Here is a 72,089-nt window from a genome sequence, read left to right on the forward strand (position 1 = left end):
TGTGACGTGATTGAGCAAAGAATTTGTTGAAACTTGAGTGCTAGTGCGACTCAATCCACTTTCATTAATTATTATAGTTTACAAATCAAACATGAAGCCTAAGGTTATTGACAAAGGAGAGATGGCTGATTGACCTTGAGAAAAGCCTAACATTACTTTTCTAGATTTCCAGCTCCTATTCAGAAAAATTTGAAAGGTTTCAACGAAACTGACAGGTGCTATATTTTTGTTGACCTAATAGTAGTTAATAAATAATTTTATTTTTAATCTTAAAAAATTAAGTTAGATAAAGTTGAATTTGTTCATCAAGAAGATATAAAGTTGGTCCCCTTTCCCTCTCTGTTGTGCTCGGCCCATAAACATTATTTAGAAGAAAAAGTAGGGAAAATATATATATAATACCTGAGTTAATCTTCAAGTCATCTCTTACATTGATATGAGATGATCCAACCTAACTTTATCTAACCTAGTTTTTTTTAATAAATTGTTTATTAATTAATGTACCGCAGAAATATTCTAATAATATGACTTTATCCCAATTCTTTATCATTTAAAATGTCTTGTAGAGTTAACGCTTGTCGGGTGCCCAGCTTGTCGGGTGCCCAGTTTAGGTGCCTGGATACAATCCAGGCACCCGGACACTCCATAATCAAGGTGTCTGGATTTAATTCAGCTATCGTGATTACATTTTTATAATGTTCTAAAATTCACTAGGCGCTAGTCGGGCGACAGACAAGTGTCTAGCGCCTAGGCTGACTAAGCGGGGATTAGGCGTCGCTAGGCGGATTCCTCGGTATCCCTTGTTTCATGTGGACTGTGGATAGTTGAACAGTAGAACATAGAGTAAGTTATCATAATCATATAGTAAACAGTAGAACATATATCCAACTCAAATTTTAAAACCTTGTTATAAGCTAAAACAACTTTAGTGGTGGAAAACATTAGAAAATAGTAGTAACAGTTCAATTTAAAATTACAATGCATTGTGAACCAGTAACCACTAACCAGTAACCATTAAGCAAAATATAATTATTGAATAATATAAATCATGTCTTAACAAAATGAGTTTAAAATTACACAACTAATAATATCTCACGGACTCATATTTATTCTACTTATTCTTCTCCATAATTTTTAATAACTTGTTCTTCATCGGACACAAACTCAATATCATTATTGTGATCCTCATCTTCTTCTTCGGATTCAAAATCATCTTCATGAAGTTATCTCACTCTAGAGCTTCTTCGGGGTTGTAGATTTTCATCTGCTCCACTTGCTTCATCAACCATTTGCCAAGTGAGTCCAGGACCTAGTTCAACTTCATCATCTTCCCCACCATCCACAATCCAACCTTGTGCATTTGAAGCATCTTTTGCAAGAAGGACGTCGACATTCCTTTCTTTTTCTCTTTTTTATTTGTTCAACAATCTAGCATTAAATTGGACAAATACTAGATTGTTCAACATGTTGGCATCCAACCTATTTCTTTTTTTTGTATGAATCTAAAAAAAACAAAGAAAGTAAATATTATGGTTAGTACATGAATATAGAGTATACACGTTAAAAATTATAGCTAATTAAATTAAAGACTGAAAGTTTAAAACTTACTTCTTCAAATGTACTCCAATTTCTTTCACACCCAATGAACTTGTAGTTAATGAAAGTATCTTCAATGCCACCCTTAGCAAGTTAGGTGTGTGAGCATCGTATGTACTCCACCATGCACATGGATCAAATGTATCATCATTTTTTTCACATGCTTTTGCTGCCAATGTTTTTCCAAATAACCCTATCGTATCTCTATATTTTGGAAATTCTTTGTTAATAATTGTATCTTGTAGATCTAACTCATTGGCATGGAATGTTTCCATGTATTCAAAAATCCCCATTGCGACCTCCTCATAAAGAGCAATAGAACTATTTTTTTAGTAAAAATAAAGATTCAACAAAAAAAGCAGTGGTATGATAGTATCAAGTTTATCCTTCATGTTTGACTCAATAATAGATATGATAGGCTGATAATTTGATTCCACGTTGTTCAGAGCCACCTTGATATCTTCTTTAGCTTGAAGAAGCTCCCCATATAGAAACCTCACTGATGGCTTTCTATCTCCATCTACCAATCGAATAACTCTTACCAAAGGAGCAAATATTTTCAAACAAAGTATCACACCATTCCAAAAACTCATGTTCATCACTGTAGAGTAAGCCAATTTTCCTTTGTTTGTTTTTGACCATTTACATTTCTCCCACATATCACTTGTAAACATAGTCCTTAAACTAGCTTTTTTTTTCAATCAAACTTTGCAATGTGAGGAAATTTGATGCAAATCTGGTAACTCCTGGTCGGACTATGTCTCTCTTCTTCGTGAAACATCTCATTAATGACAAAGTCTTATGGTGAGCATAGATGAAAATGGTAAAAGACTTGGATTGTTCAATAACCTTTTTATATCGTGGAAGTTTGCCAATATTTTCAAGCATGAGATTAATCGTGTGAGTTGCACATGAACTCCAAAAAATCTCAGGTCGCTTTTCTCTCATCAATTTAGCTGCAGCCATATTGTTGGTGGCATTATCTATTACAATCTGAATAATATTCTGAGCTCCTACTTGTTCAACACACTTGTCAACATATTCAAAAATAAGTTCAGCTGTATGCGCCTCGTCTGAAAACTCCTTAGACTCTAAAAATGTAGTACGCTCCTTGCAATTAACACACAAATTTAAGATGCTTCTTCTTTCTCTATCACTCCATGCATCTGTCATGATCGAGCATCCATTCTTTGTCCATTCTTCTTCATGTTTCTTCAGCAATTGTTTTGTTCTTTCAACTTCGGCTTTCAATAATGGCTCCCTAAGTTGATATTGAGTTGGAAGCTTGAATCCTGGTCCAAATTGACCCACTGCCTCCATTAGTTGCTTGAAGATATCATTATTAACAGCATTGAATGAGATTCCATTTTCATAAACTCATCTCCCAACATATTGTTGAACTTGTTAAGTTCTCTCTTTGAAAAGAGCCTCACTTATATTTTTTTTGGTGAAACACTTTACTTCCACTGGAGCCTGCATTTTCTGGAACAATTGTCGATGCATATCTATCCATGGGGCCAAGTGGAAGAGGTTTTTTAATTACATCCATCCCTTCAATTTCAAGACCTTCTTCGTGTAGAGAAATAGCCACCTCTGCTCTACAACTTTGTTCTTCCATTATTTTATTCTTCTTTCTGTTCCTCCCTTCTAAAATAGTCTATTTGCACTTATTTTTGTCTTCTTGAGATACTTTTCGACAACCAGATACATTTCCAGTTATATTTCCAATGTGTTCCTTTATCCTATACACTCCCCCTGACATTGCTTTTCCACTTAACTTAGGGGATGCTTGTTCAGAGGGTTTAATAAATGGGGAATGGGAAAGGAATGAAATATAGGTGCTTGGTTTGAGGGTTTCATTTTTCACAAGGGTTTCATTCCTTATTTGTTAGCAATTATTCATTCCCCACTAAAACCAGTGGTTTGAAACTCATTCCTTGAAAAAGCCTCCCATTACTAATGATACTCATTCCCCTTGCTAAACCAAGCAATCTCATTAAATTAATGATACTCATTAAATTAATTATACCCATTATCATTCCCCACTAATATCATTCTCATTCTCATTCCCCTTATTGAACCAAGCAGTCCCTTACATTTAATTTTATCGAGATTCTTAAGATCAATCAATATCTTAAACTCTCATCCGATGTCATTTGACTTTCTTCTAAGAATCCCGGATTCGGGTTGAGTGACAGATGCTGTCGATGATGGATTGCTTGCCATTGATAACAAATAATCTAAAAAAATATATATAACAAGACATAATATGATAATAAAATTTAATTATACCATACAGACATACAATACAAAATAATGAAATATAACATTAAGTCATTAACAAGTCTGAATTTTTTTTTATATATCTTAATCTAATTAATAAAATTTTAAATTTATTAGATATTTGGTTAAATAAATTAAATTTTAAATATATTTTTTTATATTTTTAAATCTGTTTTATACTTTTATATATAAATTAATCATATTTATTGAAATTTTTTAAATTTTAATTTAATTTTTCATATTTTTAAAACTGATTTATATAAAATTAATAATATATTAATATTTATTAGAAATTTTAAAATTTTAATATAATTTTAATATTTATAAATCCGATTAATATAAATTAATAATATATAAAATTTATAAATATGATTTATAAAAATTAATAATATATATTATATTTTTTAAAATTTTAAATATTTTTTATATTTTTAAATCTGATAAAGATAATATTTATTATAATTTTTTAAATCTGTTAATATATAAATTAATATTTAATATTATTTATTTTAAAAAAATTAAATATATTATTTATATATTTAAATCTGATTATATAAATTATAAAATTAATAATGGTTATTAGAATTTTATATATTTAAATTTGTTTTATATAAATTAATAATATTTATTAAAAAAATATAAATTTTAAATATATTTAATTAGGATCGTAATTTTATTAGGCTTTATGAATTAACCCTATTATTAAAATTATCCTCTTAGGAATTGTTTTAATTTATTAAATCTAAAAAAATAAAAATAAAATAAAAAAAGAGAGAAAACGCTTTCTCTCTGTCGCGACTCGCGCGACGCCGCGAACGCCACCGGCCGCCATCGGCACCTCGGGGGAGGCTTCCGGCGCCGCCGGAAGCTTCGCCGGACGAGTCCGGTGCGTCCGGCATTGCTTCCAGCGGCGCCGATAGTGTCATGCAAAGCTTTTGGTGCAACCAGAGGTATCGCGACTCTATCGGCGTAGCTCGAAGCAACGCCGGACTTCGCCGGACGCGTACGGCGCGTCCGGCAACGCTTCAGGCGGCGTCTGACACCTTGCGATGCGTCCGGCGTTGTCGCGACGAAGAATCGAGAAACAAAAAACATGCATTAACACTAACAGAAACAAAAAAAAACTTACCAGTTACCAGAAGCTGAGATCGGAGAAGACGAAGTGTCGGCGAAGAGTGCGATGAAAGAAACGAAGCCTCGGGCCCTCAACATATACCTAAAAACCGATTTTATATGCCTAAAATACCTAGCCCGCCGAGCTCGTCGAAGTCCTCCGAAGCCCGCCGAAGCTCAACGAGGACCGCCGAGGAACGCCTAGGCGGCCCAGCCGCCTAGGTCTTCCGCCTCATTGGTTTCCGGCGCGGCCTGTCACCGCACAACGCCTAGGCGGCCGCCTAGGGCGAGTTTTCGAACATTGCATTTTTATATATATATATTTTCTGATTTATTTAAAATTTATATTTTCTTAAAATATAAACCTCAAATACATTACTATATCCTATAAAACACTTATCTTAGAGGTAAAATCTTAAAAAAAAAAAAATATAGCTTGAATATTATAACCTAATTGGAAAGGCTAAACCTTGAACACTATAACTTAGTTGGGATGTCTGAACTGTAACGACCACTCTTCTTACTACTACTACTTTCTAAGAGTGTCCGTTACTTAGCTACTAACTCTACTTAACCGGTATGATTAAAAACCACATGGAAATCCTACCGAAAAATTTCGACAAAGTCTCCTCTGTACCGGTGACCTTAAACTGATATACAAACACTATATACACAGCCACAGGCGGCTGGAACAGATAACAAACTCTCGCGCAGTTATATAAGTGTCAAAACCAAAAGAAAACAATACCACAAATCATCACACAAGAACACAATTCATCTACTATGTCCTAATCACATCAAAATAACATATACTGTCTCAAATACTTCTAACATAGCAAAAGAAAAAGAAAACTAAAGAAAACTCCTTCCTAGTCCCAAGGCTTCCATAGTCCTGGCATCACACATCCTTCGACCACCTCCTTGTCGCCTTCCTTTCTATATCTTTTCCTTTCCTGTATCTGCAGTAAGAGGAAATGTAATCTATAAGCAAAATGCTTAGTAAGCGCTATCTAACTCACAAAATCTCGATATGCATGAGAATATACTGAAATCTAAAACTGAATACTCAAAAGAAAATCTACTCATGCTCATCTACTAGTGAAAGAAACATGCTGAAAGGCTAAACATGTAAAGTAAATCTATACAATCATGCTAGCATAAAGAACTAAACTTACTGAATTCTAAACACCTTCTGAATCTTATTTCACTTGCTTAAAGACTTACTCTTTAATACTTATGTGAAACTTATTTTACTTGTTCAAAAAAAACTTATACTTATAATACTTCAAAATAGTAATCAACTTCTCTTGGGCCCGACAACTGTACTTGCTTTTACTTTTGTAACGACCCGACCCATTTGGCGACCTTCGAGTCGTCGACCGTCGACCGTGCCGTTACTACTAGGTTATCTAAACCTAGGGACGACTATGTGAGCCCAACCCAAGGACAACTGAGAGTCCAGTACAGTGCCACTGATAAAAGTAAAATACTTGTTATCTTTTAATACTTCTAATATATAATGCCTCGGCATTTTAATAAGCACCTTGTGTATCAAAAATCCCTAAAGTCCTGACTTTGGGATTTACTTAAGGCATTGGCCTTTTTCTTTCTTTTCTTTATCTTTCTTATACTTTTCTTACACTCAAAATACTAATAGGGTATTTTCCATATGTATCCATAAGTGAAACTAACTAGATAACACACAATCATGCATAGAACACAAAAGAAAATTCGAATATGATCTGCATACTATACTTATAAAATCTACATACTATACTTATAAAATCTGCTCTAAGATTGGAGTTCTACATATTGAGGTAACAAGGAAACTCAAATCCGTATGCTTAAATGGATGGTAGCAAAGAAGCATATCTAAACCACATGCTAGAGTAAAGAACTCACATCTGTATCCTAGAATGAGTATAACTAGAAAACATATCCAAACTTCAAATCTGTATACTTGAATGAAAATAGCATGTCTAAACCTCAAATTTGTATTTTTAAAATAAGGACTACAGCTTTAGTTGTTCCATAATTCCAAACCTCCTAAGCAGTTAGGTGAAGCAACTACATTAAACCTCAATAGTGCAGTAACATTCAAATATCGTAAAATCGATGGATCACGACTACACAAATTCAGCTAACATGAGGTAAACTTCAACTCTATTCATTCTGCAAATCTTGCTCATTTAGTCATGATAAAGAGTTATCTGAACTAACCATTACCCTATCTAGAAGAAAGATTTTGTCCTTAAACAAGTGTTGTACCAACATCTAAGGTCATCTAGAAAGAGTAGAAATCATGCTCAGAATTGATCTAACATTTACAAAATCTGTCCATAACAAAAGAATTCGATGCCAATACAAGGAGCAACAATCCCCTTACTTTTACGTCATGGAGTACTAGATCTATCCACAATTCTAGAAACGTTGAACTACAAACCCATATCAACTTTGGAAATTCACTAAATCTTTCCATTATACCCTTTCTGTCTCCACACCAAAATCTGCAATGCTACAATATGCAAAAATCTACACTGCTCCTAAATTCAAAGCTTAACTAAGAATCTACATAACATGCTACTCGAAATCCTGCATTCTTAGCTGATAAATTTCTGCACATAAACTCTAGCAAAAATCTGCACACAAGCTAAGTACAAATCCACATACAACTTAACCAAAAATTCTACATTCAAGCTAGACAACTTTCTACCTAATTCTCTCAAGACCATACTGTTCATACCCAAGGCAATCACAAACCGAAACCACCAACCTCCTGTTCAGTGCTACGGTAGGGAAAACAAAGAAACCAAATTTGCTACTTATAGCCATTCCAACCTAAAACCTATTGAAGTTCAAAAACTATGGGAGACTTATACAAAACTTGTACTTTCATTGAGTAATATAGAGATCTTCAAGCTTACTACAGCAGGGATGCAAGGGAAAAACAAAAAACCCGAAGCTACACTTCCTCCAGCAACCCTATTCTGCATAGCATAATCCGAATCCCAAAAGGAAACTAGATTCTTAGCAAACCACAACTTTTTCTACAGCATGTTTTGAAAACTCAAAAAAAAGAAATCTAATCCTTGGACAAATCCCAAAATTCCTCACGGTAGTAAAGAATGTACAGATTAATCCGAATCAAAGGAGGAAACTAAAACCTAAATCAAATATGTCCTTCATGCCTAAACTGTACTAATTATTCTCTTCTCTCTTTAGGGTTCACGGCGGCAAACAAAAAACCAAAATTTCTTCACGGTAAAACTCAAGAAAACAAGGAAACACCAAAGCAAAAAATCGGAGCTACTCCTACTGCAGGTGAGAAGCGACTTACCTTTGCTTTCGGGACTTACAACCGAGAAGGTGACAACTTAGGGTTTCGGAGAGGTGAGGATCTTAGTGATCTCTTGCGTCTGCACCTTCTCCTCGATGAAGGGGTCTCGAGAGTGTGAAGATCTCACGGGAAAGGTCCTCGTCGGCCGCCGGAGACGAAGCTCTAGACTCGTCGTCTTCGTTTTCGCCCGAACAGCAAAGTCGTCGTCGCACGCGTGAGGAGAGGAGGAATTTTGAGAGAAATTTTTAGGTTTTAGGAAAAAGATTTAAATCTTATATTTAAGGTTATTTTCGTTTCCAACTATAGCTTATATACATTTATTCCATACTTGATTAATAAAACTCCCGTGGAACACTTGGTTGGTTGCGTTCCGCTTAAAACTCGGTTCGTGGGTTCGAGTCTCGGCTGCAACCATTTTATTTCCTATTTATTCTCTGTTTCCTAACTACTGCTTAAATAGAATTTTTCTCCTTCTTTAATAACAAACGATTGCTAGCACACTTGTCAGCCCGGCTTTAACCAAATCCCAGGTCACAGCTTCGATTCCTCAATCGTGCACTTTTTATTTCCAATTTATTTAAACGTTCCTAAATACTGCTTATATATATTTCATCCCATATATGTTCACAAATAGGTCGCAGACCAGTTGGTTGGCTGGATTAGGTTAAGACTCGGGCCAAGTCTGAGGTCTTGGGTTCAAAACCCGACTTCAACACTTTTTTTTTTCTTTTTTTTTTTAAACTTCTTCCTCTTGGTAAAAATACCAAACGAACTCAAAAAATTACATAAACATACTCTAAAAATTTCTAAAAATCTCTAGAATTTTTCTATAGCATTTAAAAATATTTTTGAATTATTTTTGGGGCTCAAAATGAGGAAATTTGGGTCGTTACAATTCCCCATACCTTATAAAAAGTTCGTCCTCGAACTTAGAATAATTCCGGATATTTCTATCTCACACTGTCCTCACACTCCTAGGTAACTTCCTCGTACTTCTGATTCCAAATGACTTTCACTAACGGTACTCTTTGTTCCTTAGTCTCTTAACTTCTCGGTCCTTATCATTCATATCGCATCATACCCATTAGTGGTCCTTGGAAAGCCTGTTATAAGGTCTCTGGAGACCATAGGTGCATTAGTCACACCAAATGGCATGACTACAAATTCGCAGTGTCCATAGCTGGTCCTGGAGACTGTTTTGGTGCGTCACCTCCTTTCACTTTCAACTGATGGTTCATAGAATGCAGATCTATTTTAGAGAACACTGTTGCCCTCCTTAGCTGATCAAATAGATCATCCATTCTGAGAAGAGGGTACTTGTCCTTAACCGTTACTTTGCTCAACGCTCTAAAATCTATGCATATCCGCATAGATCTGTCTTTCTCCTTAATGAACAACTCTGGAGCTCCCCGGGGTGAATGACTAGGGCGGATGAAACCCTTGTCAAGTAGCTCCTAAATTTGTTCTTGTAACCCTCTTAGCTCTGCTAGAGAAATTCAATACAGAGCTTTTGAAATTAGGCTGGTGTCAGGAAACAACTCAATTTCAAACTTTACTTCTCTGTTGGGAGATAGTCCAGGTAGCTCTTCTAGAAATACCTCTAGATATTCACAGACTACCCGAACGTCTTCCTGCTTGGGTCTTTCTTGTTATCATTGTCCTTCTAGTTCTAATTACTTAACTGGGGCTTCTGACTCCCCACTGTCTTGTCCTCTATCTTAACATCTAGTTATGCTAAGAATAATACCTGATATCTTCTCTATCCTTTCTAAACATACTTATGTATATATGAATATAAGAGAAACAAAACTAAAATTGTCTCTATTCTTTCTAAGCATATGTATCAAAACATAGAAAATTAAAACATGAATTTTCTTCTTTCCTAAGCACATATAAGAAGATACTCTATACTGCAAATAATAAAGAAAGCATAAAAGAAAATTAAATACTTTCTTACTTGAAGACGGCAAGGATGGTGCTGATGTGTGATGCTAGAGAATGGGACCTGCTCTGATACCAACTGTAACGACCACCCTTCTTAATACTCTACTACTCTCTAAGAGTGACCGTTACTTAACTACTAACTCTACTTAACCGGTATAATTAAAAACCATGAGGAATCCCTACCGAAAAATTTCGGCAGAGTCTCCCCTGTACTGGTGACCATAATCATTAATACATAACATAATATACACAGCTACAGGCGTCTGGAACATTTATCAAACAACCATGCAGTTTATAAGACACAACAACTAAAAAAATAAACTATTCTAGCAATAACAAATGAATAAACCTCCAACAGTGGAAAATAACCAAACTAACTATGCGGAATGAAAATACAATCTAAAAAGACATAAACCATAAGGTACAACTCAACTATTTCTATCCACTAAACATGAAAACTCAAAACTTCCCAGGTCTCTCCATAGTCCTAGCATCACACATCTATCCACACCTCCTTGTCGCCTTCCTTTGCTAACACTTTTCTTTTCCTGTATCTGCAGTAAGAGGAAATGCAAACTATAAGCAAAATGCTTAGTAAGCGCTATCTAACTCACAAAATCTTGATATGCATGTACATACTGTTGATACAGTCTGACCTGGCTGTTGTTTTGATGTTGACACTGATTTAAGTTTGTATCAGATATTAATTAAATTCAGACTGATTGATGATCAAGGTTGATCATGAGGAAAGGAAAAGTCCAAGTACGGATACTTGGCACGCTAGGTCGGAGAGGGCTCGGTAGCTCGTTCTCTGGACCGGACGTAGTCGGAGAGGGCTCGGCAGCTCGTTCTCCGGACTAGGTTAGAGAGGGCTCGGTAGCTCGGTCTTTGGACCGTACGTAGTCGGAGAGGGCTCAGCAGCTCGTTCTCCGGACTAGGTCAGAGAGGGCTCGGTAGCTCGGTCTCTGGACCGGACGTAGTCGGAGAGGGCTCGGCAGCTCGTTCTCCGGACTAGGTCAGAGAGGGCTCGATAGCTCGTTCTCTGGACCGGACGTAGTCGGAGAGGGCTCGGCAGCTCGTTCTCTGGACTAGGTCAGAGAGGGCTCGGTAGCTCGTTCTCTGGACCGGACGAAGTCGGAGAGGGCTCGGCAGCTCGTTCTCCGGACTAGGTCAGAGAGGGATCGGTAGCTCGTTCTCTGGACTCGATGAAGTCGGAGAGGGCTCGGCAGCTCGTTCTCTGGACTAGGTCAGAGAGGGCTTGGTAGCTCGTTCTCTAGACCAGGAAGACGTTAGGGTTTAGGGCTAAGAGGCTCTAAAACTAACACAAGGACATTGGATCGGTCTGTTGACCGATCCAGCGATACTCTGGTTGTCTGGATCGGTTGGCAGACCGATCCAGTGATACATGAGTCACCTGATCGGTCTGTAGACCGATCAGTGACCACACAGAAAGTCTCTGTGGGTTATCTGATCGGTCTGGGGACCGATCAGTAACCACACAGAAGCATTCTGTGAGTTATCTGATCGGTCTACAGATCGATCAGAAAGAAGCGATCAAAAACGCTGGGACTCAAGACGAGAGGGGGGATCGGTCTGTGGACCGATCCACCCATGGGATGATCGGTCCACAGACCGATCAGACACTTCCCAGACCGATCAGGATGAGTCCTGATCGGTCCAGAGAGCTATGGATCGGTCTGTTGACCGATCCACAACTTGTCGTTTGTTTCTGCTGCTTCTCTGATATTTCTGATTCACTTCTGATTCACTTCTGATTCACCTGACCAAATCATCTGCTGTGAGATTTCTAAGTTACAGGTTGCAGGTATCATGCCATTGGTCAATTTCAAATGAAGCTCCATCAGAAGAATAAAAACAAGTGCCCTTTATGCTGTATTTCACTGCAAGTGATGCAATTTGAGCTTTAACATTCACTGGCCGCGATCAGTTGGACTCTTTCTCATTGGTTCGAGCTCAGAGACACCAGTGAAGACCATGGATGGTATTGGTGTGAGTTCAGAGAACCAGATGAGAAGGAAGAGCGATTGGCGACGCCTGAGTTGGTTGCAGCGATTCGACACAGGTGACAGTGATTCGGGACAGTGAGAAACCAGAATAAGAAGAAGGAAGAAGAGAGGTTTGCTAAGTTTCTGGAAAAACTCTCTGTCGATCAAGAGGTTGTGTGTGTTGTTGAGCTCTTGGTTGATTCCTTCTATCTTTGCATTTGTGCTTCGTGGTTGTAAGTTCATCTGTTCAATCCTTTAGCCACTGAACTCTGTAAGTAATTGTGCTTCACTTTCAAATCTATTTTGTGATCTTTGTGGAGAGGTTACTCCACCGAGAAGGAGAAACATTTAGCCGGAATTTGTCCGGGGTGTGATCTACCGAACGATCAAGGGATCGTCCACCTTACGGACACGCCGAGGAGTAGGGGCAAGTTATCCCCGAACCTCGTACATACTTGTGTAAGCTGTGGGTTGTGCTTCTTTCCTTGCATCAGTTTTATTTCTGTTTATTTCCGCTGTGCTAACAAGCTTTTGTGAGGAATTGATTGAGTTTTTAGTGGAGGCTATTCACACCCCCCTCTCTAGCCATCCGAAGATCCTAACACATATATCTATAACATGATCTAACTGATTACTTACTGAAGACTACTCATGCTCATCTACTAATAAAAGAATGAGACATGCTGAAATGCTAAACATGTAAAGCTACTCATGCGCAGAAAATAACAAAGAACAGTAAGCTAATCTAAATAACATGCTAGCATAAAAGAAAACTCAACTTGTTGATTTTAAAACAAAGTGAAACTTAATTCATCTGTTCTAAACTTATTCTTTAATTCACTTGTTTAAAACGTATTCTTTAATACTTTATATTTATGTAAAACTTGCTTTACTTATTCAAAAACTTATACTTATAATACTTCAAAATAATAATCAACTTTCTTCTTGGGCCCAGGCATAGTACCATCTTATGCGCGTTCCCTAATAGGTTGGGGTAGCGAGCCACCAATCCTAAAAGAGCAGACCTCGGTCTACGAGGGCCAAGACCTCGGAATTGGACACCTGGATTTGTTTAACGACAACCTCGGAAGTCGGGTACTAGCCTCTTCTTAAAAGTAAAATACTTATAATCTTAATTACTTCTTCTTTAAATGTCTTGGCATTTTAATAGACACCTTGTGTGCCAAAAATCCCTAAAGTCTTGACTTTGGGATCTACTTAAGGTCTTGGCCTTTTCTTTCTTTTCTTTATCTTTCTTATACTTTTCTTTATCTTTCTTATGCATCTATGAATGAAACTAACTATGTAACACATAATCATGCATAGAATACAAAAGAAATCTGCATATACAATACTTATCAAAAATCTGCACTAATGCTTAACAGAAATCTGCATACTAGCTTAATAAAAATCTGCATAATAGCTTAACAGAAATCTGCATACTAAGCTTATCAAAAATCTACATCTTAATACTTTATAAAATCTACATTGATCAACATGTAAATCTCTTTTCTTATCTTCTAAACTAAACTTCTATTCTGAACTTATTACTTGCATAACTAAATCACCCACATACTTCTCACCTTTAGACTAAACTAACCTCAATAATCGGTACAGGAATTATCTTCCTAAATATAGAACTCAAACTTACATCAAACCAATTTCATCCAAACCTTTCTAAAATCCCAGAATTATAACTATTCTTGCCCATCTAAACAATTCTTTACAGCAGCCAAAGCATGAGGAAAAACACACAAGGATAACTCATTTAGAACACTACAATTCTGTCCAGAAATAGTACAGTCGACACCAAAAATGAAACACAACGGAAAACATCTTAAACCACTTCAATCCTATCTAAAAACCCAGCAGCCAACACATGAGGGAAGCAACACCACGAAAACTCATTTAAAACACTACAACTTCTATCTAGAAATAGCTCAGCCAAAACCTCTAGTAACCCCATTAATCTGTACAGCATGTTCTGAAAACAAGGAAGAGGACTAAATCCCAGCAATACTTCAACTTAGCCTTTCTTAGAGCACAACTACTTAAACAATCATAACTTTCCAACATGAACAATACAACTTGAATCCTCAAATCGCAGTTTAATAAAACTCATCAACCCCATAACATTCCAACTAAAAATCCTCTTCTATCGCTTAACCTCACTATCCGAATCTCATACTCAAGTAACTGGAATGTAATTGCAATGCTAATTACAAGGGCTTCATCTATTCCATTTAATTATTTTCTTTTATTTTTCTTTGTGGTTCACGGCAACTAAATCTGTTCGTGCTTGCTAGACATGTAAATCTGTTCGTGCTTGCTGTAAACATGATAACAAATTAAAATCTGTTCATGATAATAAACATGTAAATCTAGCAGTTTGTTTAAGGTCAATAATTCAACAGAAAACTACATGCTTAATCTAAACATTTCATTCAAGTCATTCTATGTTCATTGCCAGTAGTGAAAATCCGAAACCTATAAACTCCATATGAACTGATCATGACCATTAAGATCACAATAGAAAAATCTAACTCAAAAATCGGAATTACCAATTACAAGGCCTGAGGAAAGAAAACAACCCTATGCTTAACCTGAACAACTCATCTCCTTACTTTGAAATTCACGGAAACAAGCCCAAAATCAACAAATCTTTACTGCAAGCTTCGGAAATCAAAAACACAAAGATCCGAGAACTACTCTTACTGCAGGTGAGTAACACTTACCTTGGGTTTCTTGGACTTACAGCCGAGAGAGAGAGATCTAGGGTTTCGGGTGAGCTCAAACCTCCAATCCCTCTTCGTGTCCTCAAGCTTTCCTTGATGTACACCTTATGCCGACGCCGAAGAAGAAGAAAGAAACCCTAATCTTGCTTCAATTTCGCTCGGGCAGAATCGCCGCGCACTCGTGAGGGAGACGAGAGGAAACTAGGTCACGGTAACATCAAGCCCTAATTTTTCTCTTTATAACTCTAATCTTCCTATTAACCTCTTTAAGTAAGTTTGTTACCCTTTCCTAAATAGAACCGGCCGCTGGATCAACTAGTCAGCCGCTCCGCTTAAAACCCGGGTTGAGCTGAAGATCGCCGGGTCGAGCCTCGGCTCGGCCATTTTCCGGAACCTTTTTATTAAAAGCTCCTAACTACTACTTAAATGTATTTCGTTCCATAATTGATTAACAAAATATTTGCAGAACAGTTGCTTAGCTGCGTTTTGACCGAGTCAAAGGTTGCTGGTTCGAGCCTCAGCTTGGATATTTTTTTGTCAAAACTTTCTTCGTTTAGTAAAAATATCAAACGACCTCTAAAAATTACATAAAAATACTCTAAAAATCCCTAGAATATTTCTATATCATTTTTAAATATTTTTAAATTACTTTTAGGACTCTAATTGAGGAAATTTGAGGCGTTACATGAACCCAGTGGTAAAGAGTTAAAAAAACCATATCAACTCAAACATCTGGATCAAATTTAGGCGCCTGGACTGAGGTTCAGGCGACTAGATTCAATCCAGAGTCTAGACGTTGTATTGGGCTTAAATTTGGGAAGGCTCAAATTTAATATATATATATATATATATAACAGAAAAAAATTATTATTTATTCAACAAAATATGACTATGAGATTTGGAAATATAAAAACCATTTATAATAAAATTTACATCTATATCCTTAACTAACTCTCGTTCAATAAATTGAGCCTATATAATTAAACTCATTATATTAAGTAAACTTCTTGTTTGATATTGGTACTGAAACATAGGATGGAAAAATATGATTGACCCACTAGCATACACTTAAGTGTCTCCGATTGCGTCTACTCACACCTTGGCATATCACATCAATATCGTGTCAAATTCGACAGACATAATTAATTAATTAGAATTGTCATTATTCTATATGATTGGATACTGATCCATAAAAATTAATCCATTCAAATTATATATGTTTTATTATATTACTCATGTAATAAAATTATTATGTGATTTGACCATTTAGATCGTTAATAAATAATTTTAAAGTATGATTTAAAAGAATAGTTAAAAAATCAATAATGAAAATATCATATGTTTTATTGATTTATTTTATTTTTCAAAATTTATCATGCAACGTGATTTGTTTCCATTTGATGTTCAATGTGTAAGCTACGTATGGAAATGAATCAGGCTCATTTCAATGCCTCGGTGCAGCAAGAAAAATTCAGTAGGAAAAGGGTACTTGTTTGACTTTGGGGTGGGCTATAGCCCATTACTACCCTAATATAAATCCGTCTCTGTAGTCATATGTGTGTGTGTATATATATATATATATATATATATATGAAATTTACCATGCACACTCATAGACGATTGATTGTAAATCCAAGCACCTCGAAGCCCATCCAGGTGCCTGGATTTACACTCAGTTGTCCATGAGAATACAATGTAAGGGTATATATATATATATATATAGGAAATTTATCTTGTACACCCTTACGTTGTACACTGATGGATGACTGAGTCTAAATTCGGACACCTGGACGAGCTTCCAGGTGCTCAGATTTACAATCGGTCGTCTATGAGTGTGCAAGGTCAGGACTAAGGATGACAATGGGGCGGGACGGGGCGGAGGCGGGTTTGTCATTCTCATCCCCATCCCGTTCTCATTTTTTTGGGTTCGGAGATTCCCCGAACCCGAACCCACAGGGATCAAATCCCCATCCCCCATCCCCAAATTTGATTTATATTATTATTATTATTATTAATGTTAATATTAATATCAATATTAATAATAATATTATTATTATTATTTTCAAAAATATTAATATTAACACTATTATTAATATTTTTTTTAAAAAATTATTATTATTTATTAATATTATTAATAATAATATTCAGGGCGGGTTTGGGGATGAGGATAGTATTCTCATAGCCATCTCGAACCCGTCTCATTTTCGAAAAAATCGGGAATCCTCATCCTCGTTTCGTGTTTTCCCGGTGGGGTCTCGAACTTGCGAGAAAAATTATCATCCCTAGTAAGGATGTGCAGGCTATCAATTTCATATATATATATATATATATATATATATATATATATATATATATATATATATATATATATATATATATATATATATATATATATATATATGTTGCATGTCATCTCATATGTGACATATTTCTTAGATACTTTTTCTTCACTATAAAAAATATGTAGCTTTAGTGATTGAAAAATCGATCGTCAATCGATCGCTAAATAGATTTAGCGACCAATTAACAACTGAAACAAAATGTCATTGAATTTTCTATCGGAGTACGTTTACCGATTCAATTAAGCTTCGGTTGCTAAATATTAGCGACCGAATAAGTATTGGTCACTAATATTTAGCCATCGAAATGATATTTCAGTGGCAACTCCATAAATGGAAAATTTTCCATTTCATCATTTAGCGACCAAAATTAAACTTCGGAGTCTAATTTTAGCGACTGAATTAAACTTCATTTCTTTTCCTTATTTTTATCTGATTTGCATCAAAAATATCCAAACTTAACAACCAACAAATAACATGTCATAAACTTCACAACTTGTATCCAAACTCCACAACCAATAAACAAATATACATCACATTCAATATCCAAACTTCACAACCAACAAACAAATATCCAAACTTCACAACCAACAAACATGATACAAACAATATTATAAACTTCAACATCAAACCTAAACCATATCACAAACAATATCTACACAATACAAATGTTAAACCATAAAGTATACGATACAAATCGTATCCATAATACAGATGTCGACATCAAACCTCTAATTCACGATACAACCATATTCAAATGTTTATGACAAACATGTCAACATGCTCAAAAATATAATATCAATATTTATCGTCAAATCCTGCATCCAATAGAATATGATATATTATTAAATAAAATAAGCACAGGACAGTATCAGAATGATGCACAAATAATAAAGTGTATCAGAACACATACCTTAATTTTAAAATATAGTATCAAATCATGTCACAATCATATAATATCACACTAAAGTGCATAAGTCAATTCTGCATCATGTAGAATATGATAGATTTTCAAAATAATGCACAGATAAAAAATAAAATCAATAAACAGGATATAAGACCACAATAGTATATATACTATGAAAAATAACCGAACAAATTTTATTTTAAAACACAAAAACTAACCTTAGAATTGATAAATACAAAATATTTAAATGAAGTTGAAGATCAACCCATTTTATTTCAGACAAGTAGTTATAAAATGCTCAATATAAATCAAAACTAAATCCAGATTAAGAAGCATAATTTCATTATTCTTCCAAAACAAATTTTAATATTTAATTACTCAGTTAAATATAAAAATGATGTTGAAGGTCAACACACCTTAGAATTTCTATTTATTAGGAGGATTTGCGTCTTAAGTCTCTTGTGAGTCGAAATGATGCGGTATTGAAAAAGTATGACTCATTGCTGAATAGTGATCAAAGAATTCTCATATTTGTTGCTCAACTATCACCCTTACCCAATCATCCATCGACCGCTCAATCCGCTCTATTGCCAACTTGATCCGATCATCCATCGATCACTCAAACTGCTCTATTGCATATATGACCCAATCATTTATCGACACCTTTACTATTGCGACCCGATCCTTCAATGCTTGATTTTCTAGGCATAACTCTTGCATACAAGTGGATGAAGAACTGGATCGACCCCTGACCCTTGGAGTCATCTCACGATCATATACAACCCATGCATGAGAGCTAAGGCCTTATAGGGTGTTCTTTTTGTAGGTCGCCGGTTGACCGACAAGAAGGGGGTGAATTGCCTGAAATTACAAGCAAATTCTTTCTCGATCTTTGAACTAAGTTATGCAAATACTTGTTTATAAACTGAAAGTAAATGCATAAAATAAAGACAAAGGCAAGAAATACTTACTTGGTCTGCAATCAGTGGATTGCTAATCCAAGGTAAATGTGGATCACTAAAATCTCCTTCTTCCAAGGGCGGAGTACCTCTTACAACGTTAAAAGTGTAGAAAAGTAAAGAACAGAACTAGAAATTGAAGCACAAAATTCATTTACAAAGTGTTGTTTTAAACTACTGAGATTAGAACTCTATTTATAATCTGCTGGTCGAATTTGATCATTTGCTGATGTGGCAGCTCAGGTCGCTTGGAAGAGGCTCGGGCGTCTAAGTGTGGATAAAACTTTATCCACGTTGTAACGACTCAGTAAAGATAAAATTTATCTAGTCCGGGCGCCCAGACCAGTTCCGGGCGCCTGAACACCTGCGCTCATACAAGCTCTTGCGGAGGCGCCCTGGGCTGCCCAGGGCGATCCGAGCGTCCAGATAGTCCAGGCTCTTAGACAGTCATCAACCTGTTCACTGTTCATTTCTCCTCAGTTCTGGTTCTATTCGCTTGGGTGATTTTGGTCATCCGAAATAGGACTCACCCGAACCCATTTTCAGGCCTTCTCCTCGAGTAAGCTTTCTCTCCGGCTTCTCGTCCCTCGGAAACGTCGCGCACTTCCTTCTCGTCCGCCAATGACTCTTCCGCAGTACCTTATCCCTCAGACGCACCGAGTCTGTCATCTCTCTCCCATGTCGTCTTTCTCGCTAGTTGTGTCTTTCGCTCGACTTTATGTGCTCCTAAGTTTTTGTACACTTAGACACAAAATATCAAACAAATACAGGACCTAATTTGACTTGGTTGATCATATCAAAACTACAACGAGACATTTACAATCTCCCCTCTTTTTGATGTGGATCAACCCAAGTTAAGTTAGGGTAAAATAAAATATTAAAATAAATGAATATGCAATTTTAAAGCATTAAATATAAATATGCAAATTAAAATGCACCTCCTCCTATAATTCTCCTCATTTGATCACATTAGAAATAAGTTTTTTTAAAAAAAAAAAAACTAAGAAAGTGTTTGATTTGTATTTTCCACATTGTTTTCTATTTTCATTCTTTGATAAAATGGAAAATACATTTGGTTTATATTTTTCACGTTCGTTTTTTAGAAAAAGAGAAAATATTTTCCAAGAAAACGAAAAATGTAAAAAAGTCATTTTCCAAAAAATAGGAAATGTGATTTTCTAAAAATGAAAATGTAAACAAATCAAACGTCCCCTAAAGGTTCCACAATTAATGAGTCACACTAAGAGGGAGAAAAAAAAATTTGAAGACTGAATTTTGTAATTTATAAAGTAATTTAAACAAAATTATTTTTATTTGTTGAAAAATTTTGAAATTTTTTATAACTGTTAAGCAGATATATCCAAAGTAGTTATAAAATTTTCATAAAAAAATGAACTCAATTTAAACAAAAATAAATTATTTTCTTCAGAAATATATATATTTTTCAAAAATTACTTTAAAATAGTTTTTAAGCTAGAAAAAAAATTTGTGAGGATGTAATAGAACAAGTATTTTTGAAAAAAAATAACTTTTCAAAAATTGAATCTTAAAGAATTTTTAATATTTTAAATTAGCATTTGAAAAAAATAATTCATAAAAAATTTAATAATGGACAAAAAATTTTGAAAAAATTTACTTTGATAAATAACATGATATTTTATCACAGAAAAATATTTTTTTTCAAAAAATAATTTTAAATTGAAAATATAATTTTTGGTAAAAAATTTATAAAAAATAATACAATGGTTAACAAATTTAACAAATTTTCCTACAAATCAGTAATGAGGTCCTCTTTCTCGAGAAAGAATTAAAATCTAATTAATTTCGACCATTAATTATATGAAACAGTTTATTTGAAAATGTTAGATAAATTAAATCAAATTAAAATTAGAAATATACTTAAAGAATTTAATCTAAACATGATTTTTGATCCCAATATCGGTTCCTTTCTACTGGATTAATCAAGTACTTTCTAGGAATATACTTTTTTTGTTACTCTTCTGATTTGGCCCTTATAAAATCTAAAATATCAATTTAGTTCTTGACAATTTCGAACATTTGAAATAGTAAAATGTAAACATACATAATTTTTTAAGTTTTCTATTTATTCTTTTAATTTAATATTTTTAATTTTTAATTTTTAATTTATCAAAATTTTCTATTAAATATGATTTTGCTAAGATTATTTTTATTTCTAAATTCTCCTTTTTTTAATTTTTCATTTTAATTTTTTTTAATTTACACATAGATTTAGACATCAATTTAATATCAAAATACAATTGATCAAGCGGTAAAAGACATACCTCACTTACCACGTCAGATTTGAAGCTAAATTCTCCCCCTGTATCGCTGTATTCATCTGATATCGATCACCCTTCATCAATGATAGCTTCTGAGTTGCTTTGCTCTTTGTGACTAGCCATCAATGCTAGTCCAGCATATGCATTTATTTTGGACTCGGGTGATGAACTCTCGTCCCAAGTGACCTTGAGATTTTTGTGTTTGTTTGACTTTGGTCCTTTTTCTTTCTCCTTATTGAGATCTGGATAGTTTTCCTTTATATGTCCTTCCTTTTGACAATGATAGCATCAAAACTTTCTCTTGTTTCTTGGATTTTCTCTAGTCTTCATTTTTTAAACTTGTTAGATTTTTAAAAAAAAAATCCTTACCATATAAGCTTCTTGGTTTGCATTAATATTTGAGTTTGAATCAGGTTCGTCCTTCTTGTTAGTGTTGGAACCCCAAAGTTATTTTGATGTAATCAACAAGTTAAGTTAGGTCCTGTGCTGTTTTAACCTTGTGTCTAAGTATGCAACAGTTTAGGAGCATAGGGAGTCGAGCAAAAGATGCAGCTAGCGAGAACGATGACACAGGAGAGAACCGACGGGTTCGGCGCGTCTGAGGTACGAGGTGCTGCGGAAGAGTACGCGGACGGACGAGGAGGCACGCGACGTTTCTGAGAGACGAAAAGCCGGAGCGAAAGGTTGCTCGAGAAGGCTGAAAGTTGGGTTCGGGTGAGCCCTATTCTAGATAGCTGAGATCACCCAAGCGAACGGAACCGGAGCGAAAGACCCGGACCGAGGTGAACGGAGCCGGAGCGGAATGCTCGGACCGAAAAAGTCAACTCTGTTAACTTTGAGGGTCCGGGCGCCCAGAACCCTTCCGAGCGCCCGGAATCCAAAACTTATCAATATCGACGTGGACGTTGACTGTTACATTGGGGATAAAGTTTTATCCCCTCCCAGACGCCTAGAACCCTTCCAGGTGCCCCGACCAAGGCTATAAATACAACCTTGTTCCAGAAGCTTTTAACACAACAAGCAATTTCATATTCTACACTTGTGCGCTTCTCTTGTTTAGTTTAGCTTCTTATTTTTTGTACGTCAGTGCTGTAAGAGGCTTCTCTGCCTGAAGGAGATACTAGTGTGATTCATTCCTTGGATTAACAACCTCCCCGGTTGTAACCAAGTAAAAATTCCTGTGCCTCTACCTTTTAGTTCTTTCTTTAATTATATGCAAGTGTTATTTTAAAAGTCCGAGAAGGGTTGTGCTTTTAATTTGTGCAGGGCTATTCAACCTCCCTTCTAGCCGGCCCAACGGTCCCAACAAGTGGTATCAGAGCTAGGACACTTCAGGAGGACTAACCGCCAATCGAAGCACCAAACAAATGGCCGGACCAAGTATATACCCATCGAAGTTCGAAGGGGAGTTCGCCATCTAGAAAAAGCAAATGCAGGTATTTTTCAAAATCGACTTTGATTTACTTTTAATAATGGAATTCGGTTTTATAGTACCGGAGGACAAAGAAAAATACCAGTGGATGAAAAATGAGCAGGCCGACTACGTGACAAACGACAAAGCAGAATTCCATCTGCTAAGCGTCCTTCCGCCACAAGAAATTAACCGGATCAGTAACTATGACTCAGCAAAGGAACTATGGGAAAAGTTCCTTGAGCTGCACGAAGGGACGTCTGAAGCCAAACTTGCAAGACGAGATTTACTTCGCAACCAGCTCACCAGCCTGAAACTTGAAGAAGACGAAACAATTGCGCATCTGCACTCAAGAATTAAGGAACTTATCACCGGACTTTCGAATCTCGGAGAAAATATAAGTAACCGAGATTTGCTAAGGTACGTACTCAATTCATTTCCTAGAAATACTAAATGGACATCATTAGTACATGCCTTCTATATCTCTAAGGACTTAGAATCTATTTCCTTAGAAGAATTATTTTCCACGTTTGAAGTGCATAAATCGAGATGTGCAGGTACGAAGGAGCCAAAGCACAACGTCGCTCTAAAGTCATCGAGAGATGAACAAGAGTCAAAATCCTCTCTCGACGATGAAGAAATGGTAATGATGGTAAGACGATTTAAGAAATTATGTAAATCTAGAAAAACTAACTATCCGTAGGGTAGAAAGAAAAGGACAATCTGATGCTACCACTGCAACGAAGAAGGGCACATCAAAGACAACTGCCCCAAGCTAAGGAACAAGGACAATGACAAAGGAAAGAAGCCTATCCGAAAGAATAAGCACAAGACTCTGAAGGCGGCGTGGGACGATACGTCGTCCGAATAGGAAGTCGAGGTCTTCTCCGGACTTGCATTAATGGCAAGTCATCAAGACAAGGACTATGATTCAAGCTCGTCTGAAATGAGCATCGAGAGCATCGATGAAGGGGGAGCTATGTCGGAAGAAAGCAGCAGTTCAGTGGGAGACACGGATAGCGAGATTGACAAGGTAAGTTATGTACGACCTCTTCCTCCCGATAAATTATTTAAGTTTATTAAATTATTAACTAAGTATTGTTGTAAGTTAGAAAAATAGATTAAAAATTTAAAAGTAATTCTAGCTAAATCTTGCCCTTTAGAAGAATTAGACAAATTAAAATTAGAAAATAATAATTTAAAAATAATGCATGTTCACATAATACAAATTTTAGAAAATACAACAATCTAAATTGGTATTTTAGATGTCACAAGGGATAAATTAGAAATATTTCAAAGAAGTATGCCCCTAAGAAATTCTTAGTTAATCCAGTTGGCTAGAACCTATATTGGGTTCCAAAGTCTTGTTTAACTTAAACTCTAAATTAGACTTAGCGCTTTCAGCGAGAAAATTAAACGTTAAATTTCTTTATGAGGCTTTGTCTAAGAATGTGGTTGTTACTCCAATAACCAAGAAGTCCTAGTGCCTCGCCACTGCCTAGAAGTCAAAATATTGAAATAAAATATTTAATTAACTTATTGATAAAGTATTAAAATTGAAATTAAATAATGCTTTAAAAAAAATTTTCAAACATTTTTTTCTAAAAATTTCTTAAAATTCTTTTTAGTCGTAGAATTTTTAACTTAGAAAATTTTCTTGCTTTAAATTTTTTTTTAGAAAAGTTCTTAAAAATATTTTAAGTTTTTCTAAAGTTATTGCAAATTTTTGATGATATTAATAATTTTCAAATTTTTACAAAGTTTTTTTATAACCCTAAGATTTTTCTTGGAACCTCATTTTTTATGTGATCAAAGGGGGAGAAGGAAAAAGTTAAGTATAGGGGAGGTAGATCAATTTTTTATTTTTTGCACTTTATTACAATATTATTTGTTTTATCTTTACATTTGTTTACCCTATCTTAACTTGGGTTGCTCACATCAAAAAGGGGGAGATTGTTGGAACCCCAAGGTTATTTTGATGTGATCAACAAGTTAAGTTAGGTTCTGTGGTGTTTTAACTTTGTGTCTAAGTGTGCAGAAGCTTAGAAGCACAGGGAGTCGAGCAAAAGGCGCAACTAGCGAGAATGACGACATGGGAGAGAGCCGACGGGTTCGGTGGATCTGAGGTACGAGGTGTTGTGGAAGAGTACGCAGGCAGATGAGAAGGAGGCGCGCGACATTTCCGAGGAATGAGAAGTCGGAGTGGAAGGTTTCTCGAGAAGGTTGGAAGTTGGGTGAGCCCTATTCTGGATGGCCGAGATCACCCAAGCGAATGGAGTCGGAGTAGAAGACTCGAACCGAGGTGAACGAAACCGGAGAGGAAGGACCAGACCAAAAAAGTCAACTCTGTTGACTTTGAGGGTCCGGGCGCCCGGACTGCATTGAGGGTCCGGACACCCAGAACCCAAAACTTATCAATATCGACGTGGACGTTGACCGTTACGTTGGGGATAAAGTTTTATCCCCTCTTAGGCGCCTGGAACCCTTCCAGGCACCCTGACCAAGGCTATAAATACAGTCTTGGTCCAGAAGCTTTTAACACAATAAGCAATTTCATATTCTACACTTGCGCACTTCTCTTGTTTAGTTTAGCTTCTTATTTTTTATATGTCAGTGCTATAAGAGGTTTCTCCGCCTTAAGGAGATACTAGTATGATTCATTCCTTGGATTAACAACCTCCCCAGATTCCTTTGCCTCTACTTTTTAGTTCTTTCTTTAACTATATGAAAGTGTTATTTTAAAAGTCCAAGAAGAGTTGTGCTTTTAATTTATGCAGGGCTATTCAACCCCCCTTCTAGCCGGCCCAACGGTCCCAACAGTTAGCTCTTGGTGACAGGTTTTGGCTTGACTCTTGACTTGTCCTTGCACATCTGGATTCATGTAATTATAAAGTTGAAAACAGTTCTTCTAAGGTACTTACTTCTAAGAAAGATGTTGAGAGTGTAGTGTATCGAGTCCTGGTTGGTTACCTTTTTGTCACGGTTGACCAACCTAGTAATCAACTCCTCAATCTTCGCGTGTAGTTGGGCTACCTTCTCATCTTTTTCCAGATGGGCATTTGTTAGTTGATTTCGAAGGTCTCATCGTGCGAGCTTTGCTTTGGATGTTCTTTCATGGAGCTCTAGGAATTTTTTCCAGAGTTCTTTGGCTGATGAGTAACTTCCGATGTGGTTGACTTCTTGAGGCGGCAATAAACTCAGCAAGTGGTATTTCGCTCTACTGTTTGCTATAAAATCACTTTGTTCCTTCATTGTCCATTGAATTTCTTCTTTCTCTTCTCCTTGATGATCCTTAAGAACTATAAAACCATATTTTATAATTAATAGAATTTCAAAATCAGTTCGTAGAAATACCTCCATTCAACATTTTTTAGTGCGCGAACTCCCTCTCGAACTTTGGCGGGTAGAGGACTAGTTCGGCCATTGATTTCTTTGCTTCTATCGGTGGTTAGTCCTTCAGAAGCGTCATTGTTCTGATACCAATTGTAGGTCCCCAATCATTCAGAAAGAGGAGAGATGAATTGCCTGAAATTGCAAACAAACCCTTTCTCGATCTTTGAACTAAGTTCGGTGTTGTTAGAGGCGCGAGGTGCACCGAGGCACAAAAGGGAGGCTCCTAGAGCCCGAGGTCGAGGCACGCCTGAGGTGCGAGGCGCGCCCAAGGCGTGCGCCTCTTAAACATGAGATTGATTACTAAACTACTGACACACTCATATAATATGTCAGATATGATAACTATTAATATTCCACACACACAAATATCGAATATGACAAGCAAAACAATACCATGATAAAATTAATAAAAATTTCAACTTTCTAATCTAAACTAACAATATTCATCAAAACAAGAAAAATAAGTTAAATTAATCATCAAGCTCAAGATCATTCTCATTGTATTCTTCTTCTTCTTTATCTTTATCTTCATCTTCTTCAAATTCAATTTCTTCTTCTTCTTCTTCATCTCTAAGTCTTAGAGATAAATGTCTCGTAGAGGAAGATGTATTTTCCTTCTTAACTTGTTTAGGCCTAGCATGTGAACTAGAGACCATGGATGCAATGTTTTTTCCTCTAATACAATATTCAGGTTCTTCAGCTCCACTAGTCATAGCAACGACATCTCATGTCAAGTCATCACCCTCAAAAAGCAACTCATCTTCTTCATTATCACTTTCTCCATCCATTCTATCAATCATTCATTACTGTCACCAATATCTGCCAAAGAGATGGAGTTAATTTTATCATGTGCATCATACCGAAGTTTTAAGGCACAATTGTATTTCACAAATATCAAATCATTTAAGCGCTGCTGAGATAGCCGATTCCTTTTTTGCTGTGAATCTATAAAATGTCAAAAATTACAATAAGTATAATAAAATAGCAAAGAATATTTTCTACTTATAAAAGTAACATACTAATAGTAATATACATTTATACATTTATATTTATTACATATCTGCTCAAATACACTCCAATTGCGCTCACAGCCGAAAGCACTACAAGTGAGGCTGAGCACTTTAATAGCAAACTTTTACAATTCTGGGATATTTGCTCTGTAGCATTCCCACCATTCTGCCGGAGATAATACTCTTCTATATCTAATTGTCACATTCCTCCCAAATAGTCCTTCTGCCTTTCGATATATAGAGAGCTAGGTAGTGATTTTATCTTGCTCAGTAGCACTTGAAACCAATCTCCCCATAGTTTCAAATAAACCATTCACCACTTCTCTAAAGATATTTGAATCTGTGTATGAATAAAAATATTCTGGATTCAAATAATGTCCTGCAGTATGTAGAGGCCGATGAAGTTGACATTCCCATCTCGTATCAATGATCTCAAACACTTCTTTGTATTTCTCTTCTTTCTCCTTAAAGGTCTTCATAATTGTTTCTTTTGCCCTATCTATAGCCTCATAAATATAACATATTGCAGGTTTTCTTTCCCCATCAACAAGTCTCAGAACACGGACTAAAGGGCCATATATCTTTAAAATATGCACAACACTGCTCCAAAATCTAAGTGTCATGATGATTTTAGCTACCTTCTTCCCCGCCACTTCTTTTGCCCATTTACTCTTTGTCCAATCCTTTAAAATGAACATTTTTATTAAATTTTGCTTCTGTAGGTACTGTTGGTTGGTCCTAGGCAGATCGTACCGGTTCCATCGTACAAAAATTTTGTACAAGTGTCGAACCTTTCCTAAACAACCTATTGTGTTCTTTAGAAGTTAAATTAGGAATCATAGATGGAACTTAACATCATTGATTCTAAATTTACCTTATATGTTCTTGATGGTTTAGATTTGGATCGCAAGCGGAACTTAACACTATTGATCCAAATCCACCTATGTTATTAATTCCATTAAATATTAATTTCAAAAATTGACTTCTAGGACTGCATGGCGAGGCGCATGGCCTTCTTAGGTATGGGAGCATCCACCACCGCCTAGACAAAACCTTTTAAGGAAAGCTAATATTTAATTTCCTTAAATAACTCTAGGTTAACCAAAAAGAACAATCGAATCACAAATTCGACAAAGAAAAAAAAACACAAACTCGAAAACAAATTCGAAAACTAGATCTAATGCCTCTTGTGTTTGGAATTCTTACAAAGAAAATAACTAGTATGATGCGGAAGAAAATTACCAGTTATACCTTCTCTTTGTAAGCTAATGACCTCGAGATCTTCTATCGTATTCCTCGCCTCGCCTTGGACGTCGTGTGGGCAACGATCCTCCAAGATGAACACCACCCAAAAGCTTTCTTCCTCTTCCTCTAAAATCTGACCACCACCACCACCAAGGAAAAGAGAGCAAAAGGAAAGAAGAGGGAGAGAGGGGTCGGCCACCTAGAGAAACTCCACCAAGAGAATAAGAATTGTTGTCTCATGAGGCCTCCTCACCCCTTCTTTTATATTACTTGCCCAAGGCAAATAAGAGAAGAATTTTTACAAAAAATAAAATCTTCCTCTAGTTTTTCCTTTTCCCTTTTTATTTTTCTTTTTCTTTCCTCTTGATTGAATTAATCGCCAATCATTGATTGGGTTTAATCCTATTGGAATAATAATTTTTTATAATAATTTTATAAGCCCTTATTAAATTTTACAAGCTCTCTTCTAATTTCCTAAAGTAGGAGTTAAAAAAGGAAAGTTTTAAAAATTAAAATCATGTTTTAAAATTTAAAACTTCTCTTATAAAATTTTCTTTTTTAATATGGTGATAGAAAATTTAAATTTTAAAACTTCTCTTCCTTTTTTCTTAAAACCATGAGGATGGTTAAAAAAGGAAAGTTTTAAAACTTTTAAATTCTCTTTTAAAAACATGTGGCCTAATTCAAATAAGGAAAGTTTTTAAATTTAAAATATCTCTTTTAAAACTTGTAGTTTTCTACAAAGAGAAGATTTTAAAAATTCAAAACACCCCTCCTATTTGAATTAATCATGGTCGGCCCCTACTTGCTTGGTCACCAAGCAATAGGGCCGACCCCTATAGAGGAGGATGTGGCTGACCCTTGCTTGGTCACCAAGCATTGGGTCGGCCCCCTTCTTGGACACCAAGATAGGCTATTATTTGGATGGACTTGAGGCTTTAATGAGGCTACGACAGAGACCTAGAGGAGAAATTGGTTTTGGCCTTCCGATGAGCTTGAACATCCCGTGTTCGCCCCGAACACACAACTCAAGTTCATCGATAATAACTCATTCCACTAGAGAGTTATTATCGCACTACCGCACCAATCCCAAATTACATGATGGGCTCCTTCTTATTATGAGTGTGTTAGTCTCCCTGTATTTAAGATAACGAATGTCGACTAATTAAGTAAGTTACTGACAACTCATTTAATTAATATTTAGCTTCAAGAGTAATACCACTCAACTTCATTGTCATATCGGACTAAGTCCACCTACAGGGTTTAACATGACAAACCTTATGAGCTCCTCTTGGGGGCATTCTCAACCTAGATAACTAGGACACAGATTCCTTCTATAATCAACAACACACACTATAAGTAATATCATTTCCCAACTTATCGGGCATATTGATTCATCAAGCTAAACCTCACCCTTTGATAAGTCAAAGAAATAAATATTAAATATATGTGCTTGTTATTATATTAGGATTAAGAGTGCACACTTCCATAATAACTAAGGTCTTAGTTCTTTATAAAGTCAGTACAAAAAGAACTTACCTAAAATGGTCCTACTCAATACACTTAGAGTGTATCAGTGTAATTTATTAGTTAAGATAAACTAATACTTAATTACACTACGACTATTTCAATGGTTTGTTCCTTTCCATCTTAGTCGTGAGCAACTGTTTATAATTTATAAAGAACCGATAACATGATCTTCTGTATGTGACACCACACACCATGTTATCTACTATATAAATTAATCGAACAATTACATTTAACAAATAAATGTGGATATTGACCAATGTGATTCTTTTATTTCAAAAATAAATGTTTACAAAAGCTAGACTTTTAGTATACACTCTAACAGGTGCATCCTTTTAAGAGTGAGAAAAGTAGTAGCAAATATTGTGACACCCGTCCGACAAAGTTCTTTTTATCTTGTGAATTGCCTCAACATATTTACCATGCATGGGCGAACATAAATGTAGGAATTCACACTCATTATATTCTTTAATGTTGCTTTAAAATCAGGCAATTTCTCAATATCTTCTAAGATCAAGTCGACACAGTGTGCAGCACAAGGAGTCCAATACAAGTGTGGCCTTTTTTCTTCTAATAATTTTTCTACAAAAGAAGTTAGAAAACTAGATAAGCTTAACATATATAAGAAAAAGCATATTGATAAGAAAGAATTAAATAGATACTTACTAGCAAGAACATTGTTACTTGCACTATCCGTAACAACTTAAACAATATTTGCATCTCCTACACGCTCCACAAATCGATCAAGCAACTGAAATATTTTCTCTCCAGTCTTTGTATAATCAGAAGCATCAACCGATTCAATGAAAATTGAACCTTTAGGAGAATTCACTAAAAAATTAATTAATGTCCTCTGTCTTTTGTCTGCCCACCCATCTGCCATCAAACTACAACCAATACTTGGCCAAGTCTGTTTCACACGACTTAATGTAATCATTTGTCACACTATCAATAGTTTTTTTAGAAAAGACACCCGCACCTCATGATAACTATGTCCTTTTAGACCTATACCATATTGGCCAACTAAGTCCAACATCTTTTTGAAGCTTAAATAGTTAACGACATTAAAAGAAATTGTCGTATCATACATCCACTCAGTTATGGTCATACAAGCTTTTTCCCTCAATTCTTTCTTGTATGTCTCATTTATTGTAGTTTGTCTCTCTTTACCCTTTCTACTTTCAACACTTTTTTACACATTAGGAGCAAAATACGTATCCATTAGACCTATTTGTCTTGGCCTTTTGTGCATATTCACTGATCTAGAACTTGTACTTGTACTTATAGGCAGCACAACTTTAGCTCCAATATCATCCAAACCAATATCATCACCAAGAGGGTATACATCCTCAATGTCCAATGTCTCAAGTTTAGAAAGATTACTTTTCTCCATGAAATTTTTAATTTCTTCACGTACATGTGGCAGACATCTTTTGCAAGTCGTAGTATTTCAAAACCCCCAACAAGATGTTGTTTTACACGATAGATACTCCTTTTTATAATTTTTTGACAAAAGTTACAAATCAAATTATTTTTGTTATTCGGATTAACTCTTTGAAAATAATTTCATACCGAATCTTTTGATATATATGTTGGAGTATCACTACTACCATCCACGATAATTGAACAAGAAAATAGCTTGAAAAATTAAAAAAATAAAATAAAATCAACATTGTACCAGTAATGGAAAAGCAATATACCAATAATAGAAAAACTGAAAAAAAAAATACAAAAAGAAAAACAGGATAACAATGAAAAAACAAGACAAAAAAATAAATGAAAAATAGGACAACAACATGAACAGGACCAAAAATACAACAAAAATGGGTAGCATAAGAACAATACTATACCAGTAATAGAAAAACTAGAAAAAAAAACAAAAAGAAAATAAGATAAAAAATGAAAAAAAAAATAGGAAAAAAATTTAAAAACTGGACAATAGCACGAATAGGATCAAAAATACAACAAAAATGGATAGCACAACAAGAACATTGTATCAATAATCGAAAAACTAGAAAAAACAAAAAGAAAAATAGGATAAAAATGAAAAAACAGGACAAAAAAAAATAAATGAAAAACTGGACAGCAACATGAACCAGCAAAAATGGTAAAACATGACCAAAAATACAGCAAAAACTGACTGCAGAGCAAGATCACAACTTGCAAAAATGAAAAAATAGGAGCAAAAAACAAAATCAGACAGCAGCAAGAACACAAAAGTAACTCAACGAAAAGGAAAAAAAAGAAAAAGAAGAAGAAAAGAAGATACCAGAACACAGAGAAAAAAAGAAGAAGAAACGAAAAAAAAGTGAAAATGAAGAAGAGAAAAAGAAGGAAAAAAAAGAAATAACAAGAAGAAGATAATAGAAGAAAAAGGAAGAAGAGAGAAAGAAGAAGTGAAGAACCGAAAAAGAAAAAAAAAGAAAGAAAAAAACAAATACCTGGGCGACGATGCGACTCAACAAAGGCGGCTACGGACGAAAATGGCTTGGGTTCAGGTCTCTTCTTCCTGCGTTCTTTTCTTCTTCCCTTTTATCATTTTCTTCTTCTTCTTGCATTCTCTTCTTCCCTTCTTGCGTTCTTTTCTTCTCTGTGCCCTAATTCCAAACTAACTTTGTTTGAAATATTTTTTTGGTAAGAATCCAGAAATTGTTCATGATCGCGCTCGTAATCGAGCCTCAATCGTGCCTCAGTTGAGGTGCAAAGGCGCCCTAGGTGCGTACCTGATGAACAACACCCGCCTAGCTTGGGAAAAGGCATTTTCCCAGCGCCTTGTGCGCCTAACACCTCGGGCGCACCTTTAACAACACAGACTAAGTTAGGCAAATCCTAATTTATAAACTAAAAGTAAATATATAAAATAAAGACATAGGCAAGAAATATTTACTTGGTTTGCAATCAGAGGATTGTTAATTTAAGGCAAATGTGGCTCACTAAAATATCCTTCTTCCTAAGATAGAGTAGCCTCTTACAACTTTGAAAGCGTAGAAAAGTAAAGAACAGAACTAGAAGTTGAAGCATAGAATTCATTTACAAGTGTTGTTCTAAACTACTAAAATCAGGGCTCTATTTATAGCCTGCTGGTCGAATCTAACCGTTTGCTGACGTGGAAGCTCTGGGCGCCTGGAAGGGGTCCGAGTGCCTAAGTGTGAATAAAACTTTTTCCACGTCGCAATGACTTGGCAAAGATAAAATTTATCTAGTCCGGGCGCCCGGATGCCTGCGCTCACGCAGGCTCCTATAGAGGTGCTCGAACAATCAACAACATGTTGACTGTCCGTTTATCCTTTGTTTCGGCTCCGTTCATTTGGGTGATTTCGGCCATCTGAAATAGGGTTCACCCGAATCCATTTTCTGGCCTTCTCCTCGAGCAAGTTTCTGCTCTGACTTCTCATCCCTTGAAAACTCCGTGTGCTTCCTTCTCGTCTGCCAGCGTACTCTTCCATAGCACTTCATCCCCAAGAAACACTGAGCCCGTCGACTCTCTCTCGTGTCGTCCTTTTCGCTAGTTGTGTCTTTTGCTCTGCTTTCTATGCTCTTAAGTTCCTGTACACTTAGACACAAGGCATCAAACAAACACAGGATCTAACTTGACTTGGTTGATGACACTAAACCACAACGGGGTACTTACACTTTTTACTTCCACCATCAACATCATAATATGTGTCATTTATAGCTTCATCTGATAAAATTTGAATCTCCCCTCTGTCTTGATCTTCTTCTCTATCTCACTTACACATATTAATGGATTTTCTAATTGTAGTTGTTGTTCGTATAAGCTGTAAAGGAAGGTAATTATAAATTGCATATAGTATGACAAACATTACATAATGAGATAAATGTTTCAAGTAAGTTAACTCACTTTAAGTAGGGTTTGACCTCGTCACAATTCAGAAGTATGTATATTCTTGTTGCATGGTATTCATCTGCATTTAACCATATACTACCAGATGCACCTATTGTCTTACCAAGAAATTTAAAAATTAAAAGCATCTCTAGTTCTATTGGTTGAGAATCATCATATTTTTTTAGTACATTTACGATGTCTAGTTTTCACATTATCAAGAAATTAATATGAGCAGAAAGAAGATGTTTCTTCAACCAAATAAGCATTACATATTGACCCCTCAACTCTTGTTTTGTTACGAACATTATTCTTTAATCTTCTTAAAAACTATTCAAATGGATACATTCATCTATACTACACAGAACCAGCTAGTCATGGTTCATATTGCAAATGAACAGGTAGATGTTCCATTGAATAAAAAAAGCTAGGTGAAGATATACATTCAAGTTTACATGGAATAAGAGGTATTTCTGTTTCTAGCTGAAGTATTTCTACCTTCATAATAACCCTCAATGTCAAATCTCATAAAAATAGACTCAATTCTATGAGTGCTTGTCAAATATTATTAGGAAGTAAGTCATGGAAAGTTATTGGAATAAGTCTTTGCATACACACGTGACAGTCATAACTCTTCATTTCAAGCATTTCCAATTTGGCCATATCCATACATCGAGCCATATTTGAGGCATACCCATCAGGGAATTTGACTTCTTTCAACCAACTACACAATATCTGCTAACTTTCTTTGTCCAATATATAACAAGCATTTGGAAATTTACTGATTATTGTATTTTGATGTAACTCGGGTATGTTAACTAATTATTTAAATTCCTCATGTGATTTTATTGTGTCTGAATTTTTCCCATAACATTCATCGCAGTATTAAAAATATTATCAAAAAAAATTTTCTCTGTGTGCATTACATCTAAATTATGTCAAATGAGCAGATACTTCCAAAATATACTATTAGTGCGGTTTGCACTAACGATCTAACTCAAATTTTGATGAATGACAAGTAAGTTAAGTTAGACTTTGTTGTGATCTAACCACTTGATTAAGTGTGCAGGAAATCCAGCTAGGTTAACGGGCCGACCGAATAGCTGATACGAAATACAGCTAGGTCGACGGTCCGACCGGATAGCTGGCATGAAGTCTAGATAGGTCAACGGGCTGACTGGATATCTGGCAAGAAGTCCAGCTAGGTCAATGGGCCGATCGGATAGCTAGCATGAAGTCCAGATAGATCGACGGGCTAACCGGATGTCTGGCAAACTGGTAAGTTAAGATAAGTCACTGGAGCAGAGTGATCAAGTGAAGATCCATCCCAGTTGAAGGGACAGTAGGCGTTGGTCCAGTTTAGGTCCATTTGGGATCCCTAAGCTGAGACCTTGACTAGTTCCTAGTCTTGGGAGGACAGGAACTAATTAACGCTGCTTATTATTATTATACTAACATTTGTCTTGCAAGTTATTACTCTATTTATTGGACTAACGTTGTTTTGCAGGACCAAGGAGCACATTTGCTTTCGGATGAACAGTGTTTGAAGGCTTCTTCAAGCTTGATAGAAGGCACCTTCATACTATTCATAGAAGGCGCCTTCCATGGCTATGGAAGGCACCTTTCGTAGGATAAATTTTGGCCGAAGTTGTGGATAAGCATCGAGTTGTTCGAGATCAAATCTGCCTTATTGGAGGCACCTTCCATGCCTTTTATAAGGCTATCTCGAGAAGGCATTGGACAACAACTTCCATGCGAGCTACTGCGCACCCATTTGAAGTTCTGATTGCTCCGGGCTCCTACTACGACTCTGCTGCAAAGCTACTACGTCCGACGACTGCTCCAAGGACTTCTAACCATGGGCGGCATACCGATATCGACATGAGCGCTCCCACTTTAATCTTTAAGTGTCAGTAATTTTCTTTTGTAATTAATTACTGCAAAAAAATAAGTGCAGTGTGTTGTACTTGTTCAAACTTATTTGTACTCGATTTCCTCTTCCAGAGGTACCGGAAGAGGCTTTTAGTGGATTACCCATCAATAGGTCCATGAGACCTAGGTCTTGGAGTAGGAGTCGCCGAAGGCTCCAAACCAAGTAAATCGTTCGTGTCTTCTTGTATTCTCGTTCTTTTAGTTTTCTGTTGCGTTCGTACTTTGATTCTAAAATCGAAAAGATGAGTTTTTAAAATCACGTGAGTCACCCCCACCTCTCACGTGCGATCAATTCAACATATACTTCTTTTCTTCCAACCACACTTGAACTATCTAACAATATATTTATTAAATTCATCAAAATCAGCCTGAGTTACTTGTACAAATTCATAGTTATCTATATCCTTAATGATTTCTTCACCTGACTTAATTGATGGCGAAAGTTTTCTGACCATTTTATTCTTGATGAAATCTTTCTTATTTCGACTAAAAGGGTGCTCAACTAGTAAAAATTTATGATGATTATCAAACCAAGATACCTTTCCACTACAAGGTAATGAAATTATATCAGACACTGTCATACAATGTGAACATGCTAATTTACCAGCTGTGGTCCATCATGACAACATTAAGTATGCTGGAAAATCACTAATCATCTATAATAAAGCAGCATGAAAGGTAAAATTAGTTTTACTTGCAATATTATAAGTCTCCAACCTTAAATTCCATAATTCATTCAGCTCGATAATTAGAGATTGTAAGAAAACATCTATCTTCTCTTTCAAATTCGTTGGGCCTGGAATAAGTATAGTAAGAAACATGAATTCATCTTTCATGCACATCCACGATGACAAGTTATATGGTATTAATATGACTGCCCAAGATGAATATTACTATCCTGATTGACTAAATGGCTAAAATCCATCTACTGAAACTCCTAATCTTACTTTACGTGATTCTATTGCAAAGGAGGGAAATATTATATCAAGATATTTTCATGTAGGTGAGTCAGAGGAATGACATATTATATCTCTTTCATATACATGCTCATGAAGCCTCCTCATGTGGCTTGCTATTGTGACAAATACATACAAGCATTGCAGTCTAGCAGTTAACGGGAAGTAGTACATAACTTCCATAATTACATTTGTGTTCTTTCCTAATATGCAGCTGCATTGCTTATAACGAAGGTGATTGCACATTCTACATTCAATCAACTCCCTATATTTATTTCAAAAGATCATGCAATTATTTATACAATAATCAATCTTTTCAACAGACAAACTCAAACCCCTAACCAATTTCTTTGTGTTGTAGAAGTTAGCAACCATCATGTTATCAGAAGAGAGCAACTTTAACATTAATTGATAAATGTTATTGTAACAATGTTCTAAGAAATGATGTTCTGCCTTGATGCTCAATAACTTTACAGTAGCTGATAGTTGGGAATGACCAGAAGGAATGTCTTCTCACACTTCTCTTTCACTAGCCTTTAGCATATCATATAGATGTTGTATTTCAGGTGTTGGTATTTCATCTACATTGCTATCATCAAACACACTCATCATATCGTAAATAATTGATTACATTGTATTGTCATTAAATGATAATTCATGTTAAGAATAGAGATAGATGACGAAGTACCAAAATATCTAATTGGTTCAAACACATAAGGTTCTCCATGATAGTATAGTTGTAATCATTTAGAATAAATCCTTTTATATATATATATATATATATATATATATATATATATACTTTCATAGTATCCTTATCACAAAAAGTTATATTTCTACATTTGTAATGATTATACGAACATTTTAACTCATCTTCATCCAAATATTTTAGATGACTCTTACTAAAGTTCACAAACTCTTTAACTCCAGTAAAAAATTCATCAATAATAAATATATTTTCTAACATATTATACATCCAATCTTTATTCATATATATTGTAACCTAAAAAGAAATAAATTTATAAAATTAATAAACATTTATGAGCTAAACATGCATATAGTTATATCATAAACTCAATTACATTATTAAAACATATTGAAATTCTATCACTAGCACTCAAACTTAGGTTGAAATACAGTATACCTGAAATACAGTATCACTGAAATAGAAGATAGCATAGGGATGGAAATAAGCGCTCAAAAAATATAGTATACCTAAGAATATTGTGTAAATATACTGAACTGTTTAAATATGTACACATTAAAATCAACATTTAAAGTAGGGTTAATAACTTTAAACACCCTTGTATTTTATAGCAGGTTGCATTTTGCCCCCCCCCCCCCTTCCCCTTCTATTTAAAAAACTACACTTAACCCCCCTTTGACATAAGTAAAAAAGAGAAAAAAAGTAAATGACCAAAATAACTCTAATCTAAATCAGACTTGTAGAAGAAAAATTAAAATTAAAATTTAAATCGTTGAAAGCTTAACACTATAACAAAATCCTCATTCAACAACACTGAAACGACAACGATTTTATGCCAAATCGTTGTTGTTTTGCCTTTTAACAACGGTTTTTACAAAAATCATTGTCTTTTAGCAGTTTTTTTTGCCTACAACAACGGTATTTAAAAACCGTTGTCTATTTATGTTTTTTTGGGGCTACGACAATGATTTTTAAAGGCTACGACAATAGTTTTTGAAAACTATTGTCTTTGTGCGCTTTTTTGGAATTACGACAGCGATTTTTGAAAATCGTTGCCTATTAAGTGATGTTGAATACCGGTGTTTTTTTCCTTCGCCGTTTTTTCCCCTTCACCATTTTTTACCGCCGCTTTTTTTCTTTCCCTCTCCCCGAAATTTTTTTGCCGCCGCATTCCCCCCTTACCTTCTCTATCCCTAAGCATTTTCGTCCCTCTTTTCTCACAATCTCTCGCTCACTGGAGCCGCGTAGGAGCAGCAACAGCCGGGAAGAGCGATCGCAGGGTGATAGCAAGGATCCGGATCATGGGAGCGTGCGCGACGGAGGCCAGAACGTGATCTGGAGTTCTAGATCTACTGATCTAGGTTACTTTCCGTTTCTCGGTTTGTTTGCGTTACCAATTCCTTCTTTTATTTTGATTTGTTCGCCTTCTTCCACCTCCTTGCGTCGCCGATCGAAGAAACTGATGTCATTCTAGGTTTTCTCCCCCATTTTTTTTTGTCGCATTCACCCTATAGCAATGGGATCTCTTTCCCATGAGAGAAAATATGATACCTTTGCTCCTCCCTCGTCTCCTTGTGCGTTGAAGTACATCGAGCATTATGTATCCAAGTTGGACACACTTGCAGGCGTCGCCATAAAGTACGGTGTTGAGGTAATTTAGATTTTTCTTTACTAAATGTTGATCTTGTTTCATAAAAGAGGGGAAAAAAGTTTCTTTGGATGAATATTGCTAAAAAAATCTTGGTTTTACTTATTTCTCTTGAATCCTAAATCAGTAAATGTGTGATAACTATTAGATGTTGCTATTCTTTCTCTCCATTATGTAGTCCTTTGATTAATATTTGTCAATTTTTCCATAGTTTCACTTTTAGATCTTTCAAGCATCTAGTGACAAGTGCAGATTCGTTAGCACTGAGAGTGTTCTCTTTTGTTTATGAAAGATTGTAGATATCAAGAGAACTAATGGTCTAACAACAGATCTTCAATTGTTTGCTCACAAAATATTACTTATTCCTATTCCTGGAAAACATCCACCATCTACTCCAATTCAGTATAATGGTTCTCTCGATGACAGGTACTTTTTGCCATCATATTTTATGAGGATTAGTTTAAAGACAAATTAATTGTTTTTAAGTAGTAATCAACAATTGATGAATTCCCCTAGGATTAATAAAAGGGTATCTTACAATGAGCAAAAGGATCATGATTCCAAACCATAATATTTGGTCTGCTATTCCTGATATTTGCAATGAGCAAAAGGATTATGAATTTTAGAGAGAGGAATGATCCTCCACACAAAGGAGAGAAAGTAATTGGTAAATAATGATATTATTCACTTTAATAAATCTATCTAGTTTCCATGCTTTAGTCTTATTTATCTGGTTGAGTAGGAAGTTCCAGAAGGTGGTCCTTACTATTTAGCTAGTCAGGCATTCATCATAAGTGACACGCTTGACAGGTAATCTAGTATCATTGCAAAAAATTTATATCTAATATGACACTGTAAGTTGTATCTCTTGGCTTATTTGTTTGTTTTGGATTAAGATCCTATCTAGAAATATTATGGAGTCATAGGATCTTAAGATCCCAATGCTTAACAAATATTTATTGGAAAATTCTATTTGGTATTTGTGATTTTATCATATGGATTATCTTTCAATATCTAGTTTTGTTAGCCAAAATTTATGGCTAAGGATGACTAATATTATTCATGTAGGAGATATATGAACAATGCATTATAACTAGTAGGGATTGCATTTTTATATGGTACTCCTCTAAGATGGATGATGATTACAAAAGTTAGTAACGCTTCTTATACTCTGAAGTTAAAATTGGTTATCATATATAAAAAAATTTCTTAGGTTACATGGTACGAAATGATCTACTCTGAAGTTAGCAATACTGTAATTATATATTTGATTAAGTGGAGGCTTTCAAGACTTAGATCTTAAGTAGGATTGGTGAATGAGCAGAGGGTTGGATCATAGTGATCATGAGATCTCTACTCAATTTAATTCCTACTTTGTATCCAGATTTATTTGGACCATTTTGGGCTGGAGCATCATAAATTCGTGAGACAAATTGTGATTAACAACCATGCCTGAATTATATTATTCTTGTTCTAATTTTTTTATTTCTGTTCATGGATGTATTTTTTAACATGGATGTATTATTCATGGATATATTTTCTTTTATCTGTATTAGTATTTTAGGTTTTGGAAGCTTGCCTTACCAATTCCTATTTCCATTGCAGTGACTTTCCTTATATGCAGCTCAGTGGCATCATCTCCCTGAGCATTGGCCGGATTCGGAAGCTTCAAAGATTGTAAGCACATTTTTCTTTTAGCTCCTTTTTTCCTACTAGAACACCTTCGAATGCATCGTGATTCTGACAAAAAAAAATAAACATGAAACGATGTAATATGAAATATGAAATCCCAAACAAGGAGACTGTGAACCACCATTTGGTAGATCCCCATATTAATTTTTAAACTGTTCTATTCAATATACTCTTTCTTAATTACATTTCTCTTGCTAGTGTTTGATCTAGATTTGAGATAGTACTGAAGATGAAATTTCTAATCTTAAGTAGCTATAGTGATGGAATTTTTTCAAGGATGAAATTATTATTGTGGCAAGGCTTTGCACCAAAACCACTTGCACGGTCCTTTTCCATAAAGAACTGCACTGAGCTAACAGCATTGTATGCATTTTCTTCTATTCATATATTTTTTTTATCGATTATAGTTATTGGAAATGAGAATTTACTATATATTGTTGCATGAAGTTGTCACATTACTTATTTTTCAAGGTATCTGAGAGCTAATTACCTTCAAGTGAACATTCCACCCGAGATTGGAGAACTTGTGCACCTTACCATCTTGTAGTTTTTACATTCCCTTGTTTTCTTTTGTTATATAGTTGTTTCTTTAATCAGTTTTCTTGAGCTTGATGTAAAAAAATGTAGAGACTTGTCAAGCAATTTGCTCAGGGGCACAATTCCTCCATCTATTGGCTCTCTGAACCAATTATGATTTCTGTGAGTCTTCATGTGATTATTGGTGGGTAGGCAGTTTGTTGTTGCAGAGTTAACTGTTTGACTATGATTTTTTTAACAACTGTAGGAATTTATCAACAAATTTCTTGTCTGGTGAGGTTCCAACTGTTGGAATCCTTGTAACTTTCCAAAGCACTTCATGAGTAACTCTTATATTCTCTCTGATGCTTCATTGGCTTGCTCCATTAATTGTTACATGTTATCCAATTGTTTTCTACTTGGACAATTGAAGTTTTTTTCCCCATTACTCAAGTATTCTCTTCTATCTTTTTATTTGACATATAGTGCATAACTAGCGTTCTGGGTGAAAATATCTTATTAGTTCTGCTCAGTGTTAGAATGTGTTATGTTAGCACTTCACATTTGACCTTTCAGTGTTTGTTGGATAAGTTTTATGGCATTGCCAACCTTAAAATATCATGCTTTGATTTGAATATGCCACTGGGCTAAATTGAACTCAATGAAGAACCATATGATTTATATGATTGAGATTGTTGCAAATTGTCAAATAGCTGTGGATGTTATGCAATTTCATTTCCTTCTATACCAGTTGCTAATTTCCAATAACATGCTGCACAAATAAGACAACAGTAGTGCAAAGCTTAATTGTATCATTAATCCGTATGTCTTTCAGCATGTTAAGATAATTCTTATTCGCTTACATGTATATTTTATCTTTTAATGTCTTTATAATTTGTTTATTTTTATCATCTCCTACAGCTTAATTCTGCAGATTTGATTGCCAAGGGAAATTTGTATACTCGATCACGTGAAGATGAAGCCAGTAAGTTACTGGAAAAGGCTTTAAAGATTCAGTTGGGAAGAGGATTTTAGCTGGCATATTTTGGATTTCGATTACACAGCTATTATTTTCTCATTTTGATGTGTGTACTTAATTTTTGAAAATTGAAGATAACATTTTCATGGATTGAATGTAGTAAATATTTAGTTTCGTATTGTGGTTTCTTTATATTAAATAAAGATTGGTTGTTTGTTATTATCATGTTACAACATGAACATTAAAGACAACGATCAGAAACATTGTAAAAAGTACAGAACCACAATGGATTTTTTTTTTTTGTGAAAAGTGATAAAAGACAACAGCTTTATCCGTTGTAAAACATATTAAAATTATATACCACAACGGTTTATATCTATTGTAAAAAAAGTCTACCACAACGGTTTATATCTGTTGTCGAAATTATCTATCACAACGGTTTTAAAACGATGTCATATCCTTCGTAAACAAATTTTGAGCATATAAACAATAACGGATAAAAATCATTGTCGAATGTCTACAAAGACAACAGATTTAAAACCGTTGTCGTAGGGCAATACATTTTGCAACGCCCTCAGTTACAACGATTTTTTGACCCTACGACAACGGATAATATCCGTTGTTGTTTGCAGTTTTTGTTGTAGTGTAACCTTAACCCAACCTGATTTATATATAGATACAAAATTTCACTTGTTCCTAGAAAAAACATCCTCACAAAATTCACACATGGACCGGCATAAATAACAGAAAAATAGCAACTCTGAAAGGGATAATCAGTCAAAAATTCTATCCACCAAATAAAAAATAGCCAGAATTCTAAATTGATGAATCAAAATTAAATAAAAATAAAATAAAGTTTATCATTAAAAATCAAAATAAAGACCCTTTGATGATTTATAAAAAAAATCACCCTTTTAATTTTTGTCCAAAAGTAAATTTTCATTTCAAAGCAGCACCTTTTTGAAATGAAAAATAGTTTTAGCTGCTGTGAAATGAAAATTTACTTTTGGACAAAAATTAAAAGGGTGATTTTTTTTTATAAATTATCAAAGGATCTTTATTTTGATTTTTAATGATAAATTTTATTATATCTTTATTTAATTTTGATTTATCAATTTAGAATTCTGGCTCTTTTTTGTTTGGTGGAATGAGTTTTTGGCTGATTATCCCTTTCACAGTTGCTATTTTTCTATTATTTATGCTAGTGCATGTGTGAATTTTGTGAGGATATTTTTTCTATGAACAAATGAGATTTTGGGCCTATATATAAATCAGGTTGGGTTAAGGTTAAGCTTTCAACAATCCTACGAAATTATTTTTATTTTTTATTTTCTTCTAAATCTGATTTAGGTTAGGGTTATTTTGGTCATTTATTTTTTTCTCTTTTTTACTTATGTCAAGGGGGGTTAAGTGTAGTTTTTCAAATAGAGGGGGGCAAAATGTAACATGTAATAAAATACAAGGGGGTTTAAAGTTATTAATCCTTTAAAGTATAGTACAAATATATGTTGTCATCAATGACTAAGTTGATTTATTATTTTCTTTATTCTTATTTTTTAATTTAAAGGATACTCCTAATCTAATTTTTAATTATCTTGATCCTGTCCGAAAGTCAAGGTGGTGGACGTTGGGATGTGACGCTTCTGTTGACCGTGCGTGGACCTCTGACAAGACTAGCCTGTAGGCACAAAAAGCGTTAGTGCCGAGCCAAGGAGTAGTTCTCCGGTGATGACCCTCCGACGCTCAAGTCAGATCTCCAGCGAAGCAGTAAGCAAGCAAAGAAATGAAAGTGGCAGCGTAACTGTAGCAACAGTAGAATGAGCATACCTCCGTCGAAGCCCCTGAGGTCCTTATATAGGGCTCCCAAGAGACGCGTGCATGCTTCCCAAGGCAAACACGCTCCCCAAATCATACCTTGAAAGGACGTGTCAGAAAAACATGTCTGACGTCATACCTCAACAGCCCGAGCATATCCCTGACGTGACAGTGGAAGCTTCCACCGTACGATTCTCTATCTGACCATGCCACCAGTCATGCCACCTGTCGGCGACACTGGTTCCTAAGAAGATATTCCCAGCTGCTCCCTTTGTCTGTTACTGGTCCGAGCGGGAGAGCTGCTCGGCTAATCGCCAATGTCCTGGTGCTACTATCTCTAGGGCCGAGCAGGAAGACCGCTCGGCCGCTATTCGACTGATCTAACCCCTGTTGCAGAACGAGTGAACCGTGTCTCTGCGTTGCAGGATCTGGGACCTGGTGAGAGTCCGAGCGGGACGATCGCTCGGCACACGCTTCGGCAATGGACTTCTCTAAGTGTCGGAAGCTCGGTACCTGGCTAAGCTGTAGTAATGTTGGTCCGGCAATTTCTTGATCCGATTAGACGAGCAGGGCGTCCAGTCGGATGATGATCCAGGAACGTTGACTACCTCGATCCTGACCTCCCACGTGGCCATGACCTTCTCTTGGGCGGGCCCCACCTTACCACCGGATCACGTGCCTTCAGCTCAAGTCTAGTCTAGACTGTAAGTCCGACTGACTGGACAAGTAGTCTTGTATTCGATTGGCTAATATACTGGTTGGATCCCGATCGGCCAGTGTGGGACTGATCTTCCTGTGCCGATTAGTGCTTTGAGCATTTGTACTTGGATATTTTTCCCTTAGCGTCCCTGGAGGGGTGCGAGCCGGACGGTCAATGCTGATGTCGCCCAAATCACCTCGGAATTCATGCAAATCATCCCCATTAAGCATTCCTATAAGCGAACGCCATGTGGCATTGCCGCCGTCACTGCACGATCGAAGCGACAGGGGTGATGTGACGTTCGATGGTTCAAATTCAACGGTTGGATCTGTACTTTATATTCTGTGCCCTAAATCGGACGGCTCCGGTCGGCTGAACCTCCTCTTTATAAAGCCGCAATGTCGACTTCTGCTCAATCGCTGGCGTCTTCTCCGCGTGCTCAGGCGATACTGCGCGTGTCCAGTGCTCCGGTGAACCTCGGCTTCTCGCCCCAGCAATCCCCGTCTATAAGCTCTTCGACCTTGCTCCTTCTTGGTTCTATTTTTTTAGTTGCTTCCTTGCTTCTGCTTTGGTGTTTTCTCGTCCCCTTTTCCGTCCATCTCCCTATTCTTTTGTTTTCCGGCAATGGCTAGTTCATCCCGGCCCTCGAACCCTGCTCCCGGCCTGTGGTACACCACCATGGAAACCCGGTTTGATGTGGGCGACGCGGCGAGCCTCATAAATGCCTTCGACATTCCCTCTGACCACGAAATTGTCTTGGCTTCTCCGTCCGATCGGTCGAACGACCCGCCGAGCGGCACGATCTGCCTATTCAGAGACCAATTCGTGGCCGGTCTCCGATTTCTGATCCACCCATTCATAACAGAAGTTTGTAATTATTTCCGTGTCCTGCTCCCCTAGCTCATCCCTAACTTCTTCCGTCTCCTGTGTGGTGTTGTCGTGCTGTTCTGGCTACACGGCATCCCGCTTACTCCACAAGTGTTTCATTACTTCTATTATCCTAAGTAGTCCGAACTGGGCACGTACCTCTTCCAGTCCCGGGTCGGCCTAGTCTTTTTTGACAAAATACCTACTTCTAACAAACACTGGAAGGAGTACTTCTTCTTCCTGAGACCCCCCGAGCGGTCGAGCTTCCGCACAACCTGGCAGGTCGGGCTCCCTCCTCAACCAAATTTGAAGAAGTACAAGACCCGACCAGAATACCTTCATGCGACGAACATGTTATCTGACCAGAAATTTGACATCAACAAGCTGTTGTTGGAGGGTGTTATGTACATGTTCGGGCTGAGCCCGATCCGAACGAAGCTCCCGAGCAGCCTAGGTATGAAATTTCCCTACATTCTTCCCTTGAGTCTAACTGATTCTTACCTTCTTTTACAACCGACATCATGATGTGTGCTCGGGTGGCCAGTCTGATGAAGCTCAAACAAGCTGAGATCGAGGCAGCCTCTGCGAAAGAGGAGAGCCTTGGCCTAACTCCAGTCGGTTCTCATGAAGGCGAGAGCGAGGCGATGCCAACTGAAGTAGAAGGCGATGCCGATCGGACGCCCCACACTGAACCGACTGTGGACCCACTCCCTCCTGAGTCGCAGCCTGCCACCCAAGTCGAGGGCTCGGGGTCTTTTGGTGAGGTTCCTTTACTCTAGCGCAAGAGACGCCGCACGACCACGCCATTCTGTTCGGCTACTTCAGTGGTGCGTTCTCCCGAGCAGGGTGGCACCCCCTCTCCGGCCGTTCCTCCAATCGGACCCCCGTCGTTTGCCGATCGACCACCTGAACCATCACAGTCCGACCACTCGCCTCTCTTCCTCTGGCTCGGTGGAGGGTCTTATGATCCGGCATCCTTCCGACCTCGACCACCCAAGCTTCTGGCCCCGTGGCTTCTTCTTAGTCAGCGCCAACAGGTCGGCGCTCCGTAACGGCAATCCTCCACCTCCCGACAGAGGAGTATTTGGCGGCCGACGATCAACCGCGAACTTTAGAACATTAAATACTCATCTGCGGGTCGCTCGCCAAGGTTTGGGAGGAGGCCCGAGCACGTGCTGCAACGATGCCTCCCGGGCTGCTCGTCGACAACCATCTGTAAATGTCCACCAGGGTATATATACAATTATCTATTCATGATTTTACCTCCGCTCAGCCATAACATTCTTTGGTTCTATGGCAGTACTGGGTGGAGAGTGTGGCGATGTGCCGGCGCCTGGCACTTGTGGAGGATGAGCTTAAGAAGTTTAAGATTTTCGGTGGAGCATCCTCATCCCAAGGGCCCTCGATTGTCGAACTGCAGGCCGACATGGCTAAGACCAGTAAGCTCTTGGAGGTCGAGCAGAAGAAGTCTGCTGATCAGGCTCTCATGCTGGGTCGGCTCGAGACTCAGGTGAAAACTTACGACCACAAAATCGAACTGGCCACCAAGAGGGAGAACCGAGCCATAGCCGAATTGGAGCTGAAGAATCAGGAGGCTCAGAATTTGGCCAAGAAGAAGGCGGAGGATTGTCTGACCGCTGAACGGGACAGTCGTTCGGCTGGGGAGGCTAATCTTCAAGATCAAGTGAGGCTCCTTGAAGAACCTCTGGAGACCTCCCGTGCTGCGCTGACGGCCTACTAAGAGGCTGAACCGAGCCGCTTCGCGGTCCTGAGGCAAACATACCTCCGCTCGGACCAATTCCTTGACAAGGTAGCCAATCGGATCGTCCGGTCGTTTGACCTAGCTATCGATGTGATGTTTAGCCAGCTGAAGATGAATGGCCACCTCTCCGAAGCCCTGACCAATGTTGCAGTTGATTGCGTCCAGCTCCTCAATGCCATACCTGACGAGGCCTTTGAATGTATCGAGTGAGCAAAGAGTTTGTAGGAAAAATTTATTGTTTAAGTCTAGAATGTATCCCCGCCGTTCGGCGGTACCCTTCTCTTTAATGAAATGCATGCTTGCTTGTTGTAGTGTAGCTTCTCTTTTCCATTTTTGCTCTCAGTCTCTCCGATCGGGGGTAATCACTAGTTATATGATCCCGCACGAATGACCCCTCCGCGGGTTTGAGTCTCCATTCAACTTTGGAAATTTATTAGGTTTTTACCTTTGGGTTTTAAGGTTGCCACTCGACCGTCGATGAAGACCTGGGTTTAACGTCGCCACTCGACGATTTGATGAAGTCAGGCGTTTAAGGTCATCGCTCGACTGTCGATGGAGACCTGGGTTTAATGTCACCGCTCGACGATTTGATGAAGTCAAGCATTTAGGGTCGCCGCTCAATCATCGGTGGAGACCTGAGTTTAACGTCATCGCTCGACGATTCTATGAAGACTCGGGTTTAAGGTCATCGCTCGACCGTCGGTGGAGACTTGAGTTTAACGTCGTCGCTCGACTGTTGGTGAAGACTCGGGTTTAAGGTCGTCGCTCGACCGTTGGTGGAGACCTGGGTTTAATGTTGTCGTTGACGATTTGATGAAGACTCGAGTTTAAGGTCGCCGCTCGACCGTCGGTGGAAACTTGAGTTTAACGTCGCCGCTCGACGGTTGGTGAAGACTCGGGTTTAAGGTTGCCGCTCAACCGTCGGTGGAGACCTGGGTTTAACGTCGCCACTCGACGATTAGTGAAGACTCGGATTTAAGGTCGCCGCACGACCATCGGTGGAGACCTGGGTTTAACATCGTCGTTCGACGATTTTATGAAGACTCGAGTTTAAGGTCGTCGCTCGACCGTTGATGGAGACATGAGTTTAACGTCGTTGCTCGACGGTTGGTGAAGACTCAGGTTTAAGGTCGCCGCTCGACCGTCGGTGGAGACCTGAGTTTAACGTCACCACTTGACGGTTGGTGAAGACTCGGGTTTAAGATCACCGCTCGACCGTCGATGGAGACCTGGGTTTAACGTCGTCGCTCGACGATTGGTGAAAACTCTGGTTTAAGGTCATCGCTCGACCATCGGTGGAGACCTGGGTTTAACGTCGTGTAACGACCACCCTTCTTACTACTACTACTCTCTAAGGATGACCGTTACTGATCTACTAACTCTACTTAACCGGTGTGATTAAAAACCACATGGAAACCCTACCGAAAAATTTCGATAGAGCCTCCCCTGTACCGGTGACCATATTCAACAATACATGCAGTATAAATACTCAGCCACAAGCGGCTGGAACACATAACAATCAACCACGCAGTATAATAAATCTAACTCAGCAACAATAAAGGAAAACTAATCCACAACCACAACTGAATAGCAAACACAGTATCAAGTGTCCTTATAAACAGTTATCAAATTTCCTTAACACATAAAGACTTAATTAACTCAAAGAACAAATCATAATTTATTTTATTCGCAAGGATCCCTAGGACTTCCATAGTGCAGACATCACACACTCCTCTTGCATCTCCTTGTCGCCTTCCTTCATATTAACTTTCCTTTTTCTTTATCTGTAGTAGGAGAAAGTGCAGTCTATAAGCATAAAGCTTAGTGAGCGCTATCTAACTCACAAAAACTCGATATGCATGTATACAAATAAAAACATGCTAAAACTGAATGCTAACATGTAAAGTTACTCATGCTCATAAATAGCAAAGAAATCAGCTAACAGAAAAGATAACATGTATAACTACTCATGCTCATAAATAGCAAAGACATCATACTAACTGATATACTAAACATGTGTAGCTAATCCTGCTCATAAGCTAATAAAGAAAGCAAACTAACTGGCATGCTAACATATAAAGCAAAACATGCTGATCAACTAGCAAATAAATAACATGTAAGAAACTAAACATGTAAAAGCTGCTAGCATAAAAGAAAGCTAAACTTGCTGATCTTTAAAACAAAGTGAAACTTACTTCTTTTACTCTAATCTTATTCTTTTATTTCACTTGTTTAAAATTTATACTTTAATACTTGAAAATAATAATCAACTTCTCTTGGGCCCAGGCGTAGTACCATCTTGTGCGCGTTCCCTAATAGGTTGGGGTAGCGAGCCACCAATCCTAAAAGAGCAGACCTTGGTCTACCAGGGCCAAGACCTTGGAATTAGACACCTGGATTTGTTTAACGACAACCTTGGAAATCGGGTACTAGCCTCTTCTTAAAAAGTAAAATACTTATTATCTTAAATTACTTCTTCTTTAAATGCCTTGGCATTTTAATAGCATCTTATGTGTCAAAATCCCTAAAGTCTTGACTTTGGGATTTACTTAAGGCTTTGGCCTTTTCTTTCTTTTCTTTTTCTTTGTTTTTACTTGTTAATGCTTCTAAAAGAATTTGATAGAACTCTTATTTTCCCACTAGAATATATGGTTGTTCATGCTTATTAAAATAGCAAATAAAAACCAAAGAAACTGCTCGTGTATCTAGTAATAAAGAAAACTGATCATGCTCAACTCATAGCAATTTAAAAACTGCACATGCTCAATAATAGCAAATGAAAACTAGAAAATCTGCATATAAGACTAATACAAATCTGCACTGTGAATGTTACAAAATTCTACAAACATTCCTACCTCGAGAGGAAACTATTGAGGCATATATGCACCTAAGAAAAGTAGGCTGAATTCTATACCAAAATCATGCCTAATGAGCTAGAGAAAAAAAATGGATATTGCTTCTACTTAAACTCGATGTTCACTAACTACTCAGCTAAATCCCTAGCAACCATTCTGCACAATAAATTGCAAAATAAAGGAATCAAGCTTGCTGAATTGAAACTTTAAAAATTAAACTTGCTGAATTATCAAAAAGAGAGGTTGTCCTATGCTCTAATAGAGCTGTACGTTTCTGCAGTGAACACAAAGAAAACTTGAACTGGAATAAGCTCCAAAGGGGGCCGTTCTAAGCTCCAAATGGAGTTGTTCTTGTCTGCAAAAATACACAAAGAAGGAGGTTGTTCTCTGCTACAATTGAAGCTATTCCTTATCTACTGCAAATAACACAGAGAAATGGGACTGTTGGTGCCCCTTTCCTAACACAAACCGAACTAAACCTGTTGGAAACTTGGAACCTAAATAAAGCTTGTTTCGTTCCAAAATCAAATCCCATATCTAGTAACAGAATACTAATTCTTGCTACTACAGAATTTAAAAGAAAGGAAACCAAGAATGGATGCTACTAAACTTCAATTAAACAGAACCCTAATCCAAAAAGAACAACATGGCAGCAAACTTCAGAACAAAGCAGAACAATCTACATAGAAACAAATTCGAATTCCATCTACAAAGCCTGAAGAAACCAAACCACATGCTAAGCAAACAAATCTATCTCCTTTCTTTGAGATTCTCGGCAGTAACTTCAACAGGTTGCAAACTTCGGAAACAAAGAAAATAACAAGAAATAAACCTCGGAGCTATCCTACTGCAGGTGAGTAGCAACTCACCTCGCTGCTCTTGGACTTACAACCGGAGAAGAGAACTCTAAAGCTTCTAGGTTTCGGGTGAAGATGAAGATCTCGGTGATTCCTTCCTTTCCGCGTGTTCCCCTTGACGAGGAGAGCTCGGTTCCGCAAGAGCTCGTGGAAATTCCCTTCGGCCAGCCGTCGGAGAAACCTTCGCTTGCTGCTGCATTTTCGTCCGAGACGAGAAGGCGAAATCGCCGTCGGGAGAGGAAAGGGGAAAGGAAATTAGGGTTCGGGAAAACACTTAACCCTTTATAACCTAGGTTTTATTTCTGCCCTTTACTATAACTTAAATACATCTCGCTACATACTTGGTTAACAAATCACGCGCAGCCCAGTTGGTCAGTCGGCTTTTAACCGAAGCCACAGATCACAGCTTCGATCCCTCAGCCGCGCCCTTTATTTTTCAATTTCTTTTAAATATTCCAACTATAGCTTAAATATCTATCTCTACTTATTTGGTAACAAAACCCGCGTAGCTCAGCTGGTTGGCTGCGTCCGGTTAGGTCGGGTTTGACCCGAGGTCATGGGTTCGAATCTCACCTTCAACGTTTTTTTTTTTTGTAACCCTACTAAACGACTTCCAAAAATTACGTAAAAATACTCTAAAAATTCCTAAAAATCTCTAGAATATTTTAAAAGCATTTCCAAATATTTTTATGGACTTTTAAAACTTGAAATAGGGAAAATTGGGTCGTTACACGTCGTTGCTCAATGATTGGTGAAGACTCAGGTTTAAGGTCGCCGCTCGACCGTCGGTGGAGACCTAGGTTTAACGTTGCCATTCGACGATTGGTGAAGACTCAGGTTTAAGGTCGCCGCTCGACCGTCGGTGGAGACCTGGGTTTAACGTCGCCGCTCGACGATTTGACTTGTCGTTCGGCCTGAGCTTCGGCAACCTTTTGTTTTTTATTTCAATCCTGCACTCAAAGGGTGCAGGGATAAAAGGAAATAAAATGATTACATCAGCGCACCTCTCATCCGGCTTGGTATGGATGGAGATGGTTCGTGCTCCACAGACGTTCTAATCACCGTCCATCCTTATCCTCTAGGTAGTAGGCGCCCGAGCGGAGCTTCTCCGCGATCTTGAAGGGTCCGGCCCCTGGAGCTTCCAACTTGGTGATGTCACCGACCGACTTCACCTTCTTCCACACGAAGTCGCCGACCTGGAATGATCTCGGGATCACCCTTCGATTGTAGTTCTGTCTCATCCTCTTTTGGTAGGCCATCAACCGGATGGTTGCTTTAGCACGTGCCTCGTCCACCAAGTCCAGCTCCAGAAGTCTGCGCTCGGTGTTGTCCTCGTCATAGTGTTGTATCCGGTCAAACTCTGCTCCAACTTCAACTGGGACGACCGCTTCGCCGTCGTACACTAAGTGACAAGGGGTGGCCCCCGTTCCTTCTTTGGGGGTCGTGCGGAGCACCCACAGTACGCTAGGGAGTTCATTGACCCAGCTTCCTCCGACATGGTCGAGCCGTGCCCTTAGGATTCGCATGATCTCCCAATTAGCCAGCTCGACCTATCCATTACTCTAAGGGTATGCCACTGAGGTGAAGGCTTGCTAAATGTCGTACTCCTTACACCACTCCTTGAGCTTCCGACCGATGAACTGCCTCCTATTATCTGAGATGAGCCAGCGAGGGATGCCGAATCTGTTAGGATGTATACTAAAAATCTAGCTTTTTGTATGAACATTTATTGAATGAACATTTATTTTATAATAAGAATCACATTGGTTGAATGTCTGCATTTAGTTAAATACAGTTGTCCATTGTAGATAACATGGTGTGTGGTGTCACACAGAAGATCATGATATCAGTTCCTTATAAATTATAAATAGTAGCTCACAACCAAGATGGATTGGGACAAACCATTGGAATGGTTGTAGTGTAATTTGGTACTAGTTTATCTTGACTATAAAATTACACTAGTACACTATGAGTGTATTGAGCAGGACCATTTGAGGTTATTTTTTTTATACCAACTGCATAAAAGAATAAAACCTCTGTTATTATGGATGTGCACACTCTTAATCCCGATATAATAACATATACTTAGTATTTATTTCTTTAATTTATCAATGGATGAGATTTATTTTGTTAAATCAATAGGCTCGATAAGTTGGGAAATAATATTATTTATATGATATGTTGTTGATTATAGAAGAAAACTGTGTCCTAGTAATCTAGGTTGATGATGTCCCCTTGAGGAGCTCATAAGGATTGTCATATAAACCCTGTAGGTGGACTTAGTTCCACATGACAATGAAGTTGAGTAGTACTACTCTTGGAGTTAGATATTAATTAAGTGAGTTGTCAGTAACTCATTTAATTAATGGGCATTCGATATCTTAAACACAGGGAGACTAACGTACTCATGATAAGAAGGAGCCCATAATGTAACATGACATTGGTGCGGTAGTTCAATAATAACTCTTTAGTGGTATGAGTTATTATTGATGAACTTGAGTTGAGTGTTTGGGTCGAACACAGGAAGCTCAATCTCATCGGGAGACCAAAACCAATTCCTCCTCTCGGTCCCTGTTGTAGCCTCTATAAAGTCTTATATCTACCAAGTCCACTTCTTATCCAAATAATGAGCCGGACACATCCTTGCTTGGTGCAAGGGGGCCGACCAAGCATTAGCTTGGAGCCCAAGAGGTGGCCGGCCAAGCCTTGCTTGGTGCCCAAGCAAGGGGTCGGCCACCACAAAGAATAAAAGGAGTTTTTAATTTTGTGTTAAAAATTTTCTTTTTATAGTCATCCACATAGAGTTAAAAAGAGAGATTTTATTTGTTAAAATCTTTTCTTTTATAGTCATCCACATGGTTTTAAAAGAGAGATTTTAATTTTGATAAAACTTTCCTTTTTTGTAACCATGATTTAAAAGAGAAGTTTTAATCTTTCCTTTTTTGTAGTCATCTACAATGTTTAAAAGAGAGAGAGATTATTTTTAAAACTTTCCTTTTGTAGCCATGGATAATAGGAAATTTAAAAGAGAAAGATTTTAATTGTTGTTAAAATTTCCTCTTTTGATTAAGCTATGGCTGGCCATATAGAAATTAAAAGAAAGTTTTTTTAATTTTGTTTAGAAAATTTTCCGTTTTTGCATTCACCAAGGATTATAAAAGAGAGGTAGATGGTGCCTTTGAAAAATAGAGAACCTTAGCTCCTCCTCTCTTTTCCTTGGTGGTCGGCCCTTGCTTCTCTTCTTTCTCCTTATTTTCTTTCTCCCAAGGCCAGCGACACATCAAAGAAGTTCCATCTCCTTGGTGGCTGGCTACTTGGAGGAGAAGAAGAAGAGAAGGAAGTTTTCTATTTTGGCATCTTTTGGTGGTCGGATTTTCTTGGAGAAGTAGAAGTGGTTCGGGTGGATTTCATCTTGGTAGATCGTCGCCCACACGACGTCCAAGAGAAGGAGAGGAATATAATAAAAGATCAAGAGGTCTTTAGCTACAAAGAAAGGTATAACTAATTAATTGTTTCCGCTTCAAATTAATTAGTTTGTGTTCTTTGTATGGATCCTAAAATACCAACACAAGAGGCTAGCGATTTCATGTTTCGTTTTTGTGTTTCGATTTAGTGTTTTGATCTTGTTCTTCTATTGAAGTCTCTGTAGTTAAACCTAAGCTTACTGTAAGAAGTTTGAATAACCAATTTTTTTGAAAGGTTTTGTCTAGGAAGTGGTGGATGATCTCATACCCAAGAAGGTCAAGTGTCTCGCCATATTTAACCTAGAAGTCAATACTTGAAATAGATATTTAATCAACTTTTGTAACATGGGATGAACTTGGATTAATATCGTTTGCAATCCAAGTTTTAACTACTAAAGAACACTTGAGCTGAACTTGAAGTAAAAATATTAAGTTCTGTTTTCCAATTCAAGTTTAACTCATGAGGAACACATAGGTTGTTAGGAAAGTTCTGTGCTTGTACAAATTTTTGTGCAAGGGAAGCAGAACGGAATTCCAAGTAGCTACCAACAGAATCGACAAATGATGTGCTGCCAAATAAATCTCTGAACCATCTGCTCGGTTATTCTTGCCAACGGCTCGGCTTCAACCCACTTGAAGAAGTAATCCACTGCAATAAGCAGGAACTTCTGCTGACCGGTCACCATAGGGAAGGGCCCCATGATGTCCATGCCCCACTGGTCGAACGGGCACGATACCGTGGAAGCCTTCATTTTTTCGGTCGGCCGATACGAGAGGTTGTGGTACTTCTGGCAGGACGGGCAGGTGGCAACTGTCTGAGCGGAATCTTCCTGTAAGGTCGGCCAAAAGTATCCGGCCAACAGAATCTTCCTTGCCAGCGAGCGGCCGCCCGGATGTCCTCCACATGAGCCTTGATGTACTTCTCGCAATATGTAGTCGACGTCCTCTGACCCGACGCACCTGAGCAAAGGTCGGGAGAAGGCCTTATTGTAGAGTTGATCCCCAATCAAGGTGAATCGACCAGCCCTTTTCCTTAGCAGTCGGGCTTCCTCCCGATCGGGTGGTGTAGCTCCTGATCGCAAAAATTCTATCAGCGCAGTTCTCCAGTCGTTCGGGAAGGTGAGTCCCTCTATCCGATAGATGTGTGCCACCAAATATACCTGCTCGATCACCTGTGCTATAATGATCGGCGAGAGTGAGCTCACTAGCTTGGCCAATTCGTCCGTCGCTTGATTCTCAGCGCGAGAGATCTTCTGTATGATTACCTCCTGAAAGTTGGCCTTCAACTTTTCGAAGGCTTCTGCGTAGAGCCTAAGACGCGTGTTGCTTATCTCGAATACCCCGATCAGCTGCTGAGCGCCCAATTGCGAATCTGAGTATATGATGACCCAGATAGCTCCGACGTGTCAAGCATCCTGTAGGCCAGCTATGAGCGCCTCGTACTCAGCCTCATTATTGGTCGCCCAGTAGTCTAGCCGGACAGACAACTGCATCTGCTCTTCTTTGGGGGAGATCAGCAGTATTCCAATCCTACTCCGCTGCCGAGTGGCTGACTCATCTACATATATCTTCCAGACAGCTTCTGATTCGGGATTTTGTACCTCAGTGACGAATCCGTCAAGGATTGTGCTTTGATGGTCGTTTGGGGTTAATACTGGATGTCAAACTCGCTGAGCTTCGTCGTCCATTTGATCAACCGGTCGGACGCCTCTGGGTTAAGAAGGACTCTTCCCAAAGGGCTATTGGTCATCACAATGATGGTGTGTGCGAGGAAGTATGGACGGAGCCTCCGAGCGGCGAGCACCAGCGCATAGGCCAATTTCTCAAGACCGGTGTAGCGAGACTCAGCGTCCTTTAATATATGGCTCAGAAAGTACACGGTCTGCTCATCTCCACTCTGCCTAACTAATGCCGAGCCGACCACATGCTCGGTTGAGAACAAATAAATATGAAGCGGCTCACCGGCAACAGGCTTAGTGAGTACGGGTAGCGAGTTGAGGTACTCTTTAAGATCTCTGAATGTCCGGTCGCACGCCTCGTCCCACTGAAACTTGGTGGCTCGGCGCAGTATCTTGAAAAATGGCAGACTTTGGTCGGATGACTTGGAGATGAACCGCGATAGGGCAGTTATCCGCCCGGTGAGACGCTGAGCTTCCTTTAAATTTCTGGGCTGCGGCATGCCTTGCAATGCCTTCACTTTGCTCGGGTTCGCCTCAATGCCCCGCTCGGTAACGATGTAGCCCAGGAAACATCCGCTTCTTGCGCCGAACAAATACTTGTTCGGATTTAACTTGATTCCATATGTCCTCAGCGTCTAGCACGTCTCCTTGATATCGGCGCAAAGATCAACTACTCAGAGGGATTTGATCAAAATATCGTCGACGTATACCTCCATGTTGCGGCTGATCAGTTGTCGGAAGACTTTGTTCATCAATCTCTGATAGGTGGCACCAACGTTCTTCAGTCCGAACGGCATGACGTTGTAGCAGTAAGTTCCATCAGCCGTGATGAAGCTGACCTTCTCCTGGTCTTCCCGGGCGAGCGACACTTGATGATACCCTTGGTAAGCATCCAGCATGCATATCAACTTGCACCCGGTAGTTGAATCCACCATTTGATCGATCCGGGGTAGAGGATAAAAGTCCTTTGGGCATGCCTTATTGAGGTCTCTGAAGTCGATGCAGACCCTCCACTTATTCCCAAGTTTGGAGACCAGCACCACATTCGCCAACCAGCTCGGGAATTGAACCTCCCGGATGTGGCCAACCTCCAGGAGCTTCTATCTCTGCTCGGATGATTAAATTTTGTTCAACACTAAAGTCCCTCTTCCTTTTCTTTACTGGCCGAGCGTCTGGTCGGACGTGGAGTTCGTGCTGCGCAACTTTAGGAGAGATCCTAGGGAGCTCGTGTGTCGACCACGCGAAGACGTCGTGGTTTCGCCGGAGACATTCGATCAGCTCGATTTTCTGCTCGGCCTTCAGATCGGCAACTATGAATGTAGTAGCCTTCGCTCAACTTGGGTGGATCTGTACCTCTTCCTTCTCTTCGTAAATCAAAGTAGGAGGTTTTTTAGTTATGGTGCTAACCTCTAGCCGGGGAGTCTTCCGGGCGGACTTGGCCTCCGTCTTGACCATCTCCACGTAGCATCGCCGAGCTGCCAACTTATCACCTTTTACTTCTCCTACCTGATCTTCTACCGGGAACTTAATTTTCTGGCAGAAGGTTGAAACGACCGCTCTGAATTTATTAAGGGTCGGTCGGCCTAAAATAACGTTATAGGCTGAGGCGACGTCTACCACGATGAAGTTCGTGGCCCTTGTCCTTCGGAGTGACTCCTCCCCAATAATATGACCAGCTTGATTTGGCCGATCGGCTAGACCTCATTACCGGTGAACCCATACAGCGGGGTTGTCATTGGCAGCAGCTCACCCCTATCGATTTGGAGTTGATCAAATGCCTTCTTGAAGATGATATTGATCGAGCTGCATGTGTCAACAAATACACGGTGAATGGTATAGTTTGCAATTACTGCTCGGATAATGAGGGTGTCGTTGTGCGGCACTTCGACTCCTTCGAGATCTCTGGGGTCGAAGTTGATCTCGGGCCCGCTCGCATTCTCCCTACTGCAGCCAACGACGTGGATCTCCAGCCGCCGAGCGTATGATTTTCGGGCTCGGTTGGAGTCTCCATTGGTCGGTCCGCCAACTATAATGTTGATCTCACCTCGCGCCACGTTGCTTCTATTCTCCTCCTCCAGAGCGTACGGTCTGCCTCGCTCACGTGTGGCTCGATCAGGTTTGGCGCTTCTTCGATGGGGCTGCTGCGATGATCTCCTTACTTCCCCTCGTCGTTCGGCGCCGTAGTGCCTATGTCGCCGGTCAGGAAAGGGAGACAGACGGTGATAACTTCTGGGTGCCGGTTGGGTGACCGAATTGAATCCGCGACAATCGTGGGTGTTGTGAGTTGCTGACTGGTAGAAGGAACAGAACATAGGGGTTCATACCTTTCCCTTCGCTTTTGGACGCTCGGCGGCCACGTGCTGAACTACGTGAGGCCTTGTTTCCTGGTGTAGGCGCGCCCCTTCAGGTCGGGGTCCTCGTGGTGACTGATGGCTGATCGACGGCCTTCGTTCGATCGACGCCGATGGTTCGGACGGTGTTTCCTTCCTCCTCGTAGCCTGGGCCTCTTCCACGTTTATGTACTCGTTGGCCTTCTTCAGTATGTGGTCGTAGTCCCGAGGTGGCTTTCGGATGAGAGACCAAAAGAAATCTCCATCCATGAGCCCTTGGGTGAACGCATTCATCATGGTCTCGGATGAGACCGATAGGATGTCCATGGCCACCTGATTGAAACATTAGATGTACGCTAGGAGGGACTCTCTGGGTCCTTGCTTCATAGAGAATAAGTTGACGCTCGTCTTTTGGTATCGTCTGCTGCTGGTGAAGTGATGCAAGAAGGTCGTTCGAAAGTCCTTGAAGCTTTGAATGGATCCGTCCGACAGCCTTCTGAACCATCGTTGTGTAGAGCCAGAGAGCATGGTGAGGAAGACTCGACACTTGACTCCCTTTGTGTACTGATGAAGAGTAGCCGCGTTGTCGAACTTACCAAGATGGTCGTCCGGGTCAGTCGACCCGTTATATTCTCCGATCGCCAAGGGAGCGTAGTGCCTTGGCAACGGATCTTGTAGGATTGCCTCGGAGAATTGGCGGTTGATCCGCTCGGGCGACGAATCAGCTCGGGGCACCTTGCCTTTCCTTGCATCCCGCACTGGTGCTTCATCTGAAGAAGAGTCCCTTCCTTGATGGGCTTGAGCAATCTCAGAGGGCGTTTGAAACAATGCCCGGTGGAATGGAATTGGCGCGGGTGGAGCTTCTCCATGTGTGTCGGTCGACATTTTATTCTGCCCCCAGATGGAGGGTTGCTCTGATCGATCTTCATGCGCTGCTCGACCCCCTAAAGCCGACGTCGCTTGCTGGGCAAGCCGATCGGCTAACACTCTCTATTACTGTTGCTCGCCTATTTTCGCCGCTCGTGCCTGGATGAGTACGTCGAGCTCCTCTTGAGTGAGCGTCACCGTGTGCAGTCGTCCAACTTTTTCCATCCTCTCAGCTCGGATGCAGGTACATTTCCACAGACGGCGCCAAATTTGATCTTGTCCGAAAGTCAAGGTGATGGACGCTGGGGATGTGGCGCTCCTGTTGACCGTGTGTGGACCTCTGACAAGACTAGAATGTAGGCACAAAAAGCGTTAGTGCCGAGCCAAAGAGTAGTTCCCCGGCGATGACCCTCCGACGCTCAAGTCAGATCTCCAGCAAAACAATAAGCAAGCAAAGAAATGAAAGTGACAGCGTAATTGTAGCTACAATAGAATAAGCATACCTCCGTCGAAGCCCCTGACGTCCTTATATAGGGCTCCCAGGAGACGCGTGCACGCTTCCCAAGGTGTGCATGCTCCTCAAAGCATACCTTGAAAGGACGTGTCAAAAAACATGTCTGACTCCATACCTCAACAGCCTGAGTATATTCCTGACGTGACAGTGGAAGCTTCCACCGTACGATTCTCTATCTGACCATACCACCAGTCATGCCGTCTGTTGGGGACACTGGTTCCTAAGAAGATATTTCCAACTGCTCCCTTTGTCTGTTACTGGTCCGAATGGGAGAGTGTCGAGCGGGAGAGCCGCTCGGCTAACCACCAATGTCCTGGCGCTGCCGTCTCTAGGGCCGAGCAGGAAGATCGCTCGGCCGCTATTCGACTATTGCAGAACGAGTGAGTCGTGTCTCTGCATTGCAAGATCTGGGACCTGGTGAGAGTTCGAGCGGGACGACCGCTCGGCACACACTTCGGCGATAGACTTCTCTGAGCGTCGGAAGCTCGGTACCTGGCCGAGTTGTAGTAATGTTGGTCCGGCAATTCCTTGATCCGACCAGACGAGTAGGGTGTCCGGTCGGACGATGATCTAGGAACGTTGACTGCCTCAATCCTGCCCTCCCACGTGGCCATGACCTTCTCCCGGGTGGGGCCCATCTTACCACTGGATCATATCCTATTCAAATTAATATCTTTCAATTAATCACCTAAGGAATACTTTAATTACTCAGTTAACCATTAATTAATGTGCATTCAAATTTGATTGTTTTTTTTTAACTTTATGAAATCTAATCAAATCCAACAATGCCACTAGCAGAATGATTGGGCTGGTAAATATTTACTCGAATTTGATGATTAGCCATGGATATTCGATAGCAATCAAGCAAGGAAGTTGGAGTCGAGCCATGCTTGAGGCAATGAATTAAAAGAATCAATCCCAACACATCATAAAAAAGCATAAGTATTTCTTCTACTCAAGCATGCCTTGAATCATCTAACAATTACGATTAGATAAGTTTAATGTAGCAAAAAAAAATCATTAATTGTGAAGGTAATAGTCACAACAAAGCTAATCCATAGCCAGTCAAGCCACGGCGGGCCCAAATGAGGTCGCCCCAGCTGAGACCATCTTTGGCAGTTGCCAGGGTTGAAGCTACAAGTTTGGCTGGCGGCCGGTCCAACTGAGGCCATCCTTGGGTGCGGTTAGGGTTGAGGTTGCGAGCTTGGCCGCGGCCGTCCGAGCTCACAGCCAGCCTCGCTGCTAGGGCCGAGGCACGCCAGCCACGCGGCTTGAGGCGGTGGCGAGAAGAGGAGACAAGATCGGCGACAAAATAGAGAAGGGAAAATAGAGAAAGTTACCGTCGCCGGAGAGGAGCTCACACAGGAGGAGATCACATCGTCGCTGAAGAGGAGAGGAGAGGAGAGCAGGGAAAGATCGGGATCGGCGGAGGGAGAGAGGGAGGGAGCATGTGATTAGGACTTTGGCGGAGGAGTCAGCGTTTTTGGAAATTAGAACAGCGACCAAATTAAATTTCAACCGCTAAATTAGTGACCAAATTTAACTTCGGTTGTCGAACAAATTTAAATTCGGTCTCTAATTTAATCCTAAAATTTCCACTTTCCACCCCGCCACCTTAAATCCTAAATTTGGGACCTATATTGAATGTGTATGGTCGGATCCTAAATTTGGGAACTTTATCTCTCATAATTTGTGAATTACCTGAGTGAGTAGATGAAAAAGTGTGATCTTGATAACCATGGTTAACTTCACCTCTTTAATTCCATAAATCAGGGACATCTGAATGCGGTGTTTAGTGGGTTGTGTTTGATACTCAAGACAGAATAACTTGTGGGTTGTGTTTAACAAAAAGGAGAAGGTTTATTAGAATTTTAATCATGATTTTGAGTTAGACATGGGTAAAAAAGATGATTTGTTTATCTCTAGTGTTTTCGTCAATATGGAAAAGATAAATAGTGACTATTAGTTATTAGCGTAGACTGCCAAGATATAAAAGAAGACCTGCTCAGATACTTTAAATTTTAACTCTAAAATCTTATATGATAATATCTCATGTTTAATCACTGTATCATCATGAGGAGGCCACATAGATGACCTCTACTAGATAATACGGAGGAACATTAAATTCTAATTATTATTTTATATACTTGTGACGTGGTTGAGCATAGAAGAGTCCTCTCGGGGCGGTGCGATGGTTAAGACATAGGGTGTTGCCACATGAGGTCTTGAGGTCGAAACTCGGCGTGACCGAACATAACCTCCCCCGTGTCTTGGCCATTTGCATTAATGACTAGTAGTCACCCGTGATTTACCTCCTCCGTGTGACCTAAGGACGGGTTGACGAGGGGTACTGGGGGTGAGCGAATCATCTTTTTGACAGGTGCTATATTTTTGTTGACCTAATATTAGTTAATAAATAATTTTATTTTTTATCTAAAAAATTAAGTTAGATAAAGTTGTTCATTACGAAGAGATCAACTTGGTCCCCTTTCCCTCTTTATCATGCTCAGCCCAAAAATATTATTTAGAAGAAAAAAATATAATACCTGAGTTAATCTTCAAGTCATCTCTTACATTGATATATGAGATGATCCAACCTAACTTTATCTAACCCAGTTGTTATATATATATATATATATATATAAAATTATTTATTAATTAATGTTACCTCAGAAACATTCTAATAATATGAGTTTATCCCAATTTTTTTATCATTTAAAATGTCGTGTAGAGTTTAAATTATTAACATCCCCTTTTATAGTTATAAAACTATGCTATGCCTTCCTGGTAAAATAAATTGAATTTGAAATATATAAATATACAATAATAACATTAGACACGGGCAATACCAAACAGTTTGACCATGTTGATAAAAGATGATTCACTCGTCTTTAATGTCTTCGTCAGAAAGAGGTATTTATTTCAACTATGTCAAAATTTAAATCTCAGACCTGATTATGATAATATCTTATGTGCTAGCTACTAGATCATCCAGAAAGAAAAATAAATAACCTAATAATATATAAACATGGAGGGATGTGCAATGGAGGGCCACTTCTATTGCCATGTGGCCACCCTATCAATCACATATGATACCATGTGCATTATAACATGAGAAAAGTTATATATAGTCCCTAATCATAAATAAATTTTTACATGTAATCCCCTTGATAAAAATCTTTATTTTCACTCTCTAGTTAAATATAATAAACATTAATTTATCTAATTACCTCTGATATTTTTAGGTATAAAAATTTTTAAAATAAGTATAATTCTTCTTAAATTCAGCAAATTAAACTAGAATCTAGTATATTTTCTATCAAATTGAGCACGAATTTTTTCCCATCTCAATTGGATGGAAAATATATTAGATTTTATTTAAATGATATTCAATTAGATAAAAAATATACTAGATTTTCTTTTAAATGATGTTGAATTTAGAAGAAATTATATTAAGTAGGAAAATAGTTGTACTCAATTTGATAGAAAGTATAATTAATTCTAATTTAAAGTGCTGAATTTAATAGGAATTGTACCCATTTTTAGACTTTTGTACATAAAAAATATGAGGGACAATTTTGATAGAAAATATACTCGATTATAGTTTAAAGCGCTGGATTTAAGAGTAATTATATATTTTTTAGATTTTTTGTACCTAAAACATCTGAAGGACAATTAGAAAGTTATGTTTAATTTGATAAAAAAATATACTTGATCCTAATTTAAAGTGTTGAATTTAATAAAAATTATATCCATTTTAGACTTTTTATATCTAAAAAAATATAAGTGACAGTTTTGATAGAAGATATACTCAATTTTAATTAAAGTACTGAATTTAAGGAGTATTATATTCATTTTTAGACTTTTTATCTAAAAAATTAGATAACGATATTTACATGAGATAATTGAAGTAAATAAAACTTTACTTGCAAAGAGTGAAAATACATTTTTTTTTTTTTAATATGAGGATTACATGTAAAGTTAACATTGTGATTAAAGATATTTTTTTAATTTACTGTTATAATATAATATATATATATATATATAATTAAAATGATTTTTCATTTTAATTTTTTTTTAAAAAAAACTAAAACAAAGGAATTGCTCCTTTCTCTTGCCACATCAGCAGCAGAGCTCTTGAAACACCATAGATAGTGTCAGTAGAACATTCGTTAAGCATCGTGGGACCCTAATTGTTCGTACACACAAAAGCAGTTCGACTCCTTCCCTACCCCCTGAACCACATTATCGACTGGGTCCCACCTGCGAGCGACAATGACCAATGGTGATCACTTTCCTGCGCGTTCGGTCTCTTGACTGGGACATGAGAGAGAGCCGCGTGGCTTCAATCTCGTTCGTAAAGTCCGCCCCACTAGGCACGAAGAAGACGTCGCTCACCGACCGCGACCGAAACCGGCCTCCTCGAATTCTTTTTTAATATTATTTTCTTACCGTTTCCAACCCATTTAATTCTCCATCCTGCTCAATTTAGCGATTGATTGATTTTCTTTGGCAAATCCAATAGAAAAGGCTGCCGTCGACAATAAAACCAGAAGGGAAACTCAAGTTTTTTCGTTTCTTCTAACGCATTCCATGCGATGTGTAATGACAACGTAAATCGTGGGAAGATTCCCACCTTCGACTTCAACGCCCTTCCCAACCGAAACGCCTTCCCACCCTCTTCTCTTCTCTCTTCCTCCTCCGGATTCCAACAGGAAAACGCACCAAAACCCCGACTTTCCCTTCTCTTGTACGATAATTTTTCATATATTTTTCGCCCTATTTCTTTTGTAGTCATCTCGATTTTGTCGGAGTCTGTGTCCTCCGCCAGTACACCTTGCAATTTCCCTCATCCCAATGTGCGGCACGAATCAGGATTCTTGAGTGCGTATTCGTTGTTTGTTTGTTTGTTTATTTTGCCTTTTTAATTTTTGTTGTTGTCTCGGATTGATCAAATCCGTTTGTTTCTAATTAAAAACTAGATAAGAGTAGGAACAGACTGTTGTGTAAGAAACAAAAACTGATTTTTGTTGGGTTTGTTTATATTCAGCTCTTAATTTTTCCGCCTTTAAGGACACGAGTGGTTGTTCCGAAAACCCTAAAAAGCTCCGTCCCCTCCGCGTAGTTGGATTTCCTCGAATCACGACCAGTCTGCAGGTGAAACTTCGTTTTCCCATATCTTACTTGTGTTTCCATTATTTTTCTTCTCTCTTTGTTTTGTTTTGTTTTATTAACGAATTAGCGTGTCTTGTTGACAATGGCAAGCATACATAAGATCTTCCATGTTGGGCACGGCTTCTTAGCTTTATCTCCATGTGTTTTGCTAATCTTCTTTCGAGTGTTCCTTGCACTTACTCTCTTTCTGCCGCAATACTCTCGTTCTCTACGGCTCAGTTTATATACTGAAAATTTTAGTTTGATCTACTATATTCCAAATAAATTTGGTGTGGGCTTTTATCTTAAATCTCCTTGAATGATCCTCTCAACTGCAGATTTTCTTATAATTGTTCATGTGTTCCCTTTGTAATCTTGTATCGCTTAATCCAAATAACCACCATTTTGGCAAGAAAGACAAGGGTACTGAACTGCTGTTCTTTTTTGTTTTGCTTATCTATGACTTCAAATAGCTGATGTAGAACCTTTTTGTGACAGATTTATGGTTATGGTGGTGCTGCCATCATCAATGTAGTTTCATTTGAAGACAGCACTTGATGGATACATGTAAAGTTGAGCCCCTTGGGGCAACAGCAAAGACGAAGCCCATTCGGACTGAAGATAATCCCAGGTTAGCATTTTTGTCTCCAGAGAAGAATGATGTCATCCACAGCACGCAAAAGCCCTGGAATGTTGCTTCTAGGTACATGAATGGTATTTCTTCAACTGTATCAACTTCCAGTACACCAAGACGATTCTCCTCTCCAATTGGCAGTCACAGTCACACGACCCCTGCACCCTGGGTGCCAATGCCTAAACGATCTCAATCAGCTGAGAGGAGAAGAGCAGGAACCCCTTCATCAAATATTTCTGCACGGCCTTCCCTATCTAGGCCTTCTACTCCATCATCCCCATCTTCTAGGTCAGCAACTCCAGTACGAGATGTTGTTACAGAAGTTCACAATACCGCAAGACAATTACCCAACAACAAGGCTCTTGATGGCTTGTGGCCTTCAATCCGAAGCCTATCTTCTTCTTTCCAGTCAGAATCTCTTGCAGTTTCAGTTAGCAAGAGAGAAAAGCTGGTTGCAAAATCCTCATCAGTGAAATCAATTAATTCACCATCAAATGTGGTATCTGAGAGAAAGAGGACTCCTCTAAGAGGAAGAAACACATCTAACCAATTAGAGAATTTAACACCACGAGAAAACTCAAACACTAAGGTTATAGATCGACATCGGTGGCCTTCCATGATGGGCGGGAGGCTATCTGCAAATGGAAGTGTGGATCTTTCTGATAAGGTAAGTAGATCTGCTAGGAGAGTTGCCTCACAAAGGATTTCCTCTAATAAGACAGACCTCACATCCAGTAGTGCATCCAGACATCCCGAGATCTCACTATCTAATGCAGCTGAGCAGTCATTTAATGATGAAGGTGGAAGACTGGAACAAAATGGCAAACCATTTGTGAATTCTCCATCTCAAGGTACAATGAGATCCTCATCTATGACACATTCAACTAGTACTCAGTCATCATCCATCCCAAGTCTGTGGCGCCCTTCATCACCAAGGACTCAGTCAGCAGTCAACCCAGGTTCGCGGCACTCTTCATTGTCAAGTACTCGGTCATCAATCATCCCAGGTTTGCTGTGCCCTTCATCACCAAGTAAAGTTTTATCAACATCTACATCTAGGAGTATGCTGAGTCCTTTGAGGATGAGAGCATCTACTCCAGTGTCATTGTCAAGCAATGTTACTAACACACTGGGTGGCACATCCTCCATCTTTAAGTGCAAATCTTATGGGCAAAGAGAAAAATTGGGTGCAAGTGACATAGAAGATGCTCATCAACTAAAGTTGCTGTATAGTACAAGTTTGCAGTGGCGCTTTATTAATGCCCAAACAAATGAGACATTATCAATTCAAAGGACGGGGACAGAGGTAGGGATTTGGGTACACATGATATAATCTTATAAACATTTCTCATATATAGCTTTGCACTATAGGTAACTCGGCCAACTATTTTTCAGCCACATTATTCTAGTGTGGATGACGTTGTAAGGGTAAAATACTAACTGCATCATGATTGTTTCAGATTATGTGTAATTTTTTCGCTTGAATTTGTTATGCATAGTTATTGTAAACTTTAACGCTTTCTTGTTTTTTTGGTGATTATCATACACTGACCATAATTTTTTTTTGAGATAATGCAAAATGAAAAAAGATGCAGTATTATGCTTTCCTTAATAATCTATTCTCTTAGTTTCCATGACATGCAAAAAATTTCCCCTGTTGAAGAGTTCAAAAGGAGACTAGTTTAATTGAAACTTTTTTTGTTCTACATCCCTATTTCTTTGTACCAAAACTACCATGATCGGCATACTTGTGTAACATGGTTACTCTGTTTTTGATCATCTCATACAGAATGTTCTTCGAAGTGTTTGGAATAGTATCTCAATCTTGCGTAATTCGGTCCTCATGAAAAGGATTGATGTGCAGCAGTTGCAGCAGGAGATGAAATTAGGTGTTATTTTGATGGGACAGGTTAGATATTACTCATTAAGTTCTTTGGTTTTGCTTTCTCAAATCCTACTTTTCTTTGGGATTTTTTGCTTTCTACTATCCTAGAAATTGAATGTGTATGGTTATTGTCTTCGGTTATTTGAAACCTGGATTTGCAAGAATGAATACTAAATCTATCATACAATTAAATTTATGTAATGGAACAGCTCAAATTGAATGACTAGATGGAGTGATAAGGCTTATCATGCCTTCAATTATTGAAAAGAAAAAAAATACAAGTGTCGGAAGCTAGATTAGTTCCACATCATTGGTTGGAACTAATAAATAGGTTTATATGATCTAGTGGGTTGATAAGCTTTTCAAAGTCGCTCTAAACTCTTGTTTGCAGAAGCATGCCTTATTCTTTCAACTTTTGCATCATCAAATATCCATGAAATTCAAATTTTCATGGTGTTCCTCTTAGACTTCCTATGCCTTGAGCAAAACAACTAACACTCCATGTTCATCTCACCCGCATTTAATTCGCACTACGGACTTCTCCCTTCAATTGAGGAAGATTCCATCATTTTAATTTGCATGTGAAGGAGATCATTTTGTTGCAGATACATGGTGAATTGACTGCAGCAGATGGTGCAGTAAAGAAACAATCTGCTGACTTGATAATGTGCTCTGTTAAGTGTTGAGGGATGTTAATTTGGAACAATACTGTTGGTTAATTGTGCTTGCTTTGTAAAGTTTCCAATCATGCATTTTCTGTTGTAAGCTTGAGGAAATTAAAAAAAAAAAGTAGACATGAATAGGGGAAAAAAGTATAAAGCATCAACATTGGAAGTGGCTTAAACCACTGCAAAATGAACTAGAAAAAGCCAGGGGGAGGTGGTCATGAAAACCTCTTGCTGGAACCGTGAGGTACAATAATTCCCTCAAACACAAACCTGATCTAGCTTTTTCTTCGTAGCTTCTCGTGTTTCCAAAGATTGTTTCACTTGTAGTATAAGCCAGATATTCGGCACATTATTTTATTATCTTAGACATGCTAATTTTCTCATACAATAGTTTTACTACATTAATTAATTTCTTAAGTTTTCCTTTTTGGAAAATTTTGTAGATGATGTCTCTTGAACAGTGGGCCGCATTAGAAAAGGAACACTGTAGCTATTTGTCTGTGGCGATTGAAGCTCTTAACACAAGCATTCTACGCCTTCCAGTGATGGAAGGAGCAAAGGTATTTATACAGTGATAATACATTTTCATTTGATAATTTGTAGTATCAAGGATTTCAATATTGGTTCAACCAAGGATTTGGTCTGGTAATAATTGGTATATACTTTTGTTTTCTTTTATATGAATTTTTGGCATGTCTCTAACTCTTTGTCAATCAAATATTTGCCTCTATTGTACAGGCAGATGTAATTGATATGAAGAATGCTGTTAGTTCGGCAGTTGATATGTTGCATGCTATCGGCTCCTCTATTTTTCGTTTATTATCTAAGGTGAAATTCATCGCCAATTATCTCAAACAATGTGTTTTACTTGCATATTTACCACTGAGGATCTCGAAGTTCCTGGGCAATACCTCTTCCTTTCCGACCCGGAAGATCTGTGCATTTTTCACATACATGAATCTTTTCTGTTTGTGGTAAACATAGGAAAAATAACTGAACACTCCTGTATTATTTTACATTGTTTGTACAAAGCCAAATAAGCAAGAAGTGGATGCGTTAAGTTTAATTTACGTAAGCCTTTATGATAAATAAAAATAAATCCTTTATATAAACAAGTTCCCATATGCACTGAACTATGACATTTGAAAGACTTCAAAAGGTTAACTAGCTAGTTATTTATCATAGACTGAAGTAAATGCAGCGTTAGCCCTCAGCATATGCATGTATTCCGTCACATTTGGTAGAAAATACATTATTTTCTTTTCTGGCAGCTTATTTAAAATCATCTCGATCTTCATTTTTTTTAGATCGGACTCTTCCAATATGATCAATGTCCTTAATTTCTGACGATCTTAAGTTTTGAAATCTACAAAGTCAAGTATTTTCTGATGATGCTTGTGCTCTCAAATTGCTGGAGATGAAAGTAACATTCAGCCTAGACTACAACTTTTCTTCTTGAACTTGTTTGTATTTGGTCTGAGAGTAGCAATACTTTATTTTAGGTTGATTTTTTAGTAATTGTGGGCTTGACGCTGACTTTTTATTTGGATTTCATGATTACTAGATAGAATGTACAAAGTCCCAACTTTCTGAACTTGATGCTGTCACAGCAAAAGAAAAATTCATGCTTGATGAATGCAGAGAGTTACTAACTTCTGCTGCAGCAATACAGGTTAATGTTGATTCATACCTTTCTACATGTTTCTAACCTGATTTTTGCTTTATAGTATATTACACTCACAAGAATAGTTCTCCAGCAGCAAATTTTAATCAGAAACAATTACGTTGAATCACAAGAAAAACATATATAGAAATTCTAATGTTGACTGGCATCTAAACAAAAAAGTGGTTAGTTGTTACTTGATATCATATATCAAAAAAAGTAAAAGAAGTAATATTGAAGTGTTGAAAAATGGGTAACAATGTGAGGTAAGACTGGTATTCTCAAAGAATTTGTCTTGGAAATTTACTATGGACGAGTAGCCACCAGCCCATTTGGTATCATCCAGTTGGACTAGTAAACCCTTTTTTCAGCTTTATCATGTTGTATATTCAGAATCAGCTTTATCATGGTTAATGCAATCATGGAACCTAACCTGTACAAAGTATATCTATCTGGAATTCGAACTGTTCCAATAATGTATTTCATATAGCAACAATAAGCATACTGCAGAAAGTTACTTTATGCGATTGGCTGTGGAAATTTATATGTTTTTACTTGTAGGATCTGATCAGTTGGATATATCTATTTTAAGCCCTCGACAAGTATTCCATTCTTATCCATTTTTGTACTCTTAAACAGGTGGAAGAGTCCAGTCTTAGAGCACAGTTGATGCTGCTTAGGAATGATGCTCGCAATCTAAATCAGACTGTTCGATGGAGTTAATAGATGACCAGAGATCATACTTATCGCGGCAAGAACAGCGGATAGGAAGATAGAACAGAACATTTTTTTTTTTAATGAATCATGCATACATACAAAAGTTATCTTTCTAGCCTTCCCCTCTCCCATTTTTTCTTCTTTTTCTGTATCTCTTTGGAGGGCCGGAATGTATTTATACACCAGTGTATTTTCTGAATCACTTGCAAAAGCAGAGAGCAAAGAAAGCCTAGGAATAGTGGCCATGCAAAAAGAGTGAAGTTGCATATTTCATGGCTCCTTCGATCTCTCTTTTTGTCATTTTACTTATTTTTTAATGATGTAAACAACACATAGGAAATAATGGTCGAGTATAAATAAGTTAATAATCTAATTTTATTTTAGGGTCACATAAATGGGTATATTGGGCTGGGCTATGATCGATCCGGTCAAGCCATTTTGACACACTCAGAATGATTGAGAACAAGTCGACGTTTGAGCAATAAATACAGGCACAACTTAACTAAAAGTGTTTTGGGGTTCAATATTGTCTTTTAAAATATGCAAAATGCTAAAAATTATATACTTGCCTTCACCTTATTTGGAACGATAAAGTAATAATCGAATAATAAAACAAAGTAGGGCTGGGTGGTCCTGATGACGATTGGGTGATGGTCTTGCATGCTTTTAGTGTTTTCCAAATCTAAAGAATGCGTGTTAATCATCAGCCAGCGATCGATCTTCCTGCATTATCAATAATAATTACATTAAGTCAAAATCTTTAGACATTTGCTGTGAATAATTCTTCGATCTATCCACAATTAGTGAAGACAGATATGGAGCTGACATAATTGACTCAGTCATCATGCATTATTAGTACGTGGTCCACGACAAAAATATGGACCTGATCGCGGAAAGCCAAAGTTATCTTCATAAAGATGCACTTGCATTCACAAAATTGATAGGCACCACGGAATCTGAAAATGGCCTTTAAATTATCTTTGTCGAGCAATTCCGATGTTGAAAGATGCATCGAATAGATTACTCTCCCAGATGAACCCAAGATTTATGAATCACGTCTACCAAAGATTCTCTGTCATACTCAAATTCATATGCGATTAATTGTCTTGTCGGCAACATAATTAACATCGCGTTTGAAATGAGAATGATCGGATTAATTGGGCAGACTAGTTTTGACCGTTTGTCGTCACTAAACCAAGGTCCAGCGGACAAAATTCTCCCGTTAATTCCATGATTAAGAACCACAAAACTAGCATTAATTACACAATTAGAATTAACCG

General features: G+C 38.1%; 2 protein-coding genes across 5 annotated transcripts; both read left to right on the forward strand.

Moving 5' to 3' along the window:
• Nucleotides 1–39,059: 39,059 nt before the first annotated feature.
• On the forward strand, nt 39,060–42,434 carry LOC121999173 (lysM and putative peptidoglycan-binding domain-containing protein 2-like). Its single transcript, XM_042553891.1, has 5 exons — nt 39,060–39,194; nt 39,484–39,617; nt 41,355–41,409; nt 41,511–41,582; nt 42,321–42,434. The coding sequence occupies exons 1-5, from the start codon at nt 39,060–39,062 to the stop codon at nt 42,432–42,434; spliced, it is 510 nt and encodes a 169-aa protein (XP_042409825.1).
• A 22,128-nt stretch (nt 42,435–64,562) lies between these two features.
• On the forward strand, nt 64,563–71,088 carry LOC122000832 (AUGMIN subunit 8-like). 4 transcript variants are annotated; one of them, XM_042555301.1, is made up of 9 exons: nt 64,568–64,972; nt 65,139–65,245; nt 65,581–65,665; nt 65,741–67,182; nt 67,666–67,785; nt 68,873–68,989; nt 69,168–69,257; nt 69,994–70,101; nt 70,732–71,088. In XM_042555301.1, the coding sequence occupies exons 4-9, from the start codon at nt 65,800–65,802 to the stop codon at nt 70,813–70,815; spliced, it is 1,902 nt and encodes a 633-aa protein (XP_042411235.1). In that variant the 5' UTR covers nt 64,568–64,972; nt 65,139–65,245; nt 65,581–65,665; nt 65,741–65,799; the 3' UTR covers nt 70,816–71,088. The 4 variants fall into 4 exon arrangements, with proteins under 4 accessions (XP_042411237.1, XP_042411235.1, XP_042411236.1 ...); XM_042555302.1 differs by lacking the exon at nt 65,581–65,665 and having other exon boundaries at nt 65,741–65,945; nt 66,018–67,182; XM_042555303.1 differs by lacking the exon at nt 65,581–65,665 and having other exon boundaries at nt 64,563–64,972; nt 69,998–70,101.
• The last annotated feature ends 1,001 nt before the right edge of the window (nt 71,089–72,089 follow it).

Source organism: Zingiber officinale, chromosome 7A (genome assembly GCF_018446385.1).
Source record: "Zingiber officinale cultivar Zhangliang chromosome 7A, Zo_v1.1, whole genome shotgun sequence".
NCBI lineage: Eukaryota > Viridiplantae > Streptophyta > Magnoliopsida > Zingiberales > Zingiberaceae > Zingiber > Zingiber officinale.

Coding starts and splice junctions, on each gene's coding strand:
- LOC121999173 (XM_042553891.1), top strand. CDS start 39,060: ATGGGATCTCTTTCCCATGAGAGAAAATATGATACCTTTGCTCCTCCC. Junction 39,195..39,483: donor CCATAAAGTACGGTGTTGAG/GTAATTTAGATT, acceptor TGTTTATGAAAG/ATTGTAGATATCAAGAGAAC. Junction 39,618..41,354: donor AATGGTTCTCTCGATGACAG/GTACTTTTTGCC, acceptor TTATTTTTCAAG/GTATCTGAGAGCTAATTACC.
- LOC122000832 (XM_042555301.1), top strand. CDS start 65,800: ATGGATACATGTAAAGTTGAGCCCCTTGGGGCAACAGCAAAGACGAAG. Junction 67,183..67,665: donor TTCAAAGGACGGGGACAGAG/GTAGGGATTTGG, acceptor CATCTCATACAG/AATGTTCTTCGAAGTGTTTG. Junction 69,258..69,993: donor TTTTTCGTTTATTATCTAAG/GTGAAATTCATC, acceptor CATGATTACTAG/ATAGAATGTACAAAGTCCCA.